The following is a 67149-nucleotide window of genomic DNA, read 5'->3' on the forward strand; positions in this document are numbered from 1 at the left end:
TCAGTATACTGATGAAAGGTGGGCAACCACCCCAGATGGGACTCGAATCCCTGGCTTAGGAGGCCAGTGCCTTATCCATTAGGCCACTGGGGCTACATGCACAGAAGAAGCGTGGCTTTCCTTTTCGATTGTTTTAAAGAAATCAACTGCGATTAAGCATTGAACTATCAGCTTGTAATGCAGTAATAAAAGACAGATGACGGCAAGAAAGTAATGCTCCAGGTGAGGCTTGAACTCACAACCTCGGCATTGCTCAACAGTTACTGCTATATAAGTACCGCGCGCTGACCGATTGCGCCACTGGAGCTCTTGCAGCACCATTTATCCATGTCTTCTTTTGCCTGGAAAAAGTTGCTCAATTGAAAACCTAGTCCTATGTCAGTTTAAACCCCGTCCTTGAAAATGCAGTGGGCTATGCCATAAGTGAAGAGTAAAGCAAAGTGGTGTGTTTTTAATGAAAATGAGATGCTCTCCACCTTAACAATAGGTAATGTTGCTCATGAACACTTCTCTTTGGACATAGCTATTGTCTTTGTAAAGACTACCATTGGGCGAGATTTTTCAAGACCTATTTAGGAGGCAAATGTTGTCCAGAAAAGAAGCCAGTCTGGAAATAAAACACGACATGCTTTTGGATGGAAGGTGGGCACCCACCCCACATGGGACTCGAACCCACAATCTTCGCCTTATCCAGAAAAGAAGCCTGTCTGGATCTAAAACTCAGTATACTGATGAAAGGTGGGCAACCACCCCAGATGGGACTCGAACCCACAATCCCTGGCTTAGGAGGTCAGTGCCTTATCCATTAGGCCACTGGGGCTACATGTACAGAAGAAGCGTGGTTTTCCTTTTCGATTGTTTTAAAGAAATCAACTGCGATTAAGCATTGAACTATCAGCTTGTAATGCAGTAATAAAAGACAGATGACGGCAAGAAAGTAATGCTCCAGGTGAGGCTTGAACTCACAACCTCGGCATTGCTCAACAGTTATTGCTATATAAGTACCGCGCGCTGACCGATTGCGCCACTGGAGCTCTTGCAGCACCATTTATCCATGTCTTCTTTTGCCTGGAAAAAGTTGCTCAATTGAAAACCTAGTCCTATGTCAGTTTAAACCCCGTCCTTGAAAATGCAGTGGGCTACGCCATAAGTGAAGAGTAAAGCAAAGTGGTGTGTTTTTAATGGAAATGAGATGCTCTCCACCTTAACAATAGGTAATGTTGCTCAGGAACACTTCTCTTTGGACATAGCTATTGTCTTTGTAAAGACTACCATTGGGCGAGATTTTTCAAGACCTCTTTAGGAGGCAAATGTTATCCAGAAAAGAAGCCAGTCTGGAAATAAAACAGGACATGCTTTTGGATGGAAGGTGGGCACCCACCCCACATGGGACTCGAACCCACAATCTTCGCCTTATCCAGAAAAGAAGCCTGTCGTGATCTAAAACTCAGTATACTGATGAAAGGTGGGCAACCACCCCAGAGGGGACTCGAATCCCTGGCTTAGGAGGCCAGTGCCTTATCCATTAGGCCACTGGGGCTACATGCACAGAAGAAGCGTGGCTTTCTTTTCGATTGTTTTAAAGAAATCAACTGCGATTAAGCATTGAACTATCAGCTTGTAATGCAGTAATAAAAGACAGATGACGGCAAGAAAGTAATGCTCCAGGTGAGGCTCGAACTCACAACCTCGGCATTGCTCAACAGTTACTGCTATATAAGTACCGCGCGCTGACCGATTGCGCCACTGGAGCTCTTGCAGCACCATTTATCCATGTCTTCTTTTGCCTGGAAAAAGTTGCTCAATTGAAAACCTAGTCCTATGTCAGTTTAAACCCCGTCCTTGAAAATGCAGTGGGCTATGCCATAAGTGAAGAGTAAAGCAAAGTGGTGTGTTTTTAATGAAAATGAGATGCTCTCCACCTTAACAATAGGTAATGTTGCTCAGGAACACTTCTCTTTGGACATAGCTATTGTCTTTGTAAAGACTACCATTGGGCGAGATTTTTCAAGACCTCTTTAGGAGGCAAATGTTATCCAGAAAAGAAGCCAGTCTGGAAATAAAACACGACATGCTTTTGGATGAAAGGTGGGCACCCACCCCACATGGGACCCGAACCCACAATCTTCGCCTTATCCAGAAAAGAAGCCTGTCTGGATCTAAAACTCAGTATTCTGATGAAAGGTGGGCAACCACCCCAGATGGGACTCGAATCCCTGGCTTAGGAGGCCAGTGCCTTATCCATTAGGCCACTGGGGCTACATGCACAGAAGAAGCGTGGCTTTCTTTTCGATTGTTTTAAAGAAATCAACTGCGATTAGGCATTGAACTATCAGCTTGTAATGCAGTAATAAAAGACAGATGACGGCAAGAAAGTAATGCTCCAGGTGAGGCTCGAACTCACAACCTCGGCATTGCTCAACAGTTACTGCTATATAAGTACCGCGCGCTGACCGATTGCGCCACTGGAGCTCTTGCAGCACCATTTATCCATGTCTTCTTTTGCCTGGAAAAAGTTGCTCAATTGAAAACCTAGTCCTATGTCAGTTTAAACCCCGTCCTTGAAAATGCAGTGGGCTATGCCATAAGTGAAGAGTAAAGCAAAGTGGTGTGTTTTTAATGAAAATGAGATGCTCTCCACCTTAACAATAGGTAATGTTGCTCAGGAACACTTCTCTTTGGACATAGCTATTGTCTTTGTAAAGACTACCATTGGGCGAGATTTTTCAAGACCTATTTAGGAGGCAAATGTTATCCAGAAAAGAAGCCAGTCTGGAAATAAAACACGACATGCTTTTGGATGGAACCCACACATGGGACTCGAACCCACAATCTTCGCCTTATCCAGAAAAGAAGCCTGTCTGGATCTAAAACTCAGTATACTGATGAAAGGTGGGCAACCACCCCAGATGGGACTCAAACCCACAATCCCTGGCTTAGGAGGCCAGTGCCTTATCCATTAGGCCACTGGGGCTACATGCACAGAAGAAGCGTGGCTTTCTTTTCGATTGTTTTAAAGAAATCAACTGCGATTAAGCATTGAACTATCAGCTTGTAATGCAGTAATAAAAGACAGATGACGGCAAGAAAGTAATGCTCCAGGTGAGGCTCGAACTCACAACCTCGGCATTGCTCAACAGTTACTGCTATATAAGTAGCGCGCGCTGACCGATTGCGCCACTGGAGCTCTTGCAGCACCATTTATCCATGTCTTCTTTTGCCTGGAAAAAGTTGCTCAATTGAAAACCTAGTCCTATGTCAGTTTAAACCCCGTCCTTGAAAATGCAGTGGGCTATGCCATAAGTGAAGGGTAAAGCAAAGTGGTGTGTTTTTAATGAAAATGAGATTCTCTCCACCTTAACAATAGGTAATGTTGCTCAGGAACACTTCTCTTTGGACATAGCTATTGTCTTTGTAAAGACTACCATTGGGCGAGATTTTTCAAGACCTATTTAAGAGGCAAATGTTATCCAGAAAAGAAGCCAGTCTGGAAATAAAACACGACATGCTTTTGGATGAAAGGTGGGCACCCACCCCACATGGGACCCGAACCCACAATCTTCGCCTTATCCAGAAAAGAAGCCTGTCTGGATCTAAAACTCAGTATTCTGATGAAAGGTGGGCAACCACCCCAGATGGGACTCGAATCCCTGGCTTAGGAGGCCAGTGCCTTATCCATTAGGCCACTGGGGCTACATGCACAGAAGAAGCGTGGCTTTCTTTTCGATTGTTTTAAAGAAATCAACTGCGATTAGGCATTGAACTATCAGCTTGTAATGCAGTAATAAAAGACAGATGACGGCAAGAAAGTAATGCTCCAGGTGAGGCTCAAACTCACAACCTCGGCATTGCTCAACAGTTACTGCTATATAAGTACCGCGCGCTGACCGATTGCACCACTGGAGCTCTTGCAGCACCATTTATCCATGTCTTCTTTTGCCTGGAAAAAGTTGCTCAATTGAAAACCTAGTCCTATGTCAGTTTAAACCCCGTCCTTGAAAATGCAGTGGGCTATGCCATAAGTGAAGGGTAAAGTAAAGTGGTGTGTTTTTAATGAAAATGAGATGCTCTCCACCTTAACAATAGGTAATGTTGCTCAGGAACACTTCTCTTTGGACATAGCTATTGTCTTTGTAAAGACTACCATTGGGCGAGATTTTTCAAGACCTATTTAAGAGGCAAATGTTATCCAGAAAAGAAGCCAGTCTGGAAATAAAACACGACATGCTTTTGGATGAAAGGTGGGCACCCACCCCACATGGGACCCGAACCCACAATCTTCGCCTTATCCAGAAAAGAAGCCTGTCTGGATCTAAAACTCAGTATTCTGATGAAAGGTGGGCACAGATGGGACTCAAATCCACAATCCCTGGCTTAGGAGGCCAGTGCCTTATCCATTAGGCCACTGGGGCTACATGCACAGAAGACGCATGGCTTTCTTTTCGATTGTTTTAAAGAAATCAATGGCGATTAAGCATTGAATTATCGGCTTGTAATGCACTAATAAAAGACCGATGACGGCAAGAAAGTAATGCTCCAGGTGAGGCCCGAACTCACAACCTCGGCATTGCTCAACAGTTACTGCTATATAAGTACCGCGTGCTGACTGATTGCGCCACTAGAGCTCTTGCAGCACCATTTATCCATGTCTTCTTTTGCCTGGAAAAAGTTGCTCGATTAAAAACCTAGTCCTATGTCAGTTTAAACCCCGTCCTTGAAAATGCAGTGGGCTATGCCATAAGTGAAGAGTAAAGCAAAGTGGTGTGTTTTTAATGAAAATGAGATGCTCTTCACCTTCACAATAGGTAATGTTGCACATGAACACTTCTCTTTGCACATAGCTATTGTCTTTGTAAAGACTACCATTGGGCGAGATTTTTCAAGACCCATTTAAGAGTCAAATGTTATCCAGAAAGGAAGCCAGTCTGAAAATAAAACACGACCTGCTTTTGGATGGAAGGCGAGTATAGGGGAGCGCTAATACTATGGAGCTACTGTGGGGATCACTGTTATTGCTGGGGAGAGTATAGGGGAGCGCTAATACTATGGGGCTACTGTGAGGGTCACTTTTATTGCTGGGGCTTCTGTGGGGGGTCACTATTATTGCTTGGGCAAGTATAGGGGAGCGCTAACACTATTGTGCTACTGTGAGAGTGACTATTATTGTTGGGCCTTCTGTGGGGGTCACTGTTATTGCTCGGGCTTCTGTGGGGGTCACTATTATTGCTGGGGCTACTGTGGGTTGTCACTATTATTGCTAGGGCTACTGTGGGGGGTCACTAATATTGTTGGGGCTACTGTGGGTATCACTATTATTGCTGGGGCTGGTATAGGGGAGCGATAATACTAGTGGGGCTACTGTGGGGGTCACTATTATTGCTGAGGCTGGTATAGGGGACACTATTACTAGTGAGGCAAGTCTGCGTGTGGCAGCGTACCCCAAGCTGACTTAAGCCCCATTTACACGCAAAGATGAACGCTCAAAAGACAGTTTGAGTGACAGTTTTGGGCGATTATTTTGCATAGCTGCTAATGGGCGCTAATGCCTATTAGTTGCTTATTAGCTTCATTTGCATGTAAATGAAGATTCCTTCGCTGTATGAAAATAATAGCATATGGTCTGTTATCTGCATTCAGCTCCATTGTTCTCCCACGGGACTGCAGCTGAAAATAATGTTATCAGCGCTCCCGCGGAGAATCACAGTGTGCGGTCCCAGCTATCAGCTGGCCAGCCGAACGATGGTTTTTATGCTGAACTAAACATCATCGTTCGGACGAAAAGCCAACAATGGCAGCATTTACATGCAACGATTATTGCTGAAAGACATCGCTTGAACGAATTTTGAGCAATGATCGTGGTGTGTAAATCGGCCTTTAGGGTATTGATTATGGTACGTAAATTATGCAGAATGTTTACAGCGTAAATTTCCGCATCTAAAAGAACAGTCAAAATCTCTACCATTGCTGCAGATTTTCACTAGAAATCAGCTGCTGAAAATATGCAGCGGCGCTCCCCCTTATCTCCTCCGAGAACTATCCACTGTCGGCGCTCCCCATCTTCCGGGTCTCAGCGGCCTGGTCAGGGGAGGCCAATACAGGCCGCTGGGAAGGAGAAGCAGGGCAGCGCTGACAGCGGGAAGTCTATGGAGGAGGTGAGGGGGAGCGATGCATAGTATGAAATCAGCTGCTGATTTTCAGTCAAAATCCCCACAAATGGTACAGATTTTGACTGTTTTTTGGATGCAGAAATGCTGCGGATTTTGCTCCCTGTCTTTTTTTGAGCCGGCTTGGTACTTTTTATAACGACAGATGTAAAATAATACAATGTGAAAAGCCCTGCCCCTGACCACACCCCTATGTCTGGCTTTGACCCTGGAAAAATCTGGTCACCTTAGTTTTCAGTAAATGAACAGAATCAACCGTTCCTGGTTCTTGTTCAGAAAGTTACCCTGTGTATGGACTACTTTCTTATATCTGAGAGATCCGCCGCAGAGGACAGAACGGAGGCGTCACGAGAGAGAACTGGACTGCAGGTAACCCCTGGTTACAATCCCTGTGATCTCCCCCAGCAGTAACGGGGTCGGGTCCCGAGCTACCCCCAGGGGAGGAGATGATAGAGCCCCGTGGACAAGGCCTTTCTCTATCCCGCTGGCTCCTCAGCTGTGGGCCGGCTCCTCAGACGCTGCACATGGAGTGAATTAAGGCTACATTTACACGTAGCGGAAATGATACGGATTTTCTGCTGTATTTTCGCATCCAAAAGAGTCAAAATCTGCCCCACCGACGTCTGGGGAGCGCGCTAAGTATAATGGCTCATTCATTCAGCCGTAAGCGCATTTGCGGATTTTGCAGCAGAATTTTCCGCAGCATGTTCACTAGGTGTAACAATGCCATAAGGCCAGATTCACACGAGCGATAACCTCACGCAGATTTTGCAAGACACCCAAAACTTGCACAATTAGGACTAGAGATGTGCGAGCATACTCGTTAAGGCGATTTACTCGAGAGAGCATCGCCTTTTTTGAGTACCTGCTGGCTCGTCCCTGAAGATTCGGGGGGGGCTGCGGGGAACGGCATGGGGCAGCGGAGGGGAGCGGGGTGGAGTGTGAGAGAGATCTCTCTCTCTCTCCCTCCCAACCCCCCGCGGCCCCCCCGAATCTTCAGAGACGAGCCAGCAGGTACTTAAAAAAGGCGATGCTCTCTCGAGTAAATCGCCTTAACGAGTATGCTCGCTCATCTCTAATTAGGACCTCTACGCTTTTGAATGGAGTCGTACACATGAGCAATGCTTTCCCTCACAGCAATGCCGCGAAAAAAGAAAATCGTGGCGTGTTCTATTTTTTTTTCATCTTCCTTGGAACGCATCACCTATTGATTTCAATGAGAGCTTAAATACCGTGTTTCCCCGAAAATAAGACAGTGTCTTATATTAATTTTTGTTCAAAAAGGTTTAAGTTTTTTACATGTATAGCTGCCTGGACGCTATTTAAATTGACATTTTTAATTAACTGTTAGCAGGGCTTAATTTTGGAGTAGGGCTTATATTTCAAGCATCCTCAAAAAGCCTGAAAAATCATTTTGCATCCTCAAAAATTCTGGAAAATCATGCTATGTCTTATTTTCAGAGTATGTCTTATTTTCAGGGAAACAGGGTATATCGCATGCGAAGCTTAAATCAGTGGCAAACACTTCGGATCCTCTAGTACATGAGGACTGGAATTTCACAGAAGCGAGGCGTTTTTGCCTGAAAATCGACTTACATCCATCCCTAAAATGCACATTGACAAGAGCCCATGGGCAGTTAGCCTAATGGCCCTTTTACACAGGCTGAATGTCGTGTAAACGAGCACGGACGTTAGCGCCCGGGTCGTCAGCGCTCGCGCAGAGCATTTAGGCTGAAAGGCATCGCATAAAAGGCGAAGTACTGAGTGAGAAACTAGTAATAGTTTTTTTCGCTGACTGAAAAGTCAGCCATAAACAACCAACGGACGAATAGCGAGCGGGTTTTATTCTTTTTGTGTTTACACTGAACGATTATCGCTCAAATTCGTTCGAGCGCTAATTGTTACGTGTAAACGGGCCATGTCACACTGTTAGAGCGCTGACTTCTCACACTCAGTAGGACCCGTTCTACTAGGACAATACTGTGCTTATAGCAGCTGACAGGCTCTCTTTCATGCTGTATTTTTGCCTTCATCAGGCGTTTATATGTAACATGGCAAGAGCTGCAGCCATTACTACCTGGCGCCCTGCGCTTACCTCATGCAATCTAGAGCGCGCCATCTAGCGTTCACTCTCCGCAGTAGCGCGTCAAGGAAGACCTAAGGGGGACTGATGGAATGTGACCAATCACTGAGCAGGAAGTCCTGCAGCTGACCAATGAGATCGCGGAGAGAGAAGGAACAGGAAGTGGCTGCGGCTGAAGAAAGATGAGAAGAGAGGAGCTGGCAGTGAGAGGAGCAGCCTATGTGTGTAGCCGGTGTAGTGTGGCCGCCCTGCGGGCTGTAGATTACACTGGGGGGATGTGTAGTGTGGCGGGAAGCAGCCGGCCCGGTACCGCACAAGCACTTACCTGTGTATACAGGCACAAGCAGTGCGCTCGGCAGTTAGCCTCCTGCCTTTATATGTAGGCTTGAGGCCAACGTCCATCGGTATATATGTAGGCACCTCCATATCCATGTCCATTCTATCCCACTGTGTGCGCTCTGGGCTGGCTTGCAGCGGAGACCTTACGGTTATCGGATTAACGATAACGGTTCGCGGTTTTTAATTTGCATATCTCACACTTAAAGGGGTTGTGTGGTCTTATATTTACGCTGGCTATGGAAAAAAACGTGTAAATCGCCTGTTGCGCCAGTACTGCTGTCTTTGTTTACGTTGGTTGCCATGGTGATGTGCCCTTATACCCAGCAACTACAACCCATATACAATGCTGGGCCTATCAGCTAGCAGCCCGTGTGACTTGTATAGGGGAAGATACCGCGTGCCGGTGATGTCATAGATCATGCGCCTGTATAGGGGAAGATACCGCGTGCCGGTGATGTCATAGATCATGCGCCATTTAGGGCAGCTAATTTATTTTCCAGGTTTAGGGAATGTTTACACGGCGCTGATTGACTGCAGATTTTGTCGCTGATCTGCACCAAAGTCCGCAGCGAATTAGTGACGCGTAAATATACAGTAGGGTTACCTTTATGCAGGCGAGCTCTATAATTGTCCGAGAAATTCAACCTGATACCGCGCTGGTCAGCGTGCGTTTTAACCCACGGATGTGACCTTTTTATGCCTCGCATTGCTTCAGTGAAATCGCGATCCTCCGGAGGAATCGGCGAGTGTTTCCCATTGATTCCAATGGGGACCATCACCTCTCATGGCAGGCAATGTTGACTGTTGAAAACAACGAGTGATGCGTTCCATGAACGTAAAAAAAAACAACTTTTTTTAACTTCGCAGCGAGGAAAAATATCGCTCGTGTGTGTGACTCCACTCAAAAGAATGGCGTTCATGTTTACGCAATTGTGTGTCTCGCATCAGCTAAAGGGAACCGGTCCCCTGCCTACACCCGCTTCCTGCCTCCGGCTGAGGTCCACGACTGGACCGAACCCTGACCTCCCAGAGTTCTGTGTGCATGGCTCCGGTATAGGACCGCGTACACGGGAGTTCGAAAGGAGGCAGATTTTCACCCGGCATGCAGATTTCAGAAGTGGGAACCAGGAAACGGGTGACTGTAAAAAAACACAGTTTATGGTGCTTCAGGAAGGTGATTGGTTCCCTTTAACATTTGCAGAAAGGGGAGCTTAAATTGTAAAATGAGGGGGGGGAATCCCAACCCCCTAAATCCCTTTACGCTCCAAGGTGTATTTGTGCGTCCCGGGTTTGTATGGAGCGCGATTGGGAGCCGAGGCCGCTTTATACACGATATAAGCTGCCTTTGACAGCTGACACCCGGCCGCAGATTGCGTCGGTCAACCCTTTAAATCCCTTGATTGGCGTTCAGTGTCTTGAACAGTCCTCCTGTGATGGGATTACGGTGTGCCGTCCGGGTGTCACGGCTGCCATGTAATTCCGCCAGTTAACATTTGCCTGTGGCATGTATTAATATGGTGCTGGCGGAAATACCATGTATTGCAATACTGAGGTGGTATAAGTGATTGCGTGTTCCCTTAGGGGACTTTTTTTAAAAAGTGAAAACATTTAGTATCTTTTTATTGTTTACAATAATGGAAAAAAAAAGTTTAAAGCCCCTCCTTTACCTGTAAAGTACAGGACGTCCGACAATAAACAAGCCCTTACACCGCTATATCGACGGAAAAATAAAGTGCTGGCTGCAGAAAATGTTATTTTTTGCAAAAGTTTTCTTTTTTAAAAGTACTTAAAAAACATTTGGTGAGTTTGTAAGTGTACTGACCCACACTAAAGCTGTAGCGTGTCTACCGTAAAAACAAGACATCCGCCGCAAGATGGCAGAATTGCAGGCTTTTTTTTTTCCATTTCACTCCATTTTTAAAAGTTTTTCAGTGCAGTATACGTTACCATTGAAAAATATAACTCGTGCCGTAATAAGCAAGCCATCAGACAGCTGTCGGCAGAAAAATAAGGCTGAGTTCTCACAGGGCGGAATCCTGACAGAAATCGCACGGTTTTGTCGCAGCAAGATTTCTTCCACGGGTTTTGGAGCGGCTTGGCCACATGCTTTTCTATTTCGGCCGGCGCTCCCATAGAGAGCAGTGCGGCTGCAACAGGCAAAAAAAAAAAAGATATGCTGCAGCCGGGGAATCCGCAGCCCCGGCTTTTGCCAGCTTTGCCGCAATGGATTGGCCATCCCGTGTGGACGAGATTTTAGACAAATCTCGTCCACATGGCTGGCTAATCATGGGATTAGTGGCTGCAGGCGGATTTGCCGCAGCAAAATTCCGGACGGAATTTCCGCGGCAAATCCGTCCTGTGTGAACCCAGCCTAAGAGTTTTCAAAATGGGGAGGAAATAAAGTGCTGTTGTTAAGGGCTTATTCACACAGGGCATTTTCACATCCATGTGCAATCTATCCTCCAACACACGGCACATAAACCCATTACTATCTATGGGCTATGCGGACATGCATTTTATTTATCCATATAGACAGTAAAAAGAATAGAAAATCAGTGAATGTCCTATTCTATCCAATTTCTCGGATAACAGTCGCCCATTCAATTTAAAAAAAAAACACGGAGTGCCCACGTAGGATATCTGTGTGCTTCTTTTTTCACAGATCAACTTCACTAAAATCAAATTGGGCCTCCTTCACTCTTTTATTAGCGTGCGAGAGAATCACACATGCAATCCATATGGATGTTGGACACACATTAGAATTGGTCTGTTTTTCACACGCCAATATCTGACTTGCTAGTGTGAATTAGACCTAAGGGTGGGGCTACACAATGACTTAGGTCACATGGCTGCAAGTTTTAGACAAGTCACATGACTATTTTAGATTCGGATGTGTTTAAAAAAAAAAAAAACAATCTGCACACGGTCGCATGTAACTTGCAATCTGCAACCAAAATTCCATTGCTGTTGGATTTTTTGACAGCCATTAGACATGATGTTGTGACCTGTGACCCAAGTTAGTCGAACCCTTGTCTAATGTGTGGCTCCACTTACACTGACTGAGAAATCAATGCCTCTCCTGCTGAAAGGCTAGAACTCATAGCAAAAGACATAAGTGGCCGGGTGGCTTGATAGCTGAGGCAACTGTTGGACATGAAAGTTTTACCTGTTGTCTTGGCATTTTTTGCCTACGTGCACCATCTTCCACTGACAGTTAACTTCATACTTAAGATCTACGTTTGTCAGAAGTCTAGCTGTACTTTGAGACTTGGGGTCCTTCTACCCAGTACGATTGTCGGATGCCGAGTGCCCAACAATCACCCCAGTAATAATTGCTCAGTGAAAGGATGCGGAGCGGGCCGGAGATCTCTTCTGGCAGTCTGCCTCCATGCACAGTAAACAGGCAGTTGTCCGTAGATTAACAGCTGCCTGTTGACACGGGCCGATCGTCATTTCATTTTTATGCCTACTTAAACCGACCAATAAGCAAACAAATTGTTTGTCCATCAGTCACTGGCAGCATTTGCACGAACGATTGTTCTTCAGATTCCCACAATTCAGCGAAAATCTGAACGATAGTCGTTTCATGTAAAAGGGCTCTTACAGACTTGGCCATTTAGTGGCTGTGAACTAGAGATAATTAAGTAATCCATAATGCAAGCTGTGTTGGGCTGTATTGTGAGTTGTGCCAGAGTCTCAAGCGGCACAGGCTATATATAACGGGGCCAAGTGCTGTCTATGGATACACTGATAACACATGGCCTGGCAATATGATTGTGTGAATTGGCCCTTAAAAACAGAAACTTGCCGTGGATTCGTTTATTTTAATGGGTTCTTTCAGTGGTTTCCCAAACGTGGATTCCATGTCAAGAATGGACCTATCATTTTTTTTTCCATGATGCAGATTTCAGATCAATTCAATTTTTTTGCATCGTATAGACCATAGCGCATATTCCCATTGAGGTCATTGTGAAGCTAAAGTGGTGCGGATTCAGATGTGGATTTCAGCATGCAAACGGCACATAAAAAGTATGAATGGGGCATAAGGGTAGATCCCTAGTTCGCGAGGGGTTCTCAAATAGCTTGTTGACTGGCTGCATGATTTAGCCGGTAATACCAGTTTTACACACAACTGTGGCGTCATTAACAGTCATCTCAGTGGCCTTGTGGCAGAAGCTGCAATCTTGTATGCAAAATTGTGTGGCCAATTAGCAAACTATTTATGGACTGTACAATATTTAAAGGGGTTGTCAAATTGTAAACTATTAATGGTCTGTCCTCGGAGTAGGTCCATCATTAGTATATTGATGGGGATCTGACACCCAGGACTGCTTGGTGGCCCTGTGACTATGTACTATTGATGACCAAACCTAAGGATTGAATTCAATGTGAGCTATGCCGTTAATATCAAACTGAGCCAATGCATTATAGACAATGCAGTCCACATTTACAGTGGTGCCGAGAATCAGCTGATCGACAGGGATCCTAAATGGAGTGATCAACTATTGATGACCCATCCTGAGGATGGTTCATCAATCAGAAAAGTCCCAGACAACCCTTTTAAAGGTGGAATAGGCAAGTGTCAGCTAAAAGATAATTCAGCCAAGAATTGCTTAAAGTCTTAAGGTCCATTTAAGTAGTTCCTCCTAGGTTTACAGCTTCTACATATCATCTTGTTACAGGGCCGGGAGTTCTGCTTTGGTGAAGATAGGAAGCCTTACAGATGTGAGATCGGATACTGCTGCGGGGACACTGAATGCTGCACGTTCTACTATGAGCTGTGGTGTAAGTCCAGAATACTTTCAGATGTGCCATAATATGCTTCCAGCCAGCACTAGGCTTATCTTACATGTCATAGAGAAGTGATTCTGTCATGGGGAACCTTTAAAAATGTTTAGAGTTCTGTGGACCTACCTCAAAGACATCTGGAGTGGGATAAGTCAACGTATTTCAGTGCCAAGATCTGTTGATGGCTATGCCCACCTTCATGCCATGAAGTCTTTTAAACAGACTTGAGAACAGTTTGCCAACCCGGCTGTTTGAGAGGTATGTCAGAAGATAGTATGACCAGATGCTGAAACCCCCACTGATTGCTAGAATGAGGGGTTTGGTACAGGATGGGCCATGTTGGGGTAGAATGGCAGGCAGGAAGGGTGGGGTGAAGGGGCAATGTGTGGGGAGGATGATGTGGGACAGACGGTGTGGAAGGACCATGTAAGCCGGTACGGGGGCAATGTACTGGGACAATATGAGCCAGGACCTGGACATCCTGGTGGAAGGACAATATGAGGCAGAACAGATAGAGCATGTAAAGTAAAGGGACAGAATATGAAGAAATATTTTCAGTATTCTTGGAAAAAAGATTAGTCAGCACATGTAGAAGTTTGTTGTGCAATAAGCAGATGGCTAGAAGCCGGTTTACCCTCAGTTGATATTATGAGTATGCAAATACAATGCTTAAGTCTAATGTTAACATAAAATCTACTTGGTGTGTTTTGTGAAAAGACGTCTCCAGGTAAGCTCCTACATGCTACTTGAAGGTTTTCACTTTGACGCTACTAACATATAATTAATTCCCTTCTCCTGTTCAGGGTTTTGGTTAGCTTGGACTCTTATTATCTTGGCCGGGTGCTGCTGTGCTTACCGTCACCGCAGATTTAAACTGAGGCATCAACAGGAGCTGAGACAACGGGAGATCAGCCTCATGGCCTATCAAGGGGTTGCTCCTTCAGCATCAATGGCCACTGCCTTAGGTATTCATTGTTAATACATTCCGTAAAAGAAATCTTGCTAATCATATGAAAATAGATATCAGCTTTCCTAGAAAGTTTTTTTTTTTTTAAGTAAATACACTGTCAAAACAAAATCCAGCATCTAAATGAGTTATTTTGGTAAGAAACTCGGCATGCAGTTACATCTCAGGTAGATATGCAAATGATTAGAGTTGGGGCATGAATAGATAAATGGTCTTGTTATCTAAGGCCTTAAAGATGGTTCCACCTGTTACGTTGTGCTCATGGAACCTGTAGTTTTATGGGAGCACACTGCCAGAGGTGTAGGATGTTGGAGCTGGATGGATGTGGAGTTCTACAGCCAGCCAATCGCCACTGGTCTGCTGCATATAAATAACAGCCCCTCTGGCTAGACTGGCAAACACCCAAAACACTTACCTAGCATTTCTGCACACACCAACAGATGTAATTGCTACAGTACGTACGAGGTATTGGTTCGTATTTTAGCCAATATACTTAAGCCTGCGACTATCTTGCGCTATGAATCCTGCCTGCAGGCGGGGCGATCCTCCCAATAGGGACGGACTCACGCTGGAACCTAAGGACCTGACTCGTCCTAGATGAAAAATGATTCAAGCAGAACAGGACACCATTCACACCAACACACAATGGAATGCATACCACATAGAACAGGACTACTTACCTCAAGTCCGGCCACCTGCACAGAAACACAGAATTATAGAATGGTAGAGTTGGAAGGGACCTCCAGGGTCATCTGGTCCAACCCCCTGCTCAATGCATGTTTCACTAAATCATTCCAGACAGATATCTGTCTAGTCTTTGTTTGAAGACTTCTGTTGAAGGAGAACTTGCCAACTGTTCCACTCATTGATCACCCTCATTGCTAGAAAGTTTTTCTTTAATATTTAATTTGTGTCTCCTTCCTTTAATTTTCATCTGATTTTGCTTCTAGTCTTTCCTTGTGCAAATGAGAATAGGGCAGATCTCTCTGCACTGTGACAGTCCTTCAGATATTTGTAGACAGCTATTAAGTCTCCTCTTGGCCTTCTTTTTTGCAAGCTAAACATTCCCAGATCCTTTAACCGTTCCTCGTGATTTGCAGATCGCTTACCATCTTGGTAACTCTTCTCTGAACTTGCTCCTGTTTGTCTATGTATTTAAATTTAAATTGGGGTGCCCAGAACTGGACACAGTATTTCAGATGAGGTCTGACCAAGGAAGAGTAGAGGGGAATAATTACCTCACATGATCTTGACATCATGCTTCTCTTAATACATCCCAGAATTGTGTTTGCCTTTTTGGCTGCTGCATCATATTGTTGACGCATGTTCAGTCTATGATCTATTAGTATACCTGTTTTTTTCACCTGTGCTGCTGCTTAGGCCAATTTCGTCCCATTCTGTATGTGCTTTTTTCATTTTTCTTGCCCAGATGTAGGGCTTTGCATTTCTGCTTGTTAAATACTGTTCTGTTAGTCACCGCCCACTGTTCAAGCTTTTCTAGATCTTTTTGAATACTCTCTCTTCTCTAGTGTTAGCTATCCTTTCTAGCTTTGTGTTGTTGGCAAATTTGATCAGTTTCCCCTTAATTCCCTCCTCCAGATCATTTATACCAAAAGTTGAACAACACTGGGCCTAAGACAGAACCTTTTGGTACCCCACTTGACACTTTTTTTTCTAATTGGAAGTGCAGCCATTTATCACCACTCTTTGAGTACAATCACTGAGCTAGTTGTGAATCCATCTAATAGTTTCCTTCTCAATCCCCTATTTGGTCATTTTTTCAATAAGTATGGTATGAGATACTTTGTCAAATGCTTTACTAAAGTCAAGATATAGTATATCTACCACATTTTCCTAATCAACCCAGTTGGTGATTCTGTCATAGAAGGAAATTAGATTTGTCTGGCATTACTTGTTTGTTACAAACCCATGCTGGCTATGGTTATTTACTCCATTCTCATCCAAGTACTTGCATACATCCTGTCTAATAATTTGTTCAAAGATCTTTCCCAGTATAGAAGTCAGGCTCACAGGTCTGTAGTTCCCTGTATCCACCTTCTTCCCTTTTTTTAAGATAGGGTCAACATTTGCCCTTTTCCAATCTTCTGGGACTTCTCCTGTTCTCCAGGAATTTTCAAAGATTTTGGCGAGCGATTTACCTCTGCTGCTTCCTTTAATATCCCAGGATGTAATTCATCTGGTCCTGAAGACTTGAATTTATTTCTTAGCTAAAGGCCCATTTACACGAGCAGATAATCGCTCAAAGATTGCTCAAACAACAGTTTGAGTGACAATTTTGCATAAAAATTAATTTGTATTTATGTAGCTACTCAGCTACTTAAATACCAATTAGGTATGCAAGTGAAGCCTTCACTGAATGCAGCTAATAGCCCAAGGCTATTATCTGCGCTCAGATACTTTGTTCTCCACGGGGAAAATATGCTATCAGCACTCCCCGTGGAGAACTACTGATAAAAATGAGCAACGATTTTTATGTTGGACTGATTTTAGCGATCAGCCGAAAAGCTCACGATGGGTGTACATTTACACGCACCGATTATCGCTAAAACGATCGCCGATTTAATTTTTTTTTTAGCGATAATCATCCAGTGTAAATGGGCCTTTAGTGTTCCCTCACCATCTCTCTGTTTATAGATAGCCTGCATTCTTTTATTCCTTCAATAGCACAGGGAAGATCAGTTGATGTTAAATCTACTTTGAGAGAAAACCGATACAAAATAGGAATTTAAAAGTTCAGCCATCTCAATATGGTTATTAACCAATGCACCATTTTGATCCTGTAAGCATCCAATAGCTTCTTTGACTTTTCTTTTGCTTTTGACATACCCCCAAAATCCTTTTTTTATTGCTTTTGGCCTCTGTTGCAAGCCTCAATTCATTATTAGCTCTAGCTTTTCTGACGCTTGTCCTACAGTTCCTGCAGACCGCATTATATTCTTTAGATTTCCCCCATCTTTCCATTTGTAAACATATTTTTCTTCATTTTAAACATGTGCAAGTTCTGTGTTCATCCATCCATGTCTCTTTTTAAATGCTTCCAATTCTCAATTCTTTTAGTAATTGTTAACGATTGTGCTTTGAGAATCTCATTTTGCAGTATTTCCCAACCTTCTTGGACATTTCTGTCCGTAAGAACATCCAGCCATTGGATTCTTCCTACCCTCTTCCTGATTCCACTAAAATCTGCCTTTCTGAAATCCAACCTTGAGGTCTGCGTTTTCTCAGGTCTTCCTCCCCTCGTTATCCAAAATTCAAAGATAGCAGCCACCCTTACTTCCTCAACCATTCCCTCCCTGTTGGTAAGAATTAGGTCCAAGATAACAGATCCTCTTGTTTTCTCTTCTATGTTTTGGAAGATAAAGTTGTCAGCAAGAACGGATAAGAATTTGTTGGATCCATTACTTTTACCTGAGATAGATTCCCAACAAATGTCTGGATAGTTAAAATCTCCCATAATCACCATGTAGCGCTTTTTTGAGAGCTTGGCCATCTGATGTAGAAAGTTCATCCATATCTTCTGTTTGTCCAGGTGGCCTATAGTAAATGCCTTCAATGGTGTCCTTTCTGTTGTTCTCTCTTTGTATTCTTACCCAAACAGTTTCTACAGAACGCCCATGCTCTGAAGCTTGAATATCTGTGGAGATGTATGTTTTTCTAACATACAACACTATACCGCCTCCTATTTTTTTAGGTCTGTTTCATATATATAAGGTGTAGCCTTCAAGCCTTGTATTCCAATCTTGTGTATCATTCCACCACGTTTCCTTGATACCTATGATATCATATGTCTCTTCATGTGTTAGCTCAAATTCTCCTTGTTTGTTTCCCATGCTCTGTGCATTTGTGTAGAAACATTTTAGTTTGTGATCGGTGTCTCTTGCTCCTCTACATTTCTTCTGAATTTTTTTGTCTTTGTTCTTTATTTTCATTTCTAATAGCGAGGTTATCAAATGTATCAATTATTTTTACCTAGCCTTTCACTTCCCTTCCCATATTCTATTTAAAGCACTGCCATGATCAACTTTAAATTTCTTGCATTTTCAGCCCGAAATATTGCTAATCTCTGTATTTGTACCCTCATAGAGTCATGGCCCAACTGCAAGCTGCCTACTTACGATGAAGTGACACAAGACCCTCCTACACCTCCACCGCCTTATTGTGAGATTTTGGATGAGGCTCCCACTGGTGGTGGTTCTCCAGTCAGTCCCACAGGATTGGACATGGCATACTCTGACCAAGAAAATGCTTTCCCTGAGGCAGCAGAGGGATCTGCTGAAGAACATCAGCAAAATGACAATGTAGACCAAGGGAGCTCAAGTGCCTTAGAGAGAAGACGTCATGTCACTGGGGACTCGGGGATTGTACTGTGTGATGAGAAAGTGGCCTGCCTCAGCGAAAAAGAGACTGATTTATGTCCAAGCGTGTATGTTAGTGTTGAGACCGAAATGTCATCTGCAAGAGAGGTAGACAGACAAGGGAATAACTAATCTCTGGTCTGTAAGCTGTAGTGGGCATACATGAATAAGGGGCTGTATCACAAAGACATTTACTTCCAAGGGCTGTTACTCAGGGGGAGCAGAGGCCTCGCCAACCCTGACAACCCTCTATTTCCTGGCACTATCCTTGCACTGATGGCATCTTCTTACAGAGCTTTTGCACTTTGTTTTGTACGTTTGTCAGCGGATTTCATGAAGAGTCCAATGTTTTTTGTTTCTTTATTTTTTGTATGTTAGACACATTTTGTTATAGACATCAGGAAGTTACATAATCTCGTATTTACCAGAATGTGGTCTCACACGTCAAAGGGATGTCTGCTTAACAGAAGGGAAAACTGAAAAATAAATCTCAGTTCAACACTAAAAAGGTTTTTATATTTTATCATCTTGCTGTTGGTTGACATTTTAAAGGGGGCCCTATAGCTGTTTTATTTTTTCCTTTTTTTGTAAATACATTCTACCATAAACTTGTAATTTTATAGGGCCACTCTGGCAAAAGCACATTTTATCGATGCCTGCACTCTGGCGGTCTTCTCTGTGTATTGCAGCCACTGCCATCCAGTGCAGCCTCTCGTCTCATGCTTATCAGACACAATCTTGATGGTGAATATTTTTACTTGAAGCTTCAAATCAATCCCATGAGGCTTTAGCTAGAGGCTATTCTATTTTTACCCACTTGGGGAACAGTTTATCTATTACCTTCCATAGTCTAAATATGCTACCGACCATAAGTATGCAGTCAGGAGGATGAGCTGTGATCTCCTCTATTATAACTGTGACAGGAGTTGTGTGATCATCATCGGCAAGGGCTCACGCACTTGGGGGTATGGGGGCTGCGTATTACGCAATATGTTTCACACGCACAATACGCAGTACAGCTAGTAAAGACTCGTGTAACATGTGTATTTGCTGTCCATATTAAACCCCCATAGCCTAAATTGGTGCGTATTACGCACATAATATGCGCCAAAATAGAACAGGGAGGGAGGAGCCTAAAAAAATCAATGACTCCTGTCTAGGCAGTTTCTGTGATAGGGTCCATATAACAACATAACACAAACTGTGAAATTGATTAGTTTCAGGCAGTATAACCCCAAGTAGCTCTGAGAATTGAGATCACATGACCATCTAAGGGAAATAAAAGGAGTTTTAGGTAGAAAGCAATAACTAACGAAGGTAACTCTAGCTCATGTTATACACACACACACAGGGATAGCTACATAACTAATTAAAAAAATAAACTGGAGTGACCCTCTAAAACCATTGCGCTCTCTGGGCTGATGGCTACATGTATGAATCCAAAGGTATGAAAGCAGTGTTTGTCCATATTGTACAATGTATTTTCGACAATTTGGAAAATTTCTGCATGCCTGTAGCGCATCTTGATCCTCCCCCAGAAACTGTCACAAAAATACATAGAGCCTCAAAGAGAACCTGTCATCATTTAGAGGCACCATAAACTAAGTTTTCAGGCTTATAGTACAGGGGCTAGGAAGTCGAGAGGTGTACTTATACTTACCTGGGTTCCTGTTCCCTGTCAGCCCTAGCTGTTGGCAAGTGGTCCCTGCATTGGAGAGATGATTCCAATGCAGGGACCAAGTGCCGGTTTCCAGCGTTGACAGCGAAGGAATGGACTCATCAGTCCTTGTTCTGTACTCTCATAAACTTGGTTTATGAAGCTTATAAATGACGACTGTTTCACTTTGAAAGTCCTTTTACACAGGCCGACAATCTGCCTGTGAAAAACGCCAAACGATCAGGTGATGAACGAGTAATATTCAGGCATCAGCTGCACATGTCCCTGTGTAAACAAAATGTGCAACTGCTGAATGATCCTATTAACTATTGTTCATATCCATATACATCCACCATGTTTAGTATTAATTCTATTTTCTGTTAGTCACAACCATTTCAGCCAAAATGCATCACTTTATCCAACTATAACAGAGGTCCCCAACTTTTTTTCTTTAAATATGTGAGCCACATTAAACTTTGGGAGGTGATTGGGACCAGCTCTGATTATTCTGTTAATATACGGTCCTAAGATTTGTTGTGTCCACAACACCCGGTCCCCAGTGGGACCCACACGCATCCGAAGACAATATAGAGGTGGTCACATATGCATGCTTTCACTCCATTTATTTCAGTGGGATTGCCATTATCCGAGCGGTTGAATGTAATTCAAAGTATCTGCAAGAAAAATAGTAGTTTATCATTGATCCAACTGAAGCCGTATCCAATGTGTTTCAAACAGAAAAATGCTTCTTACTCATGGCATATGCTGGCATAAGGATCAATGTCAAATATACAGACACTCCAAACAATAGAGCATAAAGAGGTCATCAGTATTAATTAACCATCAGATGTGTGCAGAATCAGTGAAGTACCGCCCCATATACCTGACATGATCCCAGATGGAAAAATATTTAAAATACAACATTACTGTTAATATGGCAGCAAATGATTGGAGTGCAAGACTTGAAGGATACAACTGCAAGAAACATAAGAAACCAACCTAATAAGAGCGGGGAGGAGGTGTTGCACTGGATGTTATAAAGTATACATCTCCACAGAGAAGACAAGGCGAGAACAACAGAAAGGACACTATTGTAGGCATTTACTATAGGCCACCTGGACAAGCAGAAGATATAGATAAACTCTTTCTCTATCAGATCGCCGAGTTCTCAAAAAAGCATGACATAGTGATCATGGGAGATTTTAACTATCCAGACATTTATTGGGAATCTTACGCAAAAGTAATGGGTCTAACAAATTGTTATCCGCTCTTGCTGACGACTATCTTCCAAAAGGTAGAAGCGAAAACAAGGGGATCTGCTATCTTGGGCCTAATTCTTACCAACAGGGTGGAAATGGTTGAAGTAAGGGTAGCTGGGACCTTAGGAGGCAGTGATCATGCTCTACTTATCCAGCCATGAAGTCTTCCTCCTCTTGTTATATCAGAAAGGCAGATTTTAATGAACTCAGAAAAATGGTAGGAAGAATCCAATGGCTGCATGTTCTTAAGGACAAAAACTATTAATGGATTCAAAATCAGCTCAGTGATCATATTCAAAAAGTGGTCATAAAAGGTCTACATACGTCAATGGAAGAATGTGGCAAGTGGGGTACCACAAGGCTCTGTTCTGGGCCCAGTGTTGAACATTTTTATAAATGATCTAGTGGAGAGAATTGAGGGGAAACTGATCAAATTTGTCTGACACAAGGGAGGGAAAGCTAACAAGAGAAAAGAGAGGATTCAAAAACATCTTGTCAAGCTTGAACAGTAGGCGACAACAAACAGAATATTTAACGGTGAAATGCAAAGTCCCACATCTAAGCAAGAAATTAAAAAAAATAAATAAAAGCACATACAGAATGGGAGGAATTGAGCAGCAACACCTGTGAAAAAGACTTAGGCATACTACTGTAATAGATCACAGACTGAACGTGAGTCAACATAGTGAGGTGACAGCAAAAGGCAAACACAATTCTCGGATGTATTAAGAGAAGCATAGAGTCTAGATCACATGAGGCAATTACTCCCCTCTGCGCTTCCTTGGTCCGACCTCCTCTGAAGAACTCTGTCTAGTTCTGGGCACCCTAATTAAATAAAAAAAATTATACATCAAACTGGAGCAAGTTCAGAGAAGAGCTACTTCGATGGTGAGTGGCCTGTAAACTATGTACTATAAGGAATGGTTAAAGAATCTGGGAATGTTTAGCTTGCAAAAAAAGGCTGATAGGAGACTTAATAGCTGCCTACAAATATCTGAAGGGCTGTCACAGTGCAGAGGGATCAGCCCTATTCTCATTTGCACAAGGAAAAACTAGAAGCAATGCAGTGAAACTGAAAAGGGAGGAGACAGATTAGATATTAGGAAAAAAAACAACATACAGTGAGGTGATCAATGAGTGGAACAGGTTGCCATGGGAGGTGGCGAGTTCTTCAACGTAAGTCTTCAAACAGGAGTCTGGACAGACATCTGTCTAGGATGATATAGTGAATCCTGCAATGTCGTTTTCAGTCAGTCCAATTCTACAAGTGAGGCTAGTTTCACACAGGTGAGCTCAATATCGGGCTGTTAAACTCAGACCAATATCACTCTCCGGAACATGCGAGGTACCCACATATGCGAGGTGTTGTGTCAAAAACGCCTCCCATCACTGCAGTACAGTTGCAATGTGTTTTTCAGCCTCATTGAAAACAATGCATGAGGCGTCTTGAAGGAACACTCAAAGACATGCTGTGATTTTTTTTTCCGGCATAGCGATGTGAAGAAAAAAAAAAAATGTATATGACTCCATTCAAAAGAAGGGGGTTCATATTGATGCAAGATGTGAGCGTCTCACAATGCACAAATCTCACGTGATTTTCTTGTCCATGTGAAAGCGGCTTGAAGCACATAAAATGGTGCATCATGGTCCTGAGCTGTATTTCCAATTCTACAGACTGCTCAGCTGACATGTCCGATCTTTGCTGCGTGCTTTCCATAGGCTCGTATGGGAGCCTTGAAAGCATGCAGTCTGCACCTTGGCGCATGTGAATGAGCTGCTTCCTGGAGCCTGAAGCAGCCCGTTCACATGATCTTTACAGCACCGTGAGCTTTTAGAACTGCTAGCAGTGCTGACAGCTTGAGGGTGTTTTAGGCCCCCCCCCATTGAACACTTGTAGAACCCTAGAGCGGCCAAAACGATGGAGAACCCCCACAACAAATATATCTAGGGGTGTACTGCGTATTTTTACCCCAGAGTTTTTGAATGAATCTAAAGCAAAGCAGAAGGAAAAATTAGGATTTTCTTTTTTTGGCAATTGTGTTCTTTTTAAAATATTTTTTTTGTACAGCACGCATATAAATGAAGACTTTCACCCCAAACTACCACTACTCATTGTAGCCGCAATCTGCTTACAGGACACATGGCCAGGCCTATAATGGAGGAAACACCCTTTGGGTTTCAGGGCACAACTGAATAAATTCCAGGCCTCATTATTCACTTGTAGAGCCATCAAGCTGTGAAAACGATAGAACGCCCCCCACAAGTGACCCCCATTTTGAAATCTAGACCCCTTTGCCTATTTATGTGGAAAATAAATAAAATGTAATTTTTTTCATAAATGTCACTTTCGTAACAGTTTTCTTTGTTTCAAGGAAGGAAAACTGGGAAGACGCACCCCCAAATTTTATAGCACTAGTTCTTCTGTGTTCAGCAATACACCCATTGTGGCCCCCTATCTACTTACAGAACACATGGATAGGCCTACAATAGAGGGAACCCCCATTGGATTTCACAGCACAACTGAATAAATTCCAGGCCCCATTACATATTAACCCACCCCACCCTCCCCTCCTCTTTTGGGCATTCCCTAAATCTTAGATAAAAGTAATAACGTAAAACTGTGATAGGTCTCAAAACAGGGGTAATTAAAGAGGCCTGGTTGGGATGGGCACATGGGGCAATATTCCAGGTATCCCCCCTTCTCCCATGCTTGCAGTAAATGGGTCATGCTGGAGGATAGCTACATGCCAGAAGTGATGGGAGTTGGACAGAAAAACACCTCACATCAGTGTGCAAACCCATACGGGCAAGCGCAATATAGGGCCAAGTATCTCGGCCTGAGATTGCGCTCGCCCATGTGTAGCTAGCCCAAGTCTCACCCAAATACTAGATCACTGTATCATAATGGTATTTGAAGTATATAAAACCCACAGCTATTGGGAACATAGTTTATTGAATGGTACAAGCAGAAACAAGATGAAGGCAGCATAAGATACATTGAACATTCACAGTAAAGAAATCAGTGCTACACGCAGATAGATTTTCTCCCTGAGCCAGAAGTGGACATAATCTTATATGGCAATCAGATGCTCTCCGGAGGCAACATGACCCCGGGCGGCTTGTAGTGCACGGGCCTGTGGATAGCTGGCAGCTCACAGATTGACCACTCTGGATTAGATTCTGGCATTTCTAGTGTAGAATACATGAAGTGTAACAGTACGCAATGTGTAGTAAGGCTTTAATAAAACGGACATACGTGAAAAGTGTACAACAGACATACATGCCTATATTACTGATAGGAGAACTCTGGAGCATCTTATCATAGAGCTCTGCGTTGTGTTGTCCCTCCGTTAGCGACGGTTCAGACCTGCCCATTTCTTGTTTGAACGAGCGAATGATGTCAGTCTGTACAAGCGGACATATCGCGGCTCGCTCAAACGAGAAATTGTTCAGTTCACATTCACTCTAAGGACACCTTCACACTTGCATTCGCGATATCGCTGCTTTTTTTTAGCGCAAATGTCAATAGGACTTTTTAATGTTAAAATCGCACTGCACAAAATCGCAAAGCACAAACTTGCCATTTTTGTGCGATGCGGTTTTAAACATTAGAAAGTCCTATTGACCTCTGCGCTTTAAAAAAAAAAAAAAAAAAAAGCTGCGATATTGCGATCGCAAGTGTGAAGGCAGCCTGAATGAGCACAACTAAACGATCGCTATTTGAATCCAATTAGGCCGGATTGACACAATTTTAACATGCAAAAAGTAGAGTAAAAGACGCAGTTGGGCATGCATATACGCAACGTCCAATGCACAAAAACACGGTGCATTGCACTCGCAAATCCGAATATGCTAGTGTTCAGAGCGCCATTAGGCCGGTCACCCGAGCGTATTTGTGTGCAAACACTTTGTGCACGTAATTCGCAGAAAATAGAACCTATTGATTTCAATGGCTTTGTTCAAAAGCGCAAACTTGTTGTGCACAACGCGATCGCATTAAAAAAGAAAGAAAATACACTCCATTTTCCTGCACATTTGTGCAGGAAAAGAATACATCTTGGACTTATTAAACTAATTGCCTATTTTAATGCGTCTGTTTTGCACATGCAAAAAGTACAATAAAATATGCGACACCCATTTCGCAAAAATGCACGCAAGTATGCTTACACTTGTGCGAATCCGGCCTGAAGGTACCTTTATACGAAGAAACTATATTTCAGAAAGTCACTGAAGCGTACAAACGCCAGTCATCTGTTTGCTTTTACCGTAGAGCATTAATGGTTTGTCGACGTACTGATAGTAGGGGAGATCTCCATACCTGAAAGACTTGCGAACAAATTTGCATGAACGACTAACTTTACACCAAATGACTTCTGATCAACCAGGGACTATTTTTTTTTCCTTTTTAGGAGAGTTAAAAAAAAATGACTATCGCTCGTCACCCTCTTCGTGGCCGTGTTTTAACAGAACTATCTTTTGCATTCACTCAATTAAGCCGTCCTGTATACAAGTCATTCTTACTCTTCCTGGACATCTATGGATTAACTGACAACCATACCCCCCCTGTCTATAGTGTGACGCTACAGGGACCGACATGGTCAGTACTGATTGGACTGTGTCAAGGCGTTCAGGGCCTTTTACTCATCCCAACAAGTTTCGCTCCTTTGCTTCCCTATAGTGATTGGAGGGGGAGCAAGCCGGAGAGCTCTTCTGGCCACCATTCACAGTAAACAGGCAGCCGTTCATAGAGGAGTAACTGCCTGTTTACACAGGCTAATCGTCATTTAATTTTTATGCCAGCATAAACGATAAGCGAGTGAATTAAAGGAACGATTACTGTTCAGTTTATTGTGGGATCCCGATAATCGTTCCTTGTAAAAGGCCCTTCGGGATGCACTCTATTGTAAATGGAAATGGTAACACCAAGTTGTAAATCTATTCATAATTTCCAGGAGGTATAACAGAGGGAGGACACAACACAGAGGTCTAATAAAAGATGCTCACTGGGGATACAAGTATTTACTAAAACAGACATCATGAGAGCAAAACACATCTGCTAAAGTGGATTGTGTGTATAACCTCAGCCCCGTCTTTGGGAGAACAGCGGTGGTTCCAGCTCACACTAACAGGGTTAGTGAAATTAAACACCTTCCCAACTCAAGAGATCTCTGGAGGGCGTCCTGCTGCTCCAAATGAGATGGAATTCAGACAAAGCAGTGACCATTTACGAAATATAAAATTTTAGTAAAAAAAAGCTGCCGATAGGTGGGGCTGTAGCTATGCAAATCACACTACAGGTGTTCAATAAGTTCTCCTTGGTTTTCAACAACATTCTCCATTCACAAAACCATGTTTTCCACCACTGAATTCAGGGAGTCAGCTTTAATCGCTACAACATGCTGATGAATGCGGTCCTGCAGATCTGACACTGCTTCAGGTCCATCATGGTAGACCCTGGTCCACTACAATGCCACCTATCGGCAACTCTTAAACTAAAAATTTTTTCACAAATAGCAAGCACATCATCTGATGTGGCAGTTAACTAAATTTTGCCTCGTTTGGAGCAGCAGAACACCCTCCAGAGGGCTCTGGGTTGGGGAAAGATACATTTTGCTAAGGGCTCTTTTACACAAGCGTAGGCGGTTTTTACGTGTGCCCGCTGGCGCTGTAAAAACTTGTGAACGGGAGCACAAATCTGTCATTTGTGCGCCCGTTAAGACGGCCTGGATATGGCACATATACGCCGAGCCCAAATTGCTGTCGGGCAGAGGGAGCTTGTTTAGCTCTGCTAAACTGCCATCCACCTTTCCGCCCCCTCGCCAGCTCTTCAGCAAGGGCAGGAGATGGGACGGAGGTTGGAGCTAGTATGCTAAGCTCCCGCCCCCTCTTATTGCTAGCAGCCGTTAAGGGGCGGAGAGGGGGCGGGAGCTTCACAACTAGCTCCTGCCCCCTCCCATTGCTAACAGCCGGAAAGGGGCGAAGAGGAGGAGAGCAGGGGGAGGGAGTTTAGCAGTCTCGCTGCTAAACTCCCTCCCACCTCCCTTCTCTGACAGCTAGCATTGGCTCCCATAGCGGCCAGGCCTGCACTATCTTCCCTGGCCGATGTAAAAGAGTCCGTCTGATCTGATGCATTGGAACCAAATGCATCAAATGGTAGCATATATCGGGCGGCCGATATACGCTCAAGTGAATAAAGCCTAACCCTGTATATGGGTCAGCACAAGAACATCCCAACCAATACGATTGCATTGTAGCTTTATCATACAAGCAACGAACAGGGAAAACCTGTCAAACCGTACAAGTGTGAAGAGTTATGTAATGAACACACGTTCTTCCCATCACCACCAGCCTTTCTCCTTCACTTCCAGGCAGATGGCCTTACAGCATATACAGAAAAAGCAGCACACAAGGCTAAGTATTACATGCAGATACATCTGTACTCCACCGATATGAGGCCTTACGCTACATAAGTGCGCAGAGCTTCTTGTTTGGTGAGGAGATCCTGTTATAGAATAGTGGATGAAGGGGAAAAATTGGAAGGTGCTTCAGAGGTAGAATTACAGCATTTTTATTGAGGGGGCATCCAGGCGGGGTGGATTTGCCACAGAATTTCTGCATAGATCCCCGCTGCATTTAGAGTAGCAGCAAAGTGGGTGAGAATTTGAAAATCTCGTCCACATGCTGCAGAAATAATCCGTATAAAACCCATGTGATAATTACCACTTCTCAATGAGGGGGTGCATTCTGCACAGAAATAAGCAATAAAAATCAACTTCAAAATCCGCACAAGGTGGTGCAGGTTTTGAGGAAGGTTTTCTGCTGTCGGTCTGCAGTGAAATGTCAGCTGCAAATCAGCCCCTCTGTGGACCCAGTCTAAAGGGGCAATACAGTTTCAGCATATAAAGCCTATTCTTTGTACAATGCAGTAATAAACGTTTGTGTAGCAATTTCTCAGATTAGAAGATCTCTGCTTGCTGTCCTTTATTAGAAGCCTTCAATGTTTACTTACAGGGGAAAGGAATCTGTCTTGATTCTGTGATGAAAACGTGTGCAGGGCTCCCTGTAGTACAGTTATCAGAGCTGTGCACCTATGTATTCAATCACATGACCAGGACAGACTACTATAGGTTTCTATTAAAAGCCAGCAAGCAGAGATCTTGAATACAGTAAAGAATTGATACAGAAAGTAGATTAGAATTTTGTATAACTTTTCACATTCTAGAAATAGCAGTAAATTCATTTGCTGAAAATGAAATACCTCTGAAAAAGGAGCAGATATCGCTTAAGGATCACCCAAGCCCGCATGCACACGGCAGGTCTGGATTTCAGCAGCGGAATCCGGCCCTGACCATAGGCGGTGACCCAGTGTACCTGTCTTTTTCTTCTAAAATCTGTACTGCGGATGGTCCGGCCATAGCGCCAAAGCACATGCGCAGTACAGATTTCCCCGCGTCATTGCTAGGCAATGGGGCAGGTCCCATGGCCATTCCGGAATAGCCGCGAGTTGGACGGCTTCCATTGACTTCAATGGAAGCAGTCAGTGCAGGTCCCGTAAGAAAATGGAGCATGCTGCGATTTTTCATCCGTGAGCAGAAACCGCAATTGGTTTCTGCTTGTGTGCATGAAGAATCACTTTAGCAAAGAATGCTATGGGCAGCATTTGCTGCTGAATCTGGAGGCGGTCGCCCACTCCGGATTGGGTAATTCAAATCCACCCGTGTGCATTCACCTTAAAGTAGATATTGGGGCAGTTTTACTAATCCTAAGCGCTGATTTGTTGGGTTGCTCTTTTTCTAGCTCACCTTAAAGGGGTTGTCCCGCGCCGAAACGGGTTTTTTTTTTTTTCAATAGCCCCCCCCCCCGTTAGGCGCGAGACAAACCTGATGCAGGGGTTTAAAAAAAAACAAAAAAAAAAAAAACGGATAGTACTTACCCGAATCCCCGCGCTCCGGTGACTTCTTACTTACCTTGCGAAGATGGCCGCCGGGATCTTCACCCTCGGTGGACCGCAGGTCTTCTCCCATGGTGCACCATGGGCTCTGTGCGTTCCATTGCCGATTCCAGCCTCCTGATTGGCTGGAATCGGCACACGTGACGGGGCGGAGCTACGAGGAGCAGCTCTCCGGCACAAGCGGCCCCATTCAGAAGGGAGAAGACCGGACTGCGCAAGCGCGTCTAATCGGGTGATTAGACGCTGAAATTAGACGGAGCCATGGTGACGGGGACGCCAGCAACGGAACAGGTAAGTGAATAACTTCTGTATGGCTCATAATTAATGCACGATGTACATTACAAAGTGCATTAATATGGCCATACAGAAGTGTATAACCCCACTTGCTTTCGCGGGACAAACCCTTTAAGTGACCATCGGCCCGTGCAAACAGGCAGTCATCCATCTATGAATGACTGCCTGTTTACTCTGAATGGAAGCAGGTGGAAGAGATTTCCAGCTCACGACATCTCCATTTAATGAGTGATTACAGCTACTGTGTGAAAGCACAAGTGCCCGACAGCCATCGTAGCGATTAAGCGGACGATAGTTGTCTTTTGTAAAAATGCGCCGATTTTATCTCAGTGGTTCATGCTGAATGCTAAATCTTGTGCATCTTTAGACATTTGTCTAACTGTACACCGGCTAAAGGTTGGCTTACTTTGTGCCGATATTTTGGTACATGTGACATCAAGCCATGCTCATTCTGCTAAACCATGCCCACTACTGGCCACAGAATGGAAGTGAATGGAACTGCGATTGAGCATTTACACTGCCGCTAAATCAAGAGTCATTCAGTTGCACCAGTCTCAGGATCGATGGGAGTCCCAACGGTCGGATCCACAGCCAGACATTTATCCCCTATCCTGTGGGGAAGGGATAAATGTCTTTACGGAAAAAAATTTCTTTAACCCTTTGAGAACCAAGGGACATTTGTCCCATAGTTTTAAACTGCCATCAAATTCGCATATAAGCCTTAGAGTCCTGAAAGGGTTAAGTGGAAAGAAAAAAAAAAAAATCATACTTGTGCAGATTCAAATCAAGCAATCAAGTGTCATTTCCCAGAGCAGTTCAGAATAAGAACGCTGCATGGAGTAGATTTATTAGCATCAAGAACACATTTCTTCTAAGATTTAAAGGGTTTGTCCAAGACTGGAAAAAAAAAGGTGTCTGCTGTTTTTCCAAAAAGAGCATGGGCTGTCTGGTAGTCAAGTAAATGAAGCTCAACTGCAATACCAGACACAGCCTGTAATCAGATGTGGCGCTGTTTCTGCAAACACAGCAAACGCTTTATTCTAATCCTGGACAAACCTCTAATAAGTGAGGCTCAGTGTAGCTAAAAGCTTAGTTATACTTTGTGTTTTCAGCAGAAAGAGGTAGGGATTAACAGGGTTTTCCCAAGACAAAAACCATCAGAACAAGGGGCCACCGTGTCCTCTTTGATAGCGGTCCAGTCACAGTGGCTCATTGCTTGTGATGCTGTGCCTTGTAGTTCCAGAAAACCCCCTAGGAGTGTGTTCACACAGGGCAATGTCAGCAGCATTTCCACATCCAAAACAGAGTCAAAATTCACACCATTGATGCAGATCTATAAGTCGAAATCAGGTGCGTATCCACATCTGATTTCAGAAGCTACAGAGCTCCTCTCCGAAGTATTCGGCTATCCGCGCATGCCTTCACCCAGTACCCGGCTGCCTGTACTGAGCACAGTGCCGCTGGTCAGATCATGCGGAAGTGCCATCACTAGTGGGTCCCAGGTACTGGGTGAAGGAGTGCGCCAACTGTAGCTCCTGAAATCAGCAGTGGTACGCAGGTGATTTTGAGTCAAAATCTGCACCAATTGTGTGGATTTTGACCCCAATTTGGATGCAGAAATGCTGTGGAATTTTCCATTAGATATTCCGCAGCATTTCCACCCCGCGTAAAGTTACCCCAAGAGACAGCAAGATCATGCAGCCATTTCTTCAAAGTACAGAACAAATAATATGCAGCAACTTATATACATCAACACATGCAGTGCTTTACAGCCACCGCAACCAGTCAGATCAGAGATTTCATTTTCCAACTAACATCAGAAAAATGAGAACTGGGATAGGATTGGTTGCTCTAGTAAAAAAAGAATAAAAAAAAAAACAAAAAAAAAAACAGCAAGGCAGCAAGTTCCTCTACTTATAGCATGCTATAAATGACAGATCCCAGGCCTGAAGGCAGCATCGATATGTCTGCGGTTCTGCCCGTCACATTTCACAGGACTCCATACAAGCCAAAAATGATGTCCTGTCAAATGACGGTCTTTAAAAACGGGGGCTAAATATAATGGGCAAACTGACCCGCTGACGTAACAGAGTAGTAAAATAGGTGATGGATGTCACCTCGTAGCCCAAAAATCCATGGTCTGATAAAGACTGCAATGGACACAATCTAAAATAAAAGTTATAAAACAAAATCACGGTAAGGCGAGGTGCAGACTACCGGTTTTCCCTGAAAATAAGCCCTCCCCCAAAAATAAGCCCTAGGAAATTGAAAAAAAAAAATAAAAAAATCTTCAATACTCACCTAACTGGCGGCGTCTGAGTCTCTCCCACTGGTCCCCGGGGCTGCAGCAGGCTGCCGTGTCCTCTGCATTGACACAGAACTCTCCTTCTGGGGACAGGGCTTTGAATACCCCGCCTCCAACAAGCGAATGCTGCGATTGGATCGAGCGCCAATCAGAGCCGGAGCTCAATTATTTACAGCAATTCAGTGAATGACATCACTGAATGGCTGCGATTGGATCATCGAGCGCTGGGGCTCAGCCAATTACAGCACTCACTTGCTGGAGGCGGGGTATTCAAAGCCCCATCACCAAAAGGAGAGTGCTGTGTGAGCTCCAAGGAAACTGCAGCCTGCCACATCGCTGCCGGAGATCATCAGCGCCAGGGACCCAGACGCCGCGGACCAAGGGAGTATCAGATTTCTACTTTCTTAAAATCTAATCTCTTCCAAAAGGTTTTAGAGGAATCCAGGGTGGTGATTGATAATGCAATCCCATACCCATCAATATGCAACGTTCAAGTGTCATAGTGGTTACAATGGAATGGCCTGTGGAGCGGGTGATAAATATTCACAGTGTTCATCTATTCCGTTCTAAGGACGGAGTTTCATACAACGATCTGTATGTGCTCACCCTATTAAACCGTTATGGATAGGTTAATTTGCCTTTCAAAATATACATTTTCTCAACTAAAACTAGTAAAATGAACCAGTCCACATACCCGACATATGCATTTTAACAAATCCTTTCACTATCCATGAAGCAATAATTCGGGGGCATCTTTTTGTGCTGTTCCCATTACTCATCTTGGAAATGTATGAAATACGCAACTGGGTTTTATAGTTCATGTCAATAGCAGGAGGCGCTCAATGACATTCACATTGATTTGACCCCATCAGTGTTTAAGGACACACCCAATTTATAAGGAGAATGGTAACACCCAGTTGTCAATTTATTCAGACATTTCCAGGAGAAATAAAAGAGGAAAGCTACAGTGCAGCATACTAAGAATTGTGATTTCATGGGTAATAGTCCTTTTACACAGAAGGATCATCATTCAGTTTCTCGCTGGATCGTGTGAATCTAAACTATAATAATTCAGTGCTAGCGCTGTCAGCAACTGAACCATGAATGATAATTCGCTTGCTTCTCATTCATCGCCCAGTTTGTGCCGCTCCGATCTGCTTTCCCTGATGATGTGCATTAAAGGGTAACTAAACTTCTTACAAACTTATGACACATCAGAAGTTTTAAATCAATGGGGATCTGGGGGCCAAGATATGGGGTAGAAGACAGCTGAAAGGGCACCTGATTGCTTCTGCCCATTCGTTTCAGCAATCGTTGGGGGTCTCAGAACCTGAACACCCACCAATCAAAACTTTTGACAAGTCGAAAGTTTGTAAAAAGTTTAACAGATCATATGTACTATATATAGAAATTCTATACGGTCAGAATGGACTGGTTACTAAAAACAAACTACAGAGAGTAAAGTTGTACATTCTGCTTGTTCTTCAATAGCTCCGGTCACCTACATGCACAAAAAGCAGCTATTATATGGACTTAACCAGTATTGACTGTGAATTACTGTCATGATTACAGCATAAGGCACTTTGGTCCTAATGCCATTAGTAAACCCATAGACGGCATACCCATGACAGCTGGTTTACCCAATAGCTTGGCCGCTACCAGTGTGTGTAGGTGAAACATAGATATTCAGGCAGACAAATAAGAAAACTTAATGGATCTGTTACAGATAGATAAGTCTTCAGTAGCAGCTTACAAATTAACAAACCAGTGTTTAAAACCAACAAGAGCAGCGTCTGCTACGTCTCTTCTCATATTCGGACCCATTCACAGAATGACTCTCCACCAGGGATGTTGTCTGCAAGTCTCATCCGTGCCATCAAAAGACATCAAACGTGGCAACGTGGACTCAATAGAAATGCTTCCGGCTACTTTCATGCCACTTGTTGTAAACGATGAGTAGTATGACTCCGACGAAGATCATGCCGATGAGCGAGAAGAAGATAATCAGAAAGAGCGCAAAACCACTCATGGACTCCTCATGATCATCCACTAAAAGAGCAACACAGAGAAGGTTTATGGTCAACAGAATAAACATACTTAGTGCAGACGAGGCTGTAATACCAAGGGACCTACTTCCTGGCAGCTTCATGTTGTCCACGCTTGGAATGAAAACCTCCTTGTCCATCTTCTCCTCTGCAGGCGTGCGCTCCACAGTGAGCTGGTAGAGCTTCAGAGAGATGATATCATGGTTGTCTGTGCAGAAGATACCGCATAGTTGTGATTAGGCCTCTTTCACACGGGCTACAAGATTGCGATTCTGTGCTGATGAGACATCGCTACAAAATGCATGTATGTGAAGCCCATGGTTTCCAGTAGGTTCTTTCACATGAGCGATGTTTTGTAGCGAGATTTTGTAGCCCGTGTGAAAGAGGCCTAAAGGCATGAAAACATGCTACAGGGTTTCCCACCCCCACTGTATATTACTGACTATTGCCGAGTCGTACCTGAAAGATCTCCAGTAGCTGCCGACGCTCCAAAGTAATAGCCACGTGGCAAGCGCACACCAGCAACATCGAGGCAATCCTTCCATTCCTGCTTTCCATCAATGTCAATCATGATCTGCAAATGATGTGTACATGAAGAGTGGACAAGCAATTTGGCAAGAACTGAATATTAGATAAACCACACTCGTTAATAGTGCGCTTACACACGGCGGATTTGCTGAGTATTTTTCCACTATGGAGAAGAGAAAAAAACGCTACAAAAAAATCCTGCATCACTTGGTGAGGATTTTGAAGCAGAAGACTGCACCCCTCCAATTGAAAGGATGAAATCTGCTGCACATCGGTGTCAAATCCACATTAACTGGTGTGGATATTGCAGTGGATTTTTGTGCCGACACGCACAAAAACCCACATGTGAATGGAGCCTGGGGCACAAATCTGACACGAATATGAACCCTATTCTTTTTAATGCGGTCATACGCATGAGCGATTTACACACACACACACACACACACACACACACACACACACACACACACACACACACACACACACACACACACACACACACGGGGGGGGGGGGGGGAATTCGCACGTCGGTGAACACAATATCACGCAGTGTTTCGCAGTTAAATATCGCACTCGCCCGCCCGTGTGAAATTAGCCTAAGGGTACATACACCCAGATGCTGAAAAAGCTGTGCCCGATATTCTCAGGCATAACTCAGATTAGACAGGAGACGGACATTCTTTCGTGCGCTGTCCAATGTGCGAGATATCACACATTGACATGTACTATGTTTGTCTGATAATCGGACAAGAATAGAACATGCTACAATATTTTGCATTACAAAAAAAAACAAAAAAAAACATGCGTATACACCCAAATGTATGGGGGCTTATTTCTGCTCATTTAAAAAAAAAAAAAAAAACACAACACTATGGACGAAAAACACGTTTGTGTGCACAGTTTTTAACTTTCATCCAAAGGCTGCAGCATTGGCTGATGCTCTGATTGGTTAATCCAGCGCCGCATTAGCTTGCTGGAGGCGGGGGTGGTGGGGTACTCAAGCCCTGCTTCCAGGAAGAAATGCTCTGTCGGTGTGGAGGATGACACGACAGCGCCACAGACCATTGTGAGGAACAGAACGCTGGTGGTAGGTGAGTATTAACCCCCCTTTCCGAGCCAGCTTGCGAGCTTCTTGACTTGCATGCAGGCTCGTAACCTGATTTACGCTTAAAGCAGAGCAAAAATTCAGGAGAGACACACTGCGCTTGCAAGTCAAGAAGCTCGCAAGCTGGGCTACTCGTAAACCAAGGTATCACTGTATAATACTCTGAACAATTGTGTGATTGTAACTCGTCGTTTCTTCACACGACTTGCGGTGGGGCGTTTTCGGAGTGTCACTTAATCTGAAACTACATTTCCTTGCATGCATTGCATAATCTGCACAGCCTGTAGTGTGCACAGCTCCTTGTGTGTCCTGCCCTACTCTTAGTAACTGTTCATCTCCCTGTGATGACTGACCCAAAAAAATAAATAAAAAAATAATACTAAAACGTGATAACTTTTTTTTTCTTCACCGCCTGATACACTTCGGTTTTATCTACACATGTATAGAACCAGCTCAATAGCGCCTGCGCATTTCTTGAAGCAAAACAGAACAAGACCTGAATGGCATGTGGCTTGTGACGTCCCGTATACTGGGCAGAGATTATCGGCTAGCTGAACATGTACTCACTATGTTTCCCTGAAAATAAGCCCTAGTTACACTACGAGGAAAAAAAAAAAATCCATTACCTAGTAGGCTCGGTCCAGGTCCCTCCAACTGCTCTCCAGAGCTTCGGCACTGATCCTGCAGTCCTTGGCCGCTCGCACATCACCACTTTCTGGTTACGGGATTCATAAAGCCTACCTCCAGTAGGCAACGACTGCAATTGGTTCCTTGACCGCTGCTCAGCCAATCAATGCAGCGCTCGAACCAATTACAGCCATCACATTGGTTCATCGAGTGCTGCATTGATTGGTTGTTTGACCGCTGTTCAGCCAATCAACAGCTATTGTGTTGTGGAGGTGGGATTTATAAATTGGCTGGGCTGTGGCTCAGCCAATTTATAAATCCCGTTGCACAATGCGACAGCTGTGATTGGATGAGCAGCGGGCGAAAAATCAATCGCAGCCATCATGAATCCCGTAACCAAGAAGTGATCTACGAGTGGCCGAGGACTGGCGAAACCACACCGGAGCTCTGGAGCGCAGCGGGAGGGACCTGGACTGAGACAGCTAGGCAAGTATAAGAAGACCTCCCCAAAAATAAGACCTTGTGCCTCTTTTGCGTGAAAATTAATATAAGACAGGGTCTGATTTTTGGGGAAACAATAGTATATGAGTCATCGCAGCAAGAGGAAAACATTACATCATTTTGTAACAATGCAAGTTAATTGCAAAGTTGTTAGTTGTATCAAATTAGGATTACTGCCAAGTATATGTAACTTGGACGACTGTTTTAAAAGACGAATAATCTTAGAGTAATGGAATTAGTAAATATGCAGAATTTCCAATACTGTTATTCAAATGACAACGAGGGTCTTTTACATGGAAAATCTGGTTTATGTAGCCTTAACACCACTGATATGAAAGTCACCATGAAAACTGCTTCTTTACCGGTTGAATACGGATATAGAAGAAATAAGGAAACCGGGTATAATCTTACCGTCAGCCTGCGCTTTACATAGCGTATGACAAAGAAAGTGTCATGGTTGAGATTCCTAACCATAGCTGTGCATCCCCCGAGCTCAGTAGAACGGCCATCCCGGGTGTGATCGTAGGACAATGATCCATTGCTCACCATTGCCGACACGTAAGGAAATATACGCTGGTAAGAGAGAGCAGAATGACTTATGTAAGCTCAGACAGTAGTATCCATATCAGAGCATTAACCGACAAATTGTAATTAAGAGTCTACCAGTGGGGAAGAACAATGTTACTCCTCACCGATCTCCACAGCGACACTTCCAGCAGCGGAGGCCGACTAAAGGCCCTTTTACAAAGGCCAATGATCAGGAAAATCAAGTGTAAGCAACCAGCCGACAAGCTAGTAAATGCTCGTTTCACGCATGATTACATCTTTTCTGCGGCATCAAGATTGTTGGTTGGCATGAAATTGCCCTTTGTAAATAGCAATGTGCTGCTGACAAGGAAACCGTTTGTGCCCGAATGATTGCACCAACGATCGCTCAGACACACGCAGTATGGCTGATTGCTCCATGTAAATGGAGCAGAACAAATACAGAAAAGGCTGACTGATAATGAGCACATTCATTACCCCAGTATGCAAACTAATACCTTGAGGCAGGAGGGGTAACCGGTTCAAAACTTTCCTGGCCCTGCTTGTTTTAGGAGTCTCATCCAACCTATTTTTTTCCCCACTTGAGAGCCAATACATGAACTAAAATTCTATTCTTTAGCTCTTCCCTGTAAACTAGATTTGTTGTACATTATTTTCCGCTAGAACATATGGTTTGCGTTCCGTGCAGTAAGCCATAGCTGATGATCACTTCACAATGAGTTCAGTTTAGGAGGCAAAGCTCATCTTAGCCAGCGACTCAAGAAGCCGTACACATGCACTAAAGACTGAGAATTAATCCATGCAGAAGACAAACGAAGGGAAATGACAGTATAAGACGGATTATGGTCTGTGGGACAATTATGTGTGCAGATATACATGTGAGATTCACCCTGAACCACCCCAACCCAATCAGTACAATGGGTTATTACCACCTGTCCTGGGCACATTAGCCTGGTGGTCAATATCTGGTGCCAATCTGTGCCATTATACAGTGTTAATAAAGGAGTCCATTACATACCACTTGTCCTAAGCAGAGTGATCTTCAAATGATGGATTTAAAAAAAACTTGAACTATTTGGAGTAAATCCAATGTTCCTTGAACTTGCAGATGGTTAATGCTAGGGACACTAGAGCATCTGCTATTTTCAGTCTTGGGATTCAGTATACCGCTTAAAATAGCTGCCAATTGACAACCAGCTCTGCCGTTAAAGCGAGTCTTGCCGCCATCATTCTTCACTGTATGCGTCATTATTTGGCGTTTACTGATCCCCAAGTGGGAGGGAGATAGCCATGTGTCATCAGGAGGACAATGGAGGGGGCATTTCAATGACAGAGTCCCCAAGAATGATGGACATTTGCTATTGCATACACGCTGTATGACTGCCCAGGAAGGATCAGACCTATCCGTGTCTGAAATCAGTGTAGTTTCTTCTGGCTTTCAACATGAGGTCAAGTAATTTTGCTTAAAAGGAGTAACTCACTAAATGGAGTTATATCCACAGGATCAAGGGTAACTAGCTGAATCGTTGGGGTTGTGACCTTCATCGATCATGAGATTAGAGGTTCTGAAGGTCCCAGTATGAATGGAGCAGTGGTTGACTCTAGACACTGTCCTCCATTCACCTTGATGAGCAGAGTAGGAGCCATATACAGAATAATGGCCATACACAGCTAAGCAAAGGAAGCACTACAGCCCCTCTCCACTCGCAGCCGATTTCCACTCGTGGGCAGGGGAGAATCTTTTATCATAGCATGTCTATGGACGGATATTGCGGCGGGTGTAGGACTGTGAATTCCGCAGCGATAATCCATCTGTGGGCATTGGGCCTTATAGATGTGAGGATACCAGTAGTGTTAATTTTTCTTCTTCTTTCATATTACTATAGGGATACTTACTGAGAAAGAAAAATGGGGCGGGGGGGGGGGGGGGGGTATTGAAAACAAATGCGATTTTAAGAAAAAATAAATAACGCACAAATGTTTAGTGATGCCATCATCACAAATTGCGTTGCACTTCAATAGAAAAAGTCACACTTTTACAAGTGTAATATCAGCTGAGTTTCTCAAAAGAATATTGCGCATGCCAGTGTACATATTCCCCAACTTAAACGGAGTTCGAGGGAACCAGAGCACCCGATACATTAATAAAGCGATTAGTCCGAAGTGTTCATGCAGTGTCTCCCACCCTCTATCTGGACATCTTTATTAATGGTAGAGGAAGACGAGGCACAGGAAGCAGGCAGCGGCAGGAAACAGAAAAATGGTGGCAGTTAGCAGGTGCAGAAAATGTGAGGTTATGTCACAAGGGAAATATGGCAGCGGTAACAGCTGACTACGAAGTCACTAATTTAGCAAACACTGCATCCAGTCATACAAATAAAGGCGAGTATTAATAGAGGCGCTTATAATATACCTGATTCCCTGCGGAGTACCTTTTCTTCAGAGACGGCCGTCCAGAAGCAGAGGAGAAAACACACGCAACAATACACAAACATTGCATCTTAGTAACAGACAGGGAAGAGCATACAGACGAGTTAATGCTAGCAAGGGCTTATAAAGGTTGGTTACTGGGATGATATATAGTCCTGTCACATGACCATGCTTATTACACACCTGCAGCATGCTTTGCTATTAAGTATCCTGCTCCATCACTTAGTTTTAGGCCATGTCTACATGGGACGGATCTGCTGCTGAATTTGTGCATGGAAAATGCGGGCGCAGCAAAGAGGGCGGCCTTTTCTAAATCTCTGCGGGAACGACCTGCACTAAATGCGTGCAGAAACGGATCTGCTCTGCGGATTTCAAATCCACAGCAAGTCAACTTATACGGCGGATTTTCAGTGTGGATTTCACCTTTTCAAATCAGGGGTTGAATTGTGCATGTTACTACAGAAAATCTGCTAGTGTGAAGGTAGCTTTAGGGTAGTTCCATAGGGGAACGATCACAATTTGGCCGTAATAAAATCGCATCATTTGTTTCTGCGATTTGAGTGTCAGAGCTGCTTTTTCTCAAACAAAATTGCAATTTTGCCACAATTTTCTCGTGGCGATATCACGATCGCCAGTGTGAAGGAGCCCCTCGAGTACCAATGTGAGAGTCTTTACAATGTTTGTTCACATCTAGAGGTCTTCCCCAGCTTTAAAAGAGCAACTACACTTTCAGATCACTTATGACATGTCAGCAACCTGTCTAAAGTATTGATCAGTAGGGTCCCACCGCTGATCGCCAGAATGAGGGGGCTACAGTGCACACCTGAGCACTGTGCCCCCTTGGCTATCTTTTCAGCTCCTCCCGGCAGCTGAAGACGACCCACACAGAGGTGTATACAAAGTGATGCACATCTCTAGGAGGCAGTCTTCAGCTTCCAGAGGCAGATGACAGCCAATGAAAATAGCCAAGGGGGGGGGGGGGGGGGGTGCAGAGCGCTTCCGTAAGTGCTGCAGCCCCTCATTCTAGCAATCAGAGTGGTCTTAGCAGTGGGACCCCCCTGAGCAATACCTTTGATATGTCTCTTTGATGCGTTAAGTGGTTACTCTTTAAAGAATAGCACCTAATAAAACTTGCAAGCAGGCAGATCTTCTGACTGCTCTACATCACACTGACGGAATACTGCATTTTTATTGAGGAGGACCTGTCGGCTCTTGGCATGTTGTAGTAAATAAGTACATTCCACTCAGGCCTCTTTCACACGGGCTACATAATCATCGCTACAAAACGCATGTATGTGAAGCCCAGGGTTTCCAATGGGTTCTTTCAGGCTACAAAACATCTCATGTGAAACAACCCATTGGAGACTACTGGCTTCACATACATGCCTTTTATAGCGATGATTGTGTAGCCTGTGTGAAAAAGGCCTAAAACTCATAATTCTGGAGCAATTTTTTTCTGCATCGTCTCATCCCACTATTATCCTATCTGGAAATGCACAAACAAATGGACAACAGGGTGCTGTCCAATGAGTGCTGACAGAGCAAGTATAGGACACGTCCTATGGACATAGGGAATGGTAAAAGCCAGTTGTCAATTTATTCGAATATAGCTAACAAAAGTCCGGACCAGATGTGAAGCACAGCTGGGCAGCGGTCTAGGGAGTCCTTCTGAAGACGGTGCCAGCCTAGGACAGCGGTCAACCACAGGTTTTATAAGTGTATTATATATAATATCTTTGTATGATGTGTTATACTGACATATGCTGGAGAAAGGCGCATTACCGCGCCAAAACACGTTGCATTTTTTCCATTAAATAAAATCATGGCTATTTAGCCTATCATCTATAAGGCCTGATCTCTTCCCGATCTACTGAGCGCGGAGATTTTTCTTTTTTTAACCTGCTTTGACTTGCACTAGAAGGCACTAGACTTGCACTATTCAGTGCTTTTTCCCTCCTGACAACTCTCCAGATCCTCTGATTAAGACGGGAACGGTGCCACGGCCAACACCTATACAAGGCAAACCGGGACAAGGAGGTGCTAGCGGGCTGCCCTTACCATAGGAGCTCCGGCTTGGCACCAGGTGAGTCCCTATCATCTATTTAAATGACAAACAATATCAGATGCCACTATATCTGAGGCGCTGCTCATTTGTTTTTGTCTGTAGAGTTCTAAGGGCTTATTTACACGGGCAACATTAATGCCAGTGTTCTGTTTGAGCATGGAACTGACAGAACTCAGACCCATTAAAGTCAATGTGTTTGTTCACATGAATGGTTTTTTTTTTTTTTTTCACAGACGACTGAAAAATGGATTGCGCTCCGATTACACTCAGCTTCAAAAACGCGAAAATGGATGTAAAATGCACGTACACTCACAGTGAAATTAGTCAGTTTTTTCACTGACCAAGTGTACACTTGCCTGTGTGAGTAAGGCCTATGAAAGCCTAAAACAGACAGACAGGACCCATCAGCGCTCTTGAAGTAGGAAGAGTGCTATAAAGTTTAGGGCTCTTTCACATGGGGGAATTTGCACAGCTAACTTACACGTGCAAAAAACGCTATTAGAACCAATTCCCTGCTGCGTGAAAAGCTAGGACCTGACCTATCTCTGGTGCACGATGCGCATGAGTTTCTATAGAAACTATTGGAGCTGGACAAAAAGGGAGGGGGGAGGGAGTGATGTCATGTGCTAAACCCAGAAGCACGTTTTAAATGTCCCGCTGTATGCTCCTGTTAGTCCCTGCAGGGATGAGAGGACTCCCCAGGGGTTCCCTTTATCTCCACAGGGATAGAGAGAGAGAGGAAAAAAAAAAGGAATTCACCAGCACCCGGGGATTTCCTTCTCCCCTGCAGGGGAACCCATCTCTCCCTGCAGTGGGGATATCCCTCCAGCCCTGCTAAGCTGAGAAGGGGGCTCCCCCAGGGCTTTCCTTTATATCGCTCTCTACTTCCGGAGCAGCAGCGCTTTTTTAAAGCCACACACAGCTCCCAATCAGGCGAAAGAGCAATTTCATCGCTAATCAAGCTCGGGACTTGCTAGCGGGAAATCGTCCATTCACATGATTTCTCGCAGCTAACTCCTGCGTGATTTTCTCACCCATGTGACAAAGCCCTTACATTGAAAGCTACATTTTCTAATATCGCCTTTGTATTCTCTCTCTCCTGATGTACTGTAAGATTTTTTTTTGTGTGTGTGGCAATTTTTGGACTTGTTTAAACACACACACATGAAGGAAGCCCAGTGGAAAAATATTTTATATGGTGCTGCTTAGTCTGAAGCTGCTACTGGACACGCTGTCCTGTGACTTGTATAACAGTGGAGTGCAGTTAGGGCTCCTACCCACTTGCGTCTTTTTAACGCTGCGATATCGCTGAGTTTTTTTTTGGTTTTTTTTGCGATTGTCAATGGGACTTTCTAGTGTTAAAAACGCATTGCACAAAAGTTGCAAAGCACCAACTTGCGATGCGTTTTTAACATTAGAAAGTCCCATTGACAATCACATAAAAGAAAAATAAAAAAAGACGCAGCGATATCGCAGCATTAAAAGAAAAAAAAAAACCCAAGTGGGTAAGAGCCCTTAGGCTAGCTTCACACAGGCAAGTCCGATATCGTGCTCGCCAACATGCGATTTCCCCGCAGATGCGAGGCTTTTTTTTATATATATACACACACACACACACACACACACACACACACACACACACACAAAACCTTGCATCACTTCAGGGAAGTAGGAGCACTTAGTTTCTCCCATTGTTTTCAATGGGGAAACCTCGCATTGCACCGCATGCACCTAGTACATGATGCAATGCGGCACCAGCCAACCATAGGACATGTCGTGATCTGTTACCTGCATCGGGGTCTGGGGTAAAAAAAAAAAAATGTAATCATGTGTATGACCCCGTGTGCCCCGCAATGAGCTAATCTCGCGCGATTGTCTCGCCCACATGAAGCCAGCCTTAGTCTGTCCAGGTTACTGAAGCAGCCTAAGAGCAAAACGACACGCCGTACACCAAGAAAGTCATGTAAATCTGCAGCAAGAGGCGTCTCAGAACAATACTTACTTCATGCTGCTTCTCCTCGTTTGGGTAGGTGTCCACAAACACTCCAAGACCCACAAAGTTATTTTTACTTCCAAACACAGAGCCTGTAACATCAGATCGGTAAAGGTCAGGTTAATGAAGCACATTGATCAATGCAACTTTAAGGTGTCATCCAGGATCATGAAAAACATGGCCGCTATCTTACAAAACTAGCTGTATGGGCTCTTATAGCGCATGCCCATTCAATTCAATGGAGCCGAGGCACAATACCAGACATAACCCATGGACGGGGTGGCGACGTTTCTCAGTTTTCTTTAATCCTGGACAACCCTTTAATGGAGAAGTAACTTCTAACCTGCTTGCATTCGATCCTTGGTGAACCAGATGGCAAAACCATCCCCATTTAGATTTTTCTTGCCCTGTCCATGGACTTTGAAATGAACCTGTAGCTCCCAATCCCGTAGATAGCAGGGCTGGAAATAAAAGATATGGCCTTTTATGTAGCAGGACTTACAGCCTGATATCACACACATATATAATCACTGAACAGGGACAACGTTCAATATCTCCCATATACACCGCATTACTTATGTGCTACTGATCCCGAATTACAGTCTAGAGCTAAAATCCAAAGTTAAAAATCTTACAGTATTAGGCCTCTCTCACAGGAGCATTATGTTTTCACACAAAACGCATCGCATGGGATGGGGAAAAAATAAAAAAAAATAAAAAAAAAAACACATGGCAACGCTGCATTGACGCAATCTAATTCCAGAAGGAATTAACGTTTTTTCGCCCATGTACAAGAGGGCATTGCGTGAATGTACGCTGCAGCGGCACTCATCAGAATGGCTCTATTTAGCTTAAATAGCTAATGAGAGCCAGCAGTCTTCTTTAACAAGTGTCGGACGCAGGTAAACTCCCTCCTGCAATTTTTGGTAAAAGATAGGTCATGGCCTATCTCTTTAACCTGTGAGGGGAGGAAAAAAAAAAACAAAAAAAACACAAGGGAATCGCCAGCAATTTGGCGATTTTCAGTCATGATTTTTTCCTCGTGGCTAAAAATGGCCCATGTAATGGAATGTATTGGAGCTCAATGCTTTACATGGTGGCGATTTTCAAGTGATGAGAAACGCTCGTGTGAAAAACGCCTTAAGTGTACAATGACTTGCACTCAGGCACTGTTTCCTTGCTACCCATATGTCCAGAAACATGAAGTAGTAGACCAGAAATGGCCGACAGCTATGGAGTACCAAACCATTTAAAAGGTAAAAAGAAAAACTGACCCATTCCAGTTCATAGCGCTATTCAGACAGACATACAGTCAGCGGGTCCAACTCTGTCTGATTTCCAGGAAGAGTCACCCTACCAATTCAAGGAACATGCAGGGAAAAAAAATAAAATGCACCCAAAAGACATTTTTGGGCACTCAGTTTTTCACAGATTGTTGTAAAGTGACACAAAGAGACGTCTGAGCCTCAATTGTTTTATGTGAAAAAAAAAAACAAGACAAAAACGGATGCCACACAAAAGTATTAAACCCCCACCAGACACACACAGCACACCGGACCGATATGTCAGACACCCTTTACTTACCATACGGTTCCAGACAGCCCCTTGCGTGCTCTGTAAGTCGGGGGTGAGGCGGACATATTGCGGGGTAACCAGCACACTGCCCATCAGGTCCCATAAGGATGAGGAAGAAGAGCCGACTCCTGCGGTACAAACAATAGTTTAGTGGCCTCATACTTTTCTCCTGTCGGCTCCCTGTTGACGGCTTAATAAAAGGACTTCAGCGCCAGAACATCTATAAAGGGAACGAGTCACTGGGTTTGACCTTGTAAAACCCTCTAGAACTACTTGCTGGCCATCGCCCGCATACCTGCTGTAAAGGCACTTAATACAAGGGCTCATTCACATGGGCATATATACACTTCATATTATGCACTTAGTTTTTATGGACTGCTGAATTCCCACTGGGGGATGCGGACCTGCAACTTTTAAGCGCATAAAAAAAAAATTTAAAAAACGCAGCGTGCCCCATTTTGGTCCGTATTACGGAATAAGATAGCCCACCTCCACTGACTGGAACAACTTTACATAGGAGCGATAGTCGCTGGTACAGCTGTCAGACACTGATGCTGTGTAACAGCTCTTCCACACTTGCGTTTTTCTTTTGTGTTTTAAAAAAAAAAAAAAAAAAAAAAAAAAAAAAAAAAAAACACAAAAGTCAGTGGGACTTTCTAATGTTAAGAACGCAGCGCACAAAAAATTTGCGATTTTTGTGCGATGCGTTTCTAACATTAGAAAGTCCCACTGACTTTCGCGTTAAAAAAAGCAGAGATATCGTGTGAATAAAACGTGCAAGAAAAAAAAAAACGCAAGTCTGGAAGAGCCCTGAAGGTACCTTTAGCAGCTCCCTTCTGTTGGAGTTGTGGGTCCTAAGCAGAGAACCCCCTGCATTGTCCGCAGGGATTCGAAGTGAAGTCTGTAACAAAAATCGTGAAAATCTGCAACATAAAACGAGGATTTTTCTGCCCGTATAAATGGAACGACAAATGAGAAGCGAACAAATCGTCGTTTGTAGTTCGCTCGCCGGCCGCGTTTACACCGAGCGATCGCAGCTCGCCGGCCGCGTCTACACTGGACGATCGCAGCTCCGCTTCACACGCTCCAACGCTGTTTCTGAACTATAATTGTTCCATGTAAAAAAAGTTAGCGCCAAATTTTGACTATTACACTAACTTCTAATTCACCAATATACCGGGGATTTTACGTCTTATCTGGGGCGACGGATCCACATAAAAATGTTTTGGTTTTTTTTTTTTTGATAGAAGCCAAATCACAAATACGACCGCCATATTGTAAAGCCACTGAGCATTACACAGATTTTCCGGACAATATCCATGGATCTGCCATATAGATTGGGTCATCAATGACTCATCGGCCAGGGTCCGCATCTCTGATCAGCTGGTTGGGCAGCCATGGTTGGTACGAAGCGGATCACTCCCACCCATGTAGCGTCGGGCGCTGGTAACTGCAGGCGCGGCTCCCATCAAAATCAATAGGGGCAACTATTAGCATGGCCGCTACTTCCACGCTTTGGGGCTACAAGCGGGCACCGCAACAGTGATGGGTCGCTGTCCTGACTGGCAGACCCAGCCGATGAATTACTGATGATCCATACTGATAGATCAATAGAACTTAACAGGAAAAGCCCTTTAAATTTTTGCCCACTGACAAACTTTGTGCGTTCAGACAACTCCATGCTGAGCCCAGCACACAGCAGAACTTCCAGTCACGTGTCCTCCTCCTTCTGCGGCACTTCCGCCCGTGCAGTATGGTCCCCTTCCCCGGGGGTTACCTTGGTAGGGCTTGCTCAGCGAGTGCTCTCTCTTCAGATACTCCTCGGTCTGATCGGCAGCCGTGGAGCACATCCACACAGCCAGCAGGACCACACGGCTCCACAATCGCCCCGACCGACAGCTCATCCCGACACTCCGCTCACCCACTGCCGCCATCTTGCTACTCTCCGCTCTGATACTGAAGCAAGCATTCAGAAGATAGGAAGAAAGAGCGGTGACCGGAAGCTGCCAGAGTGCTGAGCGTTACCATTGGCTATGCGATGGCCAATGGGAGGAGAGCTGGGCGGTGCGTTGAAAATACAGCAGCGTGATTGGTTGGTTAAGTACGAGCCTGGTTGCCTGGGTTACAGGCAGTAGTAATGTTTACTGTCAGCCTGTCTCTTGGGGGAGAGCTGTGCTGTGTGTTCTGGACCATAATTAGCAGGGATTACTCATTAGACTGCAGTAATTAGTGCTTTTATATAAAGAGCTGTGCGGCGGGAGAAATCCCATGTTAATCTACAGACATGATTAGTGCTTTCTCTGCCATCAGTGGCCCCTGAGGATGTTGGCCCGTTTGGCTTTCAAGACATGAAGAATATATACTGTATTCCTTATATATTTTTTCCACAGGTTGTAACTTTTTTATTTTTTAGAGCGCCATCACACGAGCGTATACGTATTTGCGCGCACCCAGGCGTTGTGTTTTTGCGGAACGAACAATGCTTTTTTGTTAATGTTTTGGCGTATTTTACTGTACTTTTTCCACCCGCATCACTTTAGGACTTCCTGATGGGTTCTTTTAGCAGTGGACCTACGGAGCGTATTACGCATCTCCTTGCGTTTCACTTGTGCATTTGCGCATCCCACATTGACTTCTATGGGGATCTTTGGTGCACAAATGCACTGCTAAGTATTTTTCTTTTTTTTTTATCTGACTGAAATGTGCGCGCAAAATGTGGAAATGTGAATGAACCCATTGAAATAAAAAGGTTCTATTCTCTGCGTAATATGCACAAAATCTGTACGCACGCATATGCCTGCGCGTAGGAACCATAAGGCTTTATTCATACAAGCGTTTTATTGCGGCGATTTTGTCACGATAAAATGTTCAAAAATCGAGACCATCTAAAGCATTGAGCATTGGATTCCAATGTATTTGTTCAGATGGGCAATTCTTGGGGGGCGTTAAAAATAATCAGCCGTCCGGATAAGAAAAAGCACACACGGTGCGCATAGGTCTAGACATATCTTTGGCCGGAATACGATGCCCAGTCCCAGAGACGAGCTGCCGGAAAAGGGAGGTAGGAAGGAGTTTAGCAGCTCTGTTAAACTCCCTCCCTCTCTCCGGCCCTTGCCAGAAAAGGAACGGGGCAGGAGATTAGCACGCTAGCTCCTGCCCCCTCCCTTTGTCGGCAGCCAGCAAGGGGCGGAGAGAGAAGGAGGAAGGAGTTTAGCAGAGCTAAACTCTCTCCCCCCACCTGACGGTATTCCGGGCTGCAGCGTATATCGCTACAGCCCTGGCTGTCTGAACCGTCGACAAAACGAGAGATGCAGCCGTGAAACGAGCGGATGAAAATCGCGTCACCCGTGTGAAGGAGCCCTAAGTTGTACTTTATGTAGCTCTCATTTTTTGTACATATAAATTAGTGTTTAATTCAAATTATTTTTTTAAATTTGGCATAAAATGAAGGAAAATAACAATTCTCCTGCAGTTTTCTTTAGTAAGATAGTATGTAAGGGCGCATTCAGACGATCGTATATCATCCGGGTATTCACACCCAGCCGATATACGGCGTCTCTCTCTGCAGTGGGAGGAGGCTGGAAGAGACGGGAGTAGTGCTCTGAGCTCCCGCGCCCTCTCTGCCTCCTCTCCACCCCCTCTCCGCCCCATCTGCACTATTTGCAATGAGGAGAGGCGGGATGGGGTGGAGCTCATTCCCAGAACTTAGCCACACCCCATTCCGCCTCCTCTCATTGCAAATAGTTTAGAGGGGCGGAGAGGGGGTGGAGAGGAGGCAGAGAGGGAGCGGGAGCTCAGAGTACTACTCCCGGCTCTTCCAGCCTCCTCCCCCTGTAGAGAGAGATGCCGTATATCGGCTGGGCATGAAAACCCAGCCAATATATGGTTGTCTTAATGCGCCCTAAGACTGAAAAAAGACACATATTCATCCTGTTCAGCCTATTATCCCCCAAATGTTGATCCAGAGGAAGGCAAAAAAAAAAACAATGAGGTAAAAGCCAATTTTCCCCGTTTAGGGAAAAAACTAACTTTTCGACTCCAATCTGACATTCAGAATAATCCCCGGATTACCGACCCTTTTGAAGTCATAAGTGATTATAAGGGCTCACACCCACTGGCAATACGACTTCCCTGCAATGCGAGAGTGAGTGAAAACGCATGATAATAAAACCAATGATTTTCAATGGTTTCATTCTCATTTGCGAAGTTTTCAATGTAACCTTGCATCGCAAAGAAGAATCGGCGATATCTCCTATTGTTTTTAATGGGGTCAGCAGCAGCAGCGCTAGCCCCCTTGAAAACAATAGGGAGAACATCACGCTCCCCTGACACAGCTGTGGCAGAGGTCCGTGATGCTTTCCCATTTCTTTCAATGGGGCCGGCACTGCTGCGGCCCCATTGAAACAGTGGGTTTGCAGCGATGATTTTTAAAATATAAGCCCTTCCCTGAAATTCATAGCAAGCTGTAAAAAAATAAAAATAAGATTACCTCACCTAGAATAGCCGTCTGGCTCTTCTCTTCAGCCCCGGCAGTCTCCTTCTCTGTTCTGAAAAATCCCCGCCTCCAGAAAGTGCTGCCTTTGATTGGCTGATGGCTGTGGCCAATCAGAGGCAGTACTCTGCTTGAGAAAGCAGATGCGAAATGTGCATTGGAGCTCAGGATACAGGTCTTGACTAGCATGTGGTACCAGCTTTGCATTTATATTTTATGTGATCTGACAGTCTTAATTTATTGCCTTGTTTGTCTGGCTTGTATTACATATGACTCAGTAGATCCACTATTGTATTTATTGCTATCCTATTTATATCATGAATTATTTTTATTCCATTGATCAAGTCCTGTTTCTGCAATCCAAATACTCATTTTCTCTCACTGTATATATGTTTTGTAATAAAGTTTATCAATTTTTTTTTTTAAATGTTTTTATTAAACAATCAAGACGTGTATCTAACAGTACAATATCATCTCAGTTATTCTTGACTTTTTCAAAGTTCAGTGCTCGAATCAAGACATATAGCAATATATCACAGAGTAGCTCTTGGTTGTCCATTGACAAATATATATTTGGACACAATCTCAACATTAGAGATGAGCGAGGGTACTCGCTAAGGCAAACTACTTGAGCAAGTAGTGCCTTATGTGAGTACCTGCCCGCTCTTCTCTAAAGATTCGGGTGCCGGCGGGGGAGAGCGGTGAGTTGCGGGAGTGAGCAGGGAGGAGCGGGGAGAAGAGAGTAAGAGAGAGATCTCCCCGCCCCCCGCCGGCACCCGAATCTTTAGAGACGAGCGGGCAGGTACTTGCATAAGGCACTACTCGCTTGAGTAGTTTGCCTTAGCGACTACGCTCGCTCATCTCTACTCAACATACATTTTTCCCTTATTTTATAAACAAACATCCTAACAAAACATAAAACAAACAAAAAAAGTAATATATATATATATATACAGGTGGTCCCCGACTTGCGAACAGGTTCCGTTCCGGGAGCCCATTCGCAAGTCCATTTTGTTCGCAAGTCGAACAAATGGTATGGAGCGGGTGGATCCCGCTCCATACAACGTCGGTTGCCGGCTGTTCTTACAGCGGGCACCCGGCGGCAGCAGTTCCGACGAGCCGCGCCGCTTGTCAGAACTGTTAACACTTTAAATACCGCTCTGACAGCGGTATTTAGAGTGTTAACAGTTCCGCCGAGCGGCGCGGCTCGTCGGAACTGCTGCCGCCGGGTGCCCGCTGTAAGAAACAGCCAGCACCCGATGTTCAGGGGGCCCGTACAGAGTCCCACGATGAGATCGCGGGACGCTGTGTGGTTGCTAGGCAGCCGGGGACCTCCTGAAAGGCCCCAGGGCTGCCTATGCAGAGTGCCCATCAAGCGCACGGCTTGATAGGCGCTCTGCATAGACAGGCCTAGGGCCTTTCAGAAGGCCCCCGGCTGCCTAGCAACCGCGATGTGACCGGACAGGCTTCTATCAGGCTTGATAGAAGCTTGTCCGGTCCCTGCACAGCATGATGTAATGCCATAGCATTACATCATACTGTGCAGGACAGATAGTTCGTATCTAGCGAAATTCGTAAGTCGAATGTTCGCAAGTCGGGGACTATCTGTATGTATTAATAAAATGAGTTGGCCCCGCTCTGACTCCAGAACTGTGTCTAGTCTCCTTATTAGCTTGGTATTGGCATGTCAAATTTGTCTGCTTGTACTTTGGAGACCCGACGGAGGATATAGAGACCCCTCACGGCACGGTCAGTATAGCACTCTAGATGGGATCATCTCCCAACACCATTTGTTCCTGGAACCAGCAAGTTTCTCAATGTCTCCCTGACTCTCTGCGGCAGCAGCTGGACAAAGCTTCCCCATGTTTCAAAAAACGACTGCACTATCCTCTCCTTAAACAACAATGTTTTGGCCCAATCCAATTGAAACGAAAAAGCTAGTTTGTCTAGAAACAATTTAAATGGTTGGGCCGTCGGTTGTATCCATATCTGCAAGATAGCCTCTAATCCAGCCGCCGCCACAAAGTGCAGAAGTTTGCGGGCTCCTATTGAGCAACGATAGCAGTGGGTCTATGGATAAATTGAAAAGCAATGGGGAGAGAGGGCAACCCTGACAAGCCCCTCTGAACAGATCAATAATCGAAATGTTGAGGCCATTAACTGTAAGGCTGGTGGTAGCATTTATGTGTATTGCATTTATATATTTTACAAAAATCTGTCCAAAGCTACATCTTCTCAAAACCGCATTCAGAAAAGGCCAAGCCATTTTATCAAAGGCTTTCTCGGCATCCAGACTCAGAAGCATCGTTCCTGGGTTATCGGGATTTTGTGCTGCATGTTTTTCAAAGCACTTCTGCCCTGTGTGAAGCCTATCTGCGGTAGATTAAGTATGGGGGGAGAATACACTGGAGTCTGTCAGCTAGTATTTTTTGGACAGAAATTTGTATTCGCAATCTAGCAATGTTATTGGTCTATAACAGTGGTGGTGAACCTACCAGAGGCGGCACGCAGAGCTATCCCTGCTGGCACGCTTCGCCGTCGGTCGCTCACCACGTTAGTGAATAGTTAGTGAATACCGGCAGGGGCCGCGGCTCCTCTGCCGGTTTCACTCACTGCGCTGCTAGCAGAGCTGATCCCAGTGTGATGTCAGTGTGCAGCCGGGATTCTTCTTCACCCTCCCCTGACATCTACTCTTAGGTTCCGCGAGAGCAGTGGAGGAGGCATCTGGCAGCACACTGACGTCACAGTGTGTGCCGGGATCATCGCTGAGCAGCAACGCCGGACAAAGGAGGGGTGGAGCTTCCCCAAGGAGGAGGGGGTAAGTATGTGGGTCTCGGGTGGGGGGAGTCACTATCATACTGGGGGCCACTGTGGGGTGTCACTATCATAGTGGGGGACGCTGTGGGATGTCACTATTATAGTGGGGGCCGCTGTGGGGTGTCACTATCATAGTGGGCCGCTGTGGGGTGTCACTATTAGTGGTGGCCACTGTGAGGTGTCACTATCATAGTGGGGGCTGCTGTGGGGTGTCACTATCATGCTGGCGGCCACTGTGGGGTGTCACTATCATGCTAGGGGGCCACTGGGGGGGGTCACTATTACTGCAGGGGCCGCTGTGGTGGTGGTGGGGTGTCACTATTACTGCTGGGGCAGCTGTGGGATGTCATTATTACCGCTGGGAGTTCTGTGGGATGTCATTATTACCACTGCGCTATGTTTACATGTGGCGGAAATGGGCAGGGCTGCTTCAAAATAGACAGAGTGCAGATTTTGACTGCTTTTGGATGCGGAAATGCTGCAGAATTTTCCACAGAAATTTCAGCTTAGGACATTCTGCAGTATTTCCGCATCCAAAAAGCAGTCAAAATCTGCACCCTGTCTATTTTAAAGCGGCCCTGTCCTTTTTAGAACGACGGGGGTAAAATCATACGTCGTGATAAGCCCCGCCCCCTGACATGTTGGCACTTTGCGATAAATAAGCACGTTTTGGGTTGCAGTTTGGGCACTCAGTCTCTAACAGGTTCGCCATCACTGGTCTATAAAAACATAGATCAGCCATATCCTTTTTTGGTTTGGGGAGTAGAATGGCTCCGGAGGTCCCTAAATCCTCAATTTGGGTGTCATTTATGTATATAGTGTTATTAAGTTGTGTCAGTGTCGGCACTAGGTCTGCTGAAAGAATTTTGTAATACTCCGCCGAAAACCCATCTGGTCCCGGCGATTTTCCCTCTGCTGTCGTCGAAATTACAAGTTTATCTATTTTTGTGTTCTTCTTATGCAGCACAGTGTATAACGATGCTGCATGGGACTGGGGGCGGGGCTTAAGGGATCAGCGAGCTAGATGGGGGGGAGGAGCTAAGTAAGGAAGAGGAAAGAGAAGACAGGAAGAAGAACAGAAGGAGAAGAAGCGTGGAGGAAGAGGGAGCCGAGCAAGACGTGGATTACAATTAAAAGACAGTTATAAAGAAGAAGACTGAAGGCAAAGAAAGTTGAAGAAGCGGAGGAGAAAACCGAAGCGGCTAACGAATAGCGGAGGTCGGGAGTCGTTAGGAGAAGATAAGAAGAGGAGAGTCGGCGGGAGAACGAAAAAAGAAGAAGATGGAGAACCTGAAGGCTTTGATCCAAGCGGCGGTCGCACAGGACGGCACCGGCTGGCTGCAGGAGATACTGTCAAGCTGCGAGACGGCGGGGCCGGAGGAAGCCGGGAGACAGCAGAGCGGAGTCGGCGAAGCGCTGCCGGAGGCAGAAGAGCAGTTGCGGGGAAGACCGCAACGAAGAAAACAGCCGCCAGCGAGGCTCAGCCCGAGCCCAGCGAACAAACGCCGCGGTCAGCGAAGCAGCCGAGTAGAGGAGAGAGCGGCGGGAGCCGCGAGCGCCGGAAAAAAGATGGCGCCAAATTCAAATACAGTGGCGGGAAAACGGCCCGCCACGAGGCAGCGCTCACCGCCGGTGAGCGGGAGGAGAAGGGGAGACACGTGCCAGGAGGCAGCAGCAACAGCAACTATTGCAGCAGACGAACAGCGCGCGTCTGGGCGCAGGACATCGCAGAGAGGGAGAGGTGAGCCACGGAGTGCGGCAGAAGTAGGAAGGGACACGCGGGGAGGGCGCGTACCCCACCAAGAGGTCAGAACGCCACAAGCAGGAGGCAGCACAGCACAGGCGAGGAGTCAGAGGGGGGGGGGGCAAGTACAGGGGGGAATAGATTGCAGGCAGTATCCCCAGTTAGCTCTTCCAACAGCAGCGCAGCGAGTAGCCCTGCCCCCGCATTGTTACCCCCGCGGAGGAGACAACGGAGGGGGAGTACCCCTTCTTCGGGGTCATGTAGCATCACCCCTGAGCCCCATGCATCTAGCCACACGGCCTATAGACATAGCCGACCCCCCAACCATCATAGGGATAGATCCGAGGCAGCCCCGTACCGGGGGCAGCCGGAGGTGGTATACCCCACCCAAACACAAAGCAGACACGCTTACCATGTTCCGCCACCCGCTTCGGCCACACAGCGCCGTTGCTATGTTAATCCCCGTTACTTGGACCCAGTGTTACAAGAAACGCTGGGTTACTCTTCACAAACGTCCGACAACCGCGCTAGCAGTAGCCGCCAAGGGCAGGGCGCCAGGCGGAGGCAAAGAGATAGAACCAGAGCGCTAAGACAGGAGGCAAGGCGTTCCAGGCAGCTAGAGCAGGCGAGTAGAGCTTCCAGTAGCAGCAGCGGTAGGGCGCAAGGTGTAAATAGGGTAGAGAGGGGCAGTTTAGAAGAGGTGACAAGACTCCCAGAAGACCAGCGCGCAGAAGACCAGCGTCATACGCTTCACTCGCAGTCGAGGCGACATGGAATGGAATACAGGAACTACAAAAGCCACGGCCACACGCAAGGACGGTCAAGCAGACACCAGCCTGGTGTGGCGCCACAGCAAAGGGCGCAGGAGGCTACGCGCACGGTCAGTCGGGAGCCCACGCCCGATCAAAGGATTCGCAGGAGGGATACAGCCGGGACATCACCCTTGGCATCGCCGGAGGTCGGTCGAGCTGGTGAGTTATCATTGCATAATGCGTGGTGTAATGTGATGGATCCCGCAAAGGGTGCGGATAAACAAGATTTGGTCACGGTATTAAAATCTTTGTTGAGCAAGGTTGATACGCAAGAAGGGCTTTTAGTGTCCTGTGGTTCACCAGGGGGCAGAGGCCCGCCTGTGAGTGGTGTTGCTGGAAGCTCAACCCGGTGTACGGAAAGTGACCCAACGGAAGGTTTAAAATATTATGATTCAATGTTTTGTGGTGTTGCCCCGCTAGGGGTAGGTTTGGCTGATGAGCTGGTTGAAAAAATTAAAAAAGGTTTATATGTGGATATTTGGTCCTTATTATCAGCGGACCATGTGATGGTAGATAAGGAACGGTTGTCGGAACGTGGTGAGAAGAAGCCAAAAATTGCAAAGACGTTTGGGAATTGGCTTCAAGCGTATTTGGTGTTGGCCCATGTGGTGTGTCAACATCAGCCTGCTAAAGGACCGGAGTTGATGGTCTATCTCAATACCATTTACAGCGCCTACAAGCTGCACGGTGGGTCAGCTTGGTGGCGTTATGATGAGGACTACAGGCGTCGGGTTTCGGGTATGAGCCACATAAGCTGGGCCACAAAAGCAACTGATGTGTGGATTCAGCTTATTCTGGCGCAAAGGCCCGCTAGAGCGTCCTTTCCTACGGGAGCCGCGGGAGGCGGGCAACAGCCCTCCGCGGCTGCTCAGAGACCCAATGGCTCATGTTGGCTCTACAACGAGGGCCATTGCAGGTTTTATGCCACCTGCAAATTCCGGCACGAGTGCTCGGTTTGCGGGGGGCAGCACGCAGCAGTTCGCTGCTTCAAGAAACAGAGAACGACTGCCGCAGTGGGTGGTGCCGGTGGAGCACCGAACGCCGGTGAAAAGCCGGGTCCTGGATCTGTGGTTAGACAGATACCACATGAAACAGGAGGCAAAAATTCTTAAGGACGGTTTTTCAATCGGTTTCGTGATCCCGTTTGCGTTTTCACCCGCGTCAATGTTCGCCCCTAACCTGAAATCGGCGTTGGACAATATCCATTTAGTCAAAGAAAAATTGAGTAAGGAAGTCGAGCTCGGCCGCATGGCCGGCCCTTTCGAAGCGCCGCCGTTTACGAATTTGCGGGTGTCCCCCTTGGGTTTGGTACCCAAGAAGGAAACCGGGAAATTCCGCTTAATACATCACCTATCCTTTCCAGCGGGGGATTCCGTCAACGACGGAATATCAAAAGAACAGGCAACTGTTTCTTATACGTCATTTGATTCCGCGGTTCGCTTGGTAAGAGCGGCGGGAAAAAGAGCCCAGTTAGCAAAGACGGACATTGAGTCCGCCTTCCGATTGTTACCAGTCCACCCCGATTGTTTCCACCTCCTAGGATGTCGGGTGGACAGCCAATTTTTTGTCGATATGTGTTTGCCGATGGGATGCTCCATTTCATGCTATTATTTTGAATTGTTTAGTTCCTTTTTAGAGTGGTTACTCAAGTATGAGACGGGCATCTCATCGGTGATACATTATTTAGATGATTTTTTGTTCGTCGGGCCAGAGAACTCGGGCAATTGCGTATTTTTGCTTAAAACATTCCAGGCCCTCATGCGGAGGGTAGGGGTTCCGTTATCAGAAGAAAAAACGGTGGGCCCCGCGACCCGGATCACATTCTTAGGAATCGAGATCGACTCTGAGGATATGGTGTTCAGGTTACCAGTGGAAAAGGTAGCCAGGTTACACCAGACAGTCAATGAAGTTGCCAGCTGCAAAAAGGTCACGCTGAGGCAGATTCAGAGGCTGGCGGGTTTGCTTAATTTCGCGTGTAAAGTCATCCCTATGGGACGGGTCTTCTCAAGAAGACTGACGTTAGCCACGGCAGGGGTACGGGAACCCCATCATTTCGTGCGGGTTACACAGGGGATGAGAGCGGACCTACATATATGGAAGGTGTTTTTGCAATCCTTCAATGGGCAAGTGATGTGCCCAAAGGAGGAGGTTACGGGTAGCGACATATGCCTATTTGCGGACGCGGCCGGGTCGGGAGGTTTCGGTGTAATTCTCCATAACCATTGGTGCAGGGAACCCTGGCCAGTGAGTTGGGTGAATAGAAAATGGACCAAGAATGTGACACTATTGGAGTTTTTTCCGCTAGTGGTAGCATTGGAACTGTGGAACTCAGAGCTTCAAGACCGCAAGGTCTGTTTTTGGTCGGATAATACGGCGGTGGTGCAGGTGATCAATAGGCAGACCGCGGGGTCTCCGCCCGTGTTGGCATTGTTAAGACATGTGGTTTTGAGATGCCTGCAGAATAATATTTATTTGCGAGCCAGGCATGTTCCGGGTCATGACAATGGAGCGGCTGACGCACTCTCTCGTTCACAGATGGAGGCGTTCAGGGAACGGCACCCACAGGCGGAGGCCGAGGGGGTCCGATGCCCTCCTCACTTATGGGATCTGGTCGAGCAGAGTTGTTGAAGCTGGTGGAGGCATCGGTCACGTGTGCGACGTGGAAGAGTTACAATTCTATATGGTTAGAATGGCTTTCATTGGCAGGCGGTTGTGTGGTCGACGGTGAAAGGGCGCGGGCGGCCACGCTTGATTTGTTGTCAGATTTACGGAACAAACATCGGTCGGTTGGAGCAGCTAAAAAATATTTAGCGGGAGTAGCCTTTTTGCTCAAACTACATGGTAAGACGGACGTTACTAAAGAATTTATTTTTCGCCAAATAATCCGCGGTTGGAAAAAAGATAAGACGCATATTGACAGACGACGGCCCATTACGTTTTCCATGTTGATTAAGCTATTAGAATTGCTGGAAAGCGTGTGCGTTAATGGTTCAGAAGCGTTGCTATTTAGAGCGGCTTTTTCGGTGGCGTTTTTTGCTGCATTACGAATTGGAGAGATGGTCCCGGCGAGTAAAAATAAGCCTGGCGGTTTGCGGCATAATGATGTTATTTGCTCGGGTGCATCACTACGTATATGTATCAGAAAGTCCAAGACGGACATTTATGGAAGAGGCGAGTGGATAGCAATTAATAGCCTTGGAGGCATGTGGTGCCCGGTGAGCACGGTCAGAGAGTACATGAGCTCGCGCAATATTTGCGACCAATTTTTCGTTCACGCGGCAGGCGACGCCCTCACCCGTTTTCAGTTTACGGCGGTTTTCCGTTCAGCATTACGCACAGCTGGTTTGGATGTGTCCGAGTTTGGTACGCATTCGTTTAGGATAGGTGCGGCAACCATGGCAGAAGCACATGGTATGCGGGAAGAAGATCTGAAACGGCTAGGTAGATGGAAGTCGCAGGCCTATAAATCATACATTAGACCGGACTTAATATTATAAGAAAGCGAAGTGGTATGATTGTGGCCTGGTAAGATGGCGTTTTTCCGTTGTTTGGTACGGGTTTTGGTTTTTTGTTTTTGTGTGTTACAGCTGCAGAGCCGTGGAGAGTCTGGATTATCGGACATTCATTCGTGTACTGGGCCGAAAAGAGAGCAGCAACTCGGCCATTAGGAAGGACCCTAGGAATGACGGACACTGTGGTAAAGTGGTATGGGATTCGAGGACTACAATGGCCAAGGTTGCTGCAGATCGTGACAGAGATTAGCAGGTGGACCCCCCGGCGAGTCATCCTGGTCGTGCACGCCGGGGGGAACGACCTAGGAAAAATAAAACTAGGCGATTTACTCGCTCTGATGAAACAGGACTTACTCCGTTTTCGTGAGTGCTTCCAAGAATCCGTGATCGTATGGTCAGATATTATCGCCAGGAGATGTTGGAGGGGGGCAAAGAACCCCGAGGCGATTGAAAACGTCAGGAAAGTGATCAACCAGAGGATTTCGAAATTCGTGCAATCCTTGGGAGGAATTGCTGTACGCCATTGGGAGTTGGAGGATAGAGAGAAAGGTGCGCTGCGAGATGACGGAATACACCTAAATGAGGTGGGATTGGACACATTCCTGTCCGGACTGCAGGATGGCGTGGAAGCTGCCTTAGTTCGGGTCCGTGGGGTGGGGCGGAACGCGCCGTAGGGATACGGCGCGTCCCGTATGGCCTTGAACTTTCCATGCTGGAGAAGAGGAGGGTTTACAAGCCCAAGGAAAGCGGGCTTACAAACGTCCTATGGAATAGTTAAAGCTAAAAGCAGTTTAAATTAAGCGGGTTGTAGCATGGGAAGGGTTTATAGAGTTAAAAAAGTTAAATTAAATAGTAGAGGTTAAATATTTAATAAAAGCTGTGGCCTACCCCACATTTTACACACAAGAAGTCTCCGGGTAAGTTTTTGTTACTAGTTAAGGGAGCGTCAGTCAGGTCGGTGCCCCCAGTCTCTTATGCAGCACAGTGTATAACGATGCTGCATGGGACTGGGGGCGGGGCTTAAGGGATCAGCGAGCTAGATGGGGGGGAGGAGCTAAGTAAGGAAGAGGAAAGAGAAGACAGGAAGAAGAACAGAAGGAGAAGAAGCGTGGAGGAAGAGGGAGCCGAGCAAGACGCCCACCCACCCGCCCGTGAGATGGGTGAGGAAAGACTTTATAGGACTTTGTATGTTCGGAAGTTGTCACAGCTGTGGTTGGCCTTGAACTTTCCATGCTGGAGAAGAGGAGGGTTTACAAGCCCAAGGAAAGCGGGCTTACAAACGTCCTATGGAATAGTTAAAGCTAAAAGCAGTTTAAATTAAGCGGGTTGTAGCATGGGAAGGGTTTATAGAGTTAAAAAAGTTAAATTAAATAGTAGAGGTTAAATATTTAATAAAAGCTGTGGCCTACCCCACATTTTACACACAAGAAGTCTCCGGGTAAGTTTTTGTTACTAGTTAAGGGAGCGTCAGTCAGGTCGGTGCCCCCAGTCCATAGCAATACAGTAGAGTGTTTTTGCATTGTTTAGCAACTGTGTCTAATTTTTGGTTAATGATTGGGAATGTAAGCCAAAGCCACAGTCTTCTTCAGAAGGAAAAAGATAACGATGTACAGACAGGCCGATTAGACAAACTATTAATTGACACTTATAGCTAAGAAGGCTCTTGGGCTCTAATGCAAATTTGTAATAAGGCACACCACCTACCATGTGTCCTTTATAATATTAACGTCTTCATATATGTCATAAGTGGCGTAGCTACAGGAGTCATATCGGTCGCAGTTAGGACCAGACCCTCTAGGTTCAGAGGCACCGTTTGCCACTGTGGTAGCAAGGGCTGTCATCACCTGCAGCCCAACACCTGCACTGCAATGCAGTATCTTCACACAACTTCACTCATACAGTGCTGCTGTCTTAGCGGTCTGACTTTTCCCCCAGCTCATACTGTCCTGAGAAAGAGACTGGGAGAGGAGTCATGCCGCTCAGTCAGCAGCGGTACGTAAGTGAAGCTATAAGTGAAAATGCTGGCTGGAGATATTCTGTAGTGGCCAGGCCAAGGGGGAAATTTGGGAGTCTCACAATCACTTTGGAAAGAGGCCACTGTAACCTGTAGGTGTAGGAGCATGCAGATGCCACTGTATGTGTGTGTGTGGGGGGGGGGGGGGGGGGGGGGGGTTGCACCAAGCTGAACTTTTGCCCAAGAGCTCATGAGCTTCAAGCTATGCCCCTGTATGTCAGAGGGGTCTTTGGATCCTTTAGGCATTAGGGTTAGGGTACAACTGCTACCTTAAAAGGGTTTTCCCGTGTTGTAAAATATAGGCGTAACCTAGCACTTGTTTTTGCATATTATTCTCCAGGGTTAATACAGTTCACTTGACTCATAAAAGTGGTCAACAGCAGAACAAGCTGGCTAGAACCAGCTCGCTGGGGAAGTGTAAAATGAACTAATGTATTAAAATTTCATAAAAGACCTTGACTGTGATCAGCTACAAAATGTTGACGTAAAATGCTTCTCTTATGTCACTTATGATAATTGGATGGATATCACTGCTTTGCATTCCTCTATATAAGCTATGCAATAATAAACAGGCTTCAGAAGAGCTTGGAAACATCACTTGAGTGTTTCTCATTGTGTTCTTCTCCAATGCATCATATATACAATTAGGTATACTTGGTATCACCTAAATTGCAACAAATACTCTAACAAAAATAACAAAGGAGCTGATACCTCTTTCCGCTCCCTGCTTGTCCCTCACCGGCGGCTCCGGGTCTCCGATGTGCTGTTTGTTTGCAGGCTGCAGTCAGCCTGTAAAGTCCCATAAGACTGCTGTTGCAGCCAATGATAGTGCTCAGCTCTTGTTTGGAGACAGCTCATGACATCAGCAGGTAGACCCAGAGCTGCCTGCAAGAATGAGTGGGGAGAGATGAGTGTTGTGTCAGTTTGAGCTTGACTGTACATTTGGCCTTCTTTGACTCTGATGGGTATGTTAGCAGTTGGTGTACACCTGGGGTAGTTAGGGATGGTTTTTAGTTTCCTCCTGGCCTGGGTTCCATGCTGGTCAATTTCAGTGCAGTCTACTTCTGCTGTGGTGTGAGGACCTCTCTGGATCTGGTTTCTGTGGTTCTTTCAGCAGCTCTTCTGATAAGTTCTGAGACTTATTACTGAGATTCATTCTTTGAGGTTTTTGTTTACTCTTATGGTGGTTTTTCCTTTGTCATTTATCAGAATAAGTGAGTGGCACAGGCATGAGGGGGGATACATCCTTATCAGGGCAGGCCATCCACTAGTAGGTAGGTGTTGTCACCCTCTAGTTCCCCTTAGGAAAAGTTTCCCTTCTCTAGTAACATAGTATGTAAGGCTAAATGAAGACAATGTCCATCTAGTTCAGCCTGTTTCTACCCCAGTCCTTGTTGATCCAGAGGAAGGCAAAAAAAACCCTTACGAGTCAGATGGCAATTTGGCTCATTTGGAGGAAAAAATTCCTTCCCGACTTCATAATGGCATTCAGAATAATCCTTGAATCAACGTTTGAGTTCTACCTAACGCCAAGACCCGGATCACCAACCGCACTAGTCACCTAATGTCTATATCTTGTAATATCATAGCGCTCTAATAAGATGTCTAGTCCCCTCTTAAACTCCTCCACCAATTTTGCCATCACCACGTCCCCAGGCAGAGAGTTCCGCAGTCTCACTGCTCTTATGGTAAAGAACCCCTGTCTCTGTTGGTGATGAAAGCTGCTTTCTTCTAGACGTATGTAACGACTGTGGATGTCGAATCACTGTGTCAACCTACTGGGTAGATGATGATCCAGTATAGCAAGGTTGACAGCGAACCCCAGCATGGGAGGTAAGATACCAGATGTACGAATTCTGTATGCGGATGGAAACTAGCGAAAGTATCGTGCCCTGAACTAATAACTAGGAGAGGGAAACCCCTGCCTATAAGCGGAGCACTCGTCCCAATAAGGACAACTCCACGGTCTTCTTCTAGGCGCTGACTGACCCTGACAGGACAGAACAGCTGTAAAACAAAAAAGAGAACAATTCCGGGCGTACTGGACCAAAGGAGGTACAGACTGACAAGGACAAACAGAGAAGCAGACTCACGAGGATAACAGACAGCAGAACACATGAACTGAGGACACGGAACACGAGCGGAAGGCAAGGTAGCAAGCAAACTGCCGGAGCAGTGGCTAAACATGGAGTTATGGACACGAATCACACAACAACACTACAGCGCTAACTGAAAGGCACAGGGCAGCTATCTAGGGAGATGTTTAGAAAAGGTGCATCAGCTGAGCAGAAGGCCCAGACGCAATTAACCCTAGGAGTGCTGGAAGAGAATAAATGTAAGTTAAGTTAGCAGGGAGAACAGGACGATGCCCTCGCCTACCAAACATAGAAGCAGAGGATTGTGTCTGAACAGTGCACCTAACTACGTAGCAGATGGCCTCTTGTTACCTTTGCAGTCCTGGTTCTAAACAGATCATGGGAGAGATCCTTATATTGCCCCCTAATGTATTTATACATAGTTATTTGGTCGCCTCTTAACCGTCTTTTTTCCAGAGTAAATAATCCCAATTTTGACAGCCTCTCTGGGTATTCCAGTCCTCTCATTCCATTTATTAATATAGTTCCCCTTCTTTGGACCCCTTCAAGCACTGCAACATCTTTCCTGAGCACCGGTGTCCAGAACTGTACACAGTATTCCATGTGAGGCCTAACAAGTGCCTTATATAGCGGAAAAATAATGTTCTTGTCTCTTGCCCCTATACCTCTTTTAATGCACCCCAAAACTTTATTTGCTTTGCAGCAGCTGATTGGCATTGATTACTCCAGTTAAGTCTACAGTCAACTAGTACCCCCAGGTCTTTTTTTATATCACTTTTCTCTAGCAGTTCCCTATTTAGTGTATATTGGTGAAATCCATTTCTCCTGCCCATGTGCATAACCTTACATTTATCGATGTTGAATTTAATTTGCCATTTTTCTACACAAGTCCCCAACTTATCTAGGTCCATTTGCAGCCGTACATTGTCCTCCGTTGTATTAATTAACTTGTATAATTTTTTTATCGTCTTAAAATATCGATATTTTACTGTTTAGTCCTTCTATCAGGTCATTGATAAATATATTGAACAGAGTGGGGCATAATACTGAACCCTGTAGCTCCCCACTAGCAGTGGTGGCCCAATCAGAATATGAACCATTTATTACCACCCTCTGCTTTCTATCTCCAAGCCAGTTTTTTACCCAGTGTGGCAAGTGGGGTTCCTCGCCTGCGGATCACCGACCTATCTGTCAGGAAAATGGGCACCACAATTGTAAACAGGCTCCAGTAGACTTGATTTTCTTTCAAATCTGGTGCCTCGCAGCATTGATTTATCAGCACACAACAACATATACAATGTATCACTAAAGTGAATTATTCAGGGTTTCTAAACCCACAGGGTCCCCATCACTAACCCTACCCGAGGTGTCTAGAGGACATCCCCCTCTTTCAGATGTGTGTTACGTTCTCAGAATTGGTCCACACTGAACCCTTAGGCTCCAAGTCCCTGACGCAGCTCCTTCACCACCTCTCTGGCTAGCAGCCAGCTTTCTATCTCCTGAGTGTGACTGGAACTGATCTTTTATTCTAACTTCTTGCCACACCAAGGTACCAGTATGTCTGTCTGACCCCCTCTGCAGGTTTTTCTGTACAGTGCACTCCTATACCCAGCTATTTATACGTTTTCGCACAGACTGAGCTGTCTCATTTTATATATTAACCTATTATGCAGCACAGTGTCAAATGCTTTAGAAAAATCTAGATATACGAGATCAATAGACTCTCCCAGGTCCAGTCTAGAGTTTACTCCATTGTTAAAGCTGATCAAGTTGGTTTGACATGATCGACCCCAAATGAACCCATGCTGTCGTTTACCTTTAGGTATTCCAGGATGGTATCTTTCAGAAACCCCTCAAATATTTTTCCAATTATTGAAGGGAGACTTACCAGCTTGTAGTTAGCAGGCTCTCTTTGTGACCCTTTTTGTATAATGGACTACATTGGCAATGCGCCAATCCAGTGGTACAATCCCAGTCTCAATAGAGTCCCAAAATATAAGAAATTGAAGCCTCTCTGTCCCATCACTTAGTTCCCCTAGCTAGAACCCTTGGGTGTATTTCATCTGGGCCCAGCGATTTTAATCTTTTTTAGCCGACTCTGCACTTCCTCCTGTGTTAGGCAGGTGATATTTAGTGGGGGGTTAATTTTATCCCCTTGCATCTCGTGTGACATTTCTTTTTTTCTCGTGAATGTAAAAAAAAAATCTTTAATAAATTTCCCCCCCCATCATCTTTTATGATTTCTTCTGCATTATTTGTTAAAGGGCCAGTACTTTCAGTGCAGATCTAAAAAATAGTTTAGGGTTATTTTTGCTCTCTTTGGCAATCAGTCTCTCTGCCTCCTCCTTGGTAGTTTTGATCTTTTCCTTACATATGTAGTTTTTTTTCCCTGTATGTTTTTAGTGATTTTTTTTATTGCCTTCTTGCTTTAGTAATTTAAACGCTTTCTTTTTTTTCACTTATTGCCCCCTTTACAGTCTTGTTGAACCACAGTGGTTTCCTTCTATTTGTAGTTCTTCATTTTTGAAGGGTATGAACTGCTCACATGAGGTATTTAGGATGTTTTTGAACTTCTCCCACTTGTCCCTTGTACTGTTATTTTTGAGGACATTGTCCCATTTAATGTTGCCGAGAGTAATTTTGAGCTAATCAAATTTAGCTTTACTAAAGTTCAGTTTTTTTGTCACTCTCTGATAAGACTTCCTATTGAATGACAGCTGTAAATTAATTATATTGTGGTCACTATTTACCAAGTGTCCCTTAACTTGCACCCCCATGATTCTGTCTGGTTTGTTAGTTAATAATAGGTCCAGAATTGCCCTCCCTCTAGTTGGCTCCTGTACAAATTGGGTAAGGTAGTTATTTTTAATTGTTCTCAAGAGCTTATTGCCCCTGTGAGATTCGCAGATTTCATCTTCCCATACTATATTCGGTTAATTAAAGTCTCCAATAACAATTACTTCATTGGGGTTTGACACTTCCTGTATTTTTCTTATTAATAAGTTTTTTCAGTTTCTTCTGTTATTATCCTATCAGGATTTTATTAGTCTTTCCTCCTTGTATTTCTACCCATAGAGATTCCACGTGTTCATCTTCTACACCTATATCATCTCATAGCCTCAGCATTAAGTAGAAATTAACATACAGACATATCCCCCTTTCTGATTCCCACGGTCTCTTCTGAAGAGATTGTAACCCTGTAAGTTCACCACCCAATCACATTTTTCGTGAAGCCATGTTTCCATTATTCCTACTATATTGTAGTTTTCCTCAGACATTTTCACTTCAAGCTCATCTACTTTACTGACCAGACCTCTTGCATTTGTAGGCATACAATTTATACAGTTGTGGTTGCTATTTGTATTTATTATGCTACTTACGGTCCTATTTGCTGCTTTGTTAGTTTTATCTGTACTAACCCCCACCCCGACTCTCATTTCCATTCCTTGATCCCAGAACTCGGTCTACACTCTTCCCCCTACTTCTCTTATTCTCCCCCCGTCCCTAGTTTAAACACTCCTCCAACCTTCTAGCCATCTTCTTCCCCAGCACAGCTGCACCCTCCCCATTGCGATGCAGGCCGTGCCTACGGTAGAGCCGGTAGCCGACAGCAAAGTCAGCCCAGTTCTTCCGGAACCCAAACCTTCCTTACTACACCAACTCTGGAGCCACTTGTCTACCTCCCTAATCTCCCGCTGCCATTCTGGTGTGGCTCATTGTACCTTGCTCTGAACTTAGATCTTAGATCCCTGAAATAGTTATTAAGGGTTCTCCATCGACCTCTGACTTTGTTATCGGTTCCAATGTGCACCATGACTGCTGGATCTTCACCAGCCCCACCCAGTAATCTGTCAACCAATCTGTGAAGTGTGGAATTTGAGCACCAGGAAGACAACACACCATTCGACGATCCTGGTCTTTGTGGAAGATTTTTCTTTCTGTCCCTCTAATAATTGAGTCCCCCCAACATTAGGACGTGTCTAGACTGCCCTGTGCTCCCCTTCCCCTTCTTACTGGAGCAGTCATCTCCCTGGTGGTCAGAGGGCTTGTTGTGCTGCAGCAGT

The 67149-nt window shown here is 45.2% G+C and overlaps 2 protein-coding genes and 6 non-coding genes across 8 annotated transcripts; 1 reads left to right on the top strand and 7 right to left on the bottom strand.

The window, feature by feature from the left end:
* Window positions 1-214: 214 nt before the first annotated feature.
* Window positions 215-307, bottom strand: TRNAI-UAU (transfer RNA isoleucine (anticodon UAU)). The gene is given in 2 exon segments: window positions 215-250; window positions 270-307. It is a non-coding gene; the product is annotated as a tRNA-Ile (tRNA).
* A 440-nt stretch (window positions 308-747) lies between these two features.
* Window positions 748-820, bottom strand: TRNAR-CCU (transfer RNA arginine (anticodon CCU)). Its single transcript has one exon. It is a non-coding gene; the product is annotated as a tRNA-Arg (tRNA).
* Window positions 821-941: 121 nt separating this feature from the next.
* Window positions 942-1034, bottom strand: TRNAI-UAU (transfer RNA isoleucine (anticodon UAU)). The gene is given in 2 exon segments: window positions 942-977; window positions 997-1034. It is a non-coding gene; the product is annotated as a tRNA-Ile (tRNA).
* A 626-nt stretch (window positions 1035-1660) lies between these two features.
* TRNAI-UAU (transfer RNA isoleucine (anticodon UAU)) lies at window positions 1661-1753 on the bottom strand. The gene is given in 2 exon segments: window positions 1661-1696; window positions 1716-1753. It is a non-coding gene; the product is annotated as a tRNA-Ile (tRNA).
* A 626-nt stretch (window positions 1754-2379) lies between these two features.
* TRNAI-UAU (transfer RNA isoleucine (anticodon UAU)) lies at window positions 2380-2472 on the bottom strand. Its single transcript is given in 2 exon segments — window positions 2380-2415; window positions 2435-2472. It is a non-coding gene; the product is annotated as a tRNA-Ile (tRNA).
* Window positions 2473-2901: 429 nt separating this feature from the next.
* Window positions 2902-2974, bottom strand: TRNAR-CCU (transfer RNA arginine (anticodon CCU)). The gene has a single exon. It is a non-coding gene; the product is annotated as a tRNA-Arg (tRNA).
* Window positions 2975-8378: 5404 nt separating this feature from the next.
* Window positions 8379-19225, top strand: LOC136612623 (WW domain-binding protein 1-like). Its single transcript, XM_066593097.1, has 4 exons — window positions 8379-8468; window positions 13269-13371; window positions 14178-14339; window positions 18446-19225. The coding sequence occupies exons 1-4, from the start codon at window positions 8430-8432 to the stop codon at window positions 18847-18849; spliced, it is 708 nt and encodes a 235-aa protein (XP_066449194.1). The 5' UTR covers window positions 8379-8429; the 3' UTR covers window positions 18850-19225.
* A 14417-nt stretch (window positions 19226-33642) lies between these two features.
* On the bottom strand, window positions 33643-47583 carry LMAN2L (lectin, mannose binding 2 like). The gene is made up of 8 exons (XM_066590008.1): window positions 47376-47583; window positions 45608-45726; window positions 44367-44484; window positions 44033-44115; window positions 37401-37562; window positions 34688-34802; window positions 34317-34436; window positions 33643-34232 (listed from the first exon to the last, which is right to left on the bottom strand). Exons 1-8 carry the CDS (start codon window positions 47530-47532, stop codon window positions 34090-34092), a joined length of 1017 nt encoding a protein of 338 aa, XP_066446105.1. The 5' UTR covers window positions 47533-47583; the 3' UTR covers window positions 33643-34089.
* Window positions 47584-67149: the final 19566 nt, after the last annotated feature.

Source organism: Eleutherodactylus coqui, chromosome 2 (genome assembly GCF_035609145.1).
Source record: "Eleutherodactylus coqui strain aEleCoq1 chromosome 2, aEleCoq1.hap1, whole genome shotgun sequence".
Classification (NCBI taxonomy): domain Eukaryota; kingdom Metazoa; phylum Chordata; class Amphibia; order Anura; family Eleutherodactylidae; genus Eleutherodactylus; species Eleutherodactylus coqui.

Excerpts from the sequence above, each read along its gene's own strand:
- LOC136612623 (XM_066593097.1), top strand. The coding sequence starts at position 8,430 with ATGAGAAGAGAGGAGCTGGCAGTGAGAGGAGCAGCCTAT. Across the intron at positions 8,469-13,268 it reads CAGTGAGAGGAGCAGCCTAT|GGCCGGGAGTTCTGCTTTGG; the intron begins GTGTGTAGCCGG and ends ATCTTGTTACAG. Across the intron at positions 13,372-14,177 it reads GTTCTACTATGAGCTGTGGT|GGTTTTGGTTAGCTTGGACT; the intron begins GTAAGTCCAGAA and ends TCTCCTGTTCAG.
- LMAN2L (XM_066590008.1), bottom strand. The coding sequence starts at position 47,532 with ATGGCGGCAGTGGGTGAGCGGAGTGTCGGGATGAGCTGTCGGTCGGGG. Across the intron at positions 37,563-44,032 it reads ACGAGGAGAAGCAGCATGAA|CGTATATTTCCTTACGTGTC; the intron begins GTAAGTATTGTT and ends CTCTCTTACCAG. Across the intron at positions 34,233-34,316 it reads CAACATGAAGCTGCCAGGAA|TGGATGATCATGAGGAGTCC; the intron begins GTAGGTCCCTTG and ends TTGCTCTTTTAG.